Consider the following 72089-nt stretch of genomic DNA (forward strand, 5'->3'; position numbering starts at 1 on the left):
AAGAAAGAAAGAAAGAAAGAAAGAAAGAAAGAAAGAAAAAAGAAAGAAAGAAAGAGCGAGCAAGGGACTGACAAGATGGCTCGGCAGGTTAAGGGCGCTTACCTCCAAGCCTGATGACCTATGTTGGATCACAGGACACCCACAGTGTGAAACGAGAGGAACAGTTGTCCCCAAATCTTTTTTTGTTAACCTCTGCATATCAAATAAATGTAGGAAGGAAAAAAATTTAAAAAGCAAATGAAGGATTCAGCCAGGCTGGTGTGTAAGAACACAAGGGGTCAGAAGCCGATGAAGAGCCTGGACTACCATAGTGAGGGGCCACAGCAGAAGGACCACGGCCATCTGCTCAGGAACAGTTAACCAGACTGCTCTGGCTATGAACAAGCACTTTCCCCCGGAAGTGCTTGTTGACACTGACGTTCTCTGGGTCCTACACCCGCATGGGGCCCACAGGACTGGATTTTAGTAAAAGTCTCAGTTTTGGTTGTTGGGTTTTTTCCCCCCTTGCTGTTGCTACTTAAAACTTATTTCCTTTAGTTTTTATCTAGGGGCTAGAGCAAGCACTGTCTAGCACTGTCAAATGACAGTTGAACCCATCCGCCCAAACCACCATGTGCCTACTTGTCATCCAGTTCTCTTCCTGCAGACGGCCATGACAAAGCATATTGAACTGCGAATGTACGGAGGGAGAAAGGTTGTGCCCTGCAACCGAGGGGATACCTTTCAGAAGCCAGCCAGCTGTCCTCAGGTGAGGCTGCGCAAAGGTAAATTTAGGCCTGAATTCACTTTCTTATCCCAGTCCTCCCTCCAGTACCAAAGGTCCCCCTCGCTGTGTGACCTTGGGTCATTCATGGTTCCTATGTGAGTTACAACTGCAGAGAGAAGGCGCGTGCGCGCACACACACACACACACACACACACACGCAAGCACAGGGTGCAGGGGGACGGGGACGAAGGGGATGATGACACAGAGGGGCAGATAGAGAGGTGATGAGGGCACAGGGCCGAGTAGGCAAACTCTAAGGTCCCTTTCAGCTCTGAGTTTATCTGATTATCAAACAGTTTAATCTTTGCAAAAGGCTTTGCAAAGGCCACAGCCCGGAGACAATTTTTGCAAACTGTGCCTCCAACGCAAGCCTTGGGGGTTACACAAAGGGCACTGAACACCCCTACATCAAGATAAGAGGAGAAACACCTCCAGAAGCCTTTCTCCCTGGCGCTCACACGCTCCTAGGCGTGTGCCCCTTGGGACTTGGCTGTGTAACCCTTATGGCCCTGTCCTGTTTGGTGGGGGCAGCCGGGAACAGTTTGATGTTGTGACCCTGCTGATAACTTCCTGGCTCTGAGAGAGTGCCGGGTTGTTCCTTTGCCAGAGACCTGTCAGTTGGATTTTAGGGCTCTGCTCCGAAGCTTTGTGATTCTGCGGACTGATAGCAAAAAGAATCTGTGTCTTTGAATTCCCCGTAAGTCGCTTGCACATCCTAGCACTGTGTTCTTCAACCTTGAACATCGTGTTTCCCCAGAGGAAGGTATTTCTGTTTTATAATCTGTATTGAAAAGTTTATTGCATTCTTCCTCACCAAATTATAGGATGATCTGACTTTTAAAAAGTATTTATTTGGCCAGCCGTGTCTCTGATCCCAGCACTCAGGAGGCAGAGGCAGGTGGACGGATGTGAGTTCGAGGCCAGTCTGGTCTACAAAGTGAGCCCAGGACAGCCAAGGCTCTTGAAAAACCAAAAGAAAAAAAATTATTATTATTTTTTTTTTATGTGTATGTGTATTTTTGGCTACTTGTGTTCCCCGGAGGCTAAGAAGGCAAGGAGGTGCTAATCCCTTGAAAATGGAGTTACAGATGCCTGTGGGCTGTCACGTGGGTGCTGGGAACTAAGCCCAAGTCCTCTGAGAGGGCAGCCAGTGCTCTTAACCACTGAGCTATCTTCCTGGCTCCAGGCTAGCCTAATATTTTAGTATTAATTTAAAAAGTAATAGTTTGGAGACAGATTATGGCTACATATGCTTTAATCTCAGCACTGGAGAGGGAGAGGCAGAGGCGGAGGGAGAGGCAGATGGGTCTCTGAGGTTGAAGCTAGCCTGGTGCAGAGAGAGAGAGTTTGTTAGTATACAGGCCAACCAGGCCTACGTAATGAGACCCGTTGCAATAAGTAAATAAATAAATTTCTAAAAGAAAGAGATGTCTGTTTGCATTGTAAACAAAAGGCCTGTTTTTATGCACCTTATCTCTGTGACTTTGTTTTTTTGTGAGACTGTGGTACTAATGACCTCATGAAGGACCTTCCTTCCCCCCCCCACACACACACTCACACACTCACACAATCACACACTCACACACAGCTCAGAGCCATCTGATTTAGCCTCAGCGAGCTCATTAAGTCTTAACCTCAGTGTGTGCATGAACTCGAGTCTCAAGACACATGGCGCTTCCACGGGGGACCACATTTAGACTGGCTTGTTGGCTGATTCGTGATGACAATAATTTACAGAGGAGAGAGAAGAAAAAAAAAAAGTAAAATGTTTCAAGAATTAACATAGCACTCCCAGTGTGTAGGGGCGCCGGGCATGTGGGAGCAGCCAGTGCTAACAGGATCTGCTAGTGAAGTGATCCAGTCGGGCCTGGAGGTTTTTTTTTTTGTAAAGGCTGAGGGAGAGGCGGGAGGTGGGAGTCAGATGCAGGGCTCGGGATGAGCTGCCTGTCTGCTGTGCAGACTGCTCCAGCACTGTTCCTCCTTGAAGGGCTGTTTTCTTCCTCCAGAGGAGCGTCCCCCTCCCCACGCCTCCTCCACTACACATAGCCAGGGCTTGTGAGCTGTTTGCCTTAAAGTAGGGTACAAAGAAAGGGGGACTCGTCTTCTCATACTGTCAGACCCAAGGTCTCCCTCACAATACACTGTGTGCGGAGCGCCCTTCCCCCCCCCCCCCCCACCAATCCGCCTTAGCGGTAGAGACTCACAGTGGTGGAGGTCGGAGGGTCAGGTGCCAGGTATCAGTGAGAAAGGCCTGAGAAGGAGATGCCTGAAGCAATCTCAGCCCAGCGTGTCAGTGTGCAGTTTCTGATTGAGTGCCGCAAAGCCGTTGAGACAAATATTTATCAAGGCCTTTTAGAAGCCATGTGTTTAAGTGTGCTTCGCAGCATGAGGAGAACAAAGAAATGTGGTCCAGGCCCAGGACATCTGAGGCAGCTTCACACACACACACACACACACACACACACACACACACACACACACACCTGTACCATCTCAAATACTGTGTTCCTCTTTTTGCAGATCAGAAGACAGTTTCTCCCAAAGCTAGTCTACACGGACCAAAGTAGCTAGTTTCCCCACACAGGACTGGTCCAATCCTGCTGGTTTCAGAATTGTTTCCCAGTATCATCCGGTGGCTGAGATGGCCCCTGCACTGCTCTACCCCCCTAAATCTACCTTCCTCTGGTCCATCATCAGTTGAAAAGGGTTGGGGACCCAGATTGTCGGACAGCTCAAGGTGACTACAGATGGCGGAAGTGCTTCCCCGGGGTTGTGCGCTTGCACAACAGGCACAGAATCTAGATGAGATAGGAGAGACTGGGCCCAATGGGTTGGAAACGTCTGAGAGACAGAATCTTTGCAGCTGGACAACATTCTAGTGCAAGTCTTTAAAAAAAAAAAAGCAACGGGCTGTTTTAAATCACAGATAGCAGTGAGTGTGCCTCAAGCTCACGGGACCACCTAACCAGGGGATGACGCCTCCCACAGTGAGCTGGGCTCTCTGACGTTAATCATTAATCAAGAACATATCCCACAGACTTGCCTTCGGGCTAATCTGATGGAGCCACTTTCTCCCTTGAGGTTCCTTCTCGGATGACCCTAGCTTGTGTCAAGTTGACGAAAAGCTGCTTAGTATACGCAATATATATGAAGAGATGGGGAGACATTTTTAAAGATCTTCCTGGCCTATTCACCTATTATTTATAACAATAAATCACCCCGAAAGTGTGCTTAAAATGACGACTTAGTGTTCCTTCACAACTCCCATTGGTTGGCTGTGCTCAGCTGAGCCATGGTGACTGAGTCGCTCAGGTGGCCACAATCATGTGCCAGCCTGCATAGAGGTGTACGAGTTGGAAGAGCTTGTGTGTGTGGGCACAGCTAGTCTCTTGGTACTGGCAAGCAGCTCTGTGTGTTCTCTTATCACTCAGGAGAGTTTCCGGATACAGTGTGGGGGTGATGCAAGAGAGCAGGGAAGGTGCTTAGAGCTGTGGCCCTCAACCTTCCTAATGCTTCGAGCCTTTAATACACTTCTTTAAGTCGTGGTGATCCCCCTCCATCATACTTTGGAACTACAATTTGGCTGCGTGATGTAAACATCTGTGTTTTCTGATGGCCTTAGGTGACCCCCGTGGAAGGGTTGTCCGGTGCGGTGAGGACTGCTGCCTTAAAGCCTAGGTTGAACAGCCTATCCAGGGTTGTTTCTGCCACACTCTGGGCATCAGAACACAACCACCTTAGGTTCAAAGGAGGTGGACCAGACTCTGCCAGGAATAAAGAAAGATGAAAGGTGTTTATGATCGCATTCAGCACACCGTACCTCCCAAATCGCCATCAGTCATGTCCTCTGCCTGTTCCCTTAAGATTCTGTCATTCTCTGTAAGGACTGGGTGATAAAATATCTCTGTGAAGAGGACTTCAGGGTCTCGGCTTTTATCAAATATCAGTCCCTCTCCACTTTGAAGTCTGTTTTCTTTGTTTGTTTGTTTAGTTTTAAAATATTTTTTAAAAGATTTATTTATTTTATTTATTGTCACATTATAGATGGCTGTAAGCCACCATGTGATGGCTGGGAATTGAACTCAGGACTTCTAAAAGAGCAGGCAGTGCTCTTAACCACTGAGGCCATCTCTCTAGCCCCGAAGGATCTGTTTGATCAACAGCCATACAGGCAATGTGAGAGAAAATGGCTTCATCTTGTTTCTGTTAGCGAAACTAGTGAGTATAATAGACCACTGACCACTCAGGACTCCAGCCCTACACCAATAATCTCAGGGCATTACCCTGCACACAGTGGTTGCTTGGGGGAAAGGTATGCAGTTTAATACAGACTAAGGAGACACGGAAAGGAGTTTCCCAGAAGCTTCTGGGAAAGAAGATGCCTTGTCATGAGATAGCACCACTGAACGGCGTCTCCTCTTCTGTGTGTGCAGCAGGACAGGCTAGGCTGCTGCATTGCACTTCTAAGCTAAGGACAGGATGACATCATCAAAGAGAGGTGGGCAAAGCCAAGAGAATACAAGGAGATGTAGCAGAAGCTTCATCATCCCGTGTTGAACCCCAGCCTTGGCCTCTGGACCCGCTTTAGTTCTGTGAGCCACTAAATGCTTCTCTGCTGGTTAAACTTAAGGGTTTCTATTGATATGACAAAACACTAAAAGCAACTTGGGCAAGAAAGGGTCTGTTTTGGATTACGACTTTCAGCTCACACTCCATCGGTGAGAGAAGTCGGGGCAGGAACTCAGAGCAGGAAGCTGGAGAGCTGCATCTGCCACAGAGGCCATGGAAGAATGCTGCTTATTAACTTACTGCCCATGGTTTGCTCAGAATGCTTTCTTGTTACACTCAGGACCACCAGCCCAGGGGTGGTGCCACCCAGCGAGGGCTAAAGTGCCTGTCATTTCATTCCCTTATTGAGTGAAGGTCTTGAACAGCTGTTGACTGGGATGTTTCTAGCTCTGCCATGGCTCAGAAGCTTCCACCTATTTTTATTTAGGCAAGAAAATGTTAGGGTTTATCCTCTTTCACGATTGCCATCTACTTTGCAGCTTGTGAGTGAAGTTATTCAATGTGTTGTCTAACAGCCCACTGTTGGACCCCATGGCCGAATTTGTCAGCCCTCTGAGGTCTTGAGGATAGAACCAAGGCTGGCCCAGTTTTCAGCAAGATACTTCCATATAAAAATGGATACTTCCGCATAAACATGACTCACCATGGTCCATCCGGGCACATCCTGGTGTGAACCCTGCCTACCAACAGCCACGTAACACGAACTGATTGGTCCCCCAGTATCAGACCACTTTACTTCCTGGGAGACGTCATATCTCCTGACACTTTATGCCCCGCCCACTCCCTATACTCTCTATAAGAAACACCCGCCATAATAAAATTGAGACCTTGCTCCAGCGAGACTCCTGACTCAGTGTATTTCTCCTCTGGGCATTGCTACCTCTGGGCTACCGCTGACACTCACCCTCCTGCTCAGCCCCCAGCCCTACCTGCTGGCCTAAGAGACCCAACAGGCCGCATCAATCATTGATCAAGAAAATACCCCACAGGCTTGCCCACGGGCCAATCTGATAGGAAGCCTTTTCTCGGTTGAGGCTCTTCCTTTCCAAAGGGCTCTAGCCTGTGTCCAATTGATCTAAAGCTAGCTATGCCAGAGGGTTGTGTCTGAGGCAGGGCCTGAAGCTGTTAGACAACACATTGAATAACTTCATTCACAAGTTGCAGAGTAGATGGCAATCGTGAAAGAGAATAGACCCTAACGTTTTCTTGCCTTAAAAAAAATGGGCGGAAGCTTCTGGACCATGGCAGAGCTAGAAACATCCCGGTCACCAGCTGTTCAAGGCCTTCACTCAATAAGGGAAGGAAATGACAGGTACTTTAGCGTCACAACTCCCACGTGGCCACCATGGAACACTGTCTAAGCCTAGGCCCTCCTGATAGCCTAGGTGTTTCTGTGCCTGAAAGGCAGGAGGGGTCGTGTTCAGATTCCTACTTTGAATGTGAAATTCTAAACAATCACATGGGGGAAAAATTTTGTCTGGAGTTTTAACTCACCTCTGCCCAACCACCTGGAAATTCCACCAGCAGGTTATTTGCCCTGGAAGAAAGAAATCAGGTGAATTCACATTGACACCCCCCACCCCCCCACACACAGGGATTTTCATGGCAGTTTTATTCACAAAGGCTTATACTGCATGCATCCCAGATGTCCAACAATAGGTGCAGGAATCACAGCAAATCCTGGTATTTCCATGCAGTGAAATAATTTTCAGGGGGCTGGGGAGATGGCTCAGTGGTTAAGAGCACTGGCTGCTCTTCGATAGGTTCTGAGTTCAATTCCCAGCAACCACATGGTGGCTCACAACCATCTATAATGTGATCTGATGCCCTCTTCTGGCATGCAGGCTTATATGCAGGCAGAGCACTGTATATGTAATAAATAAATCTTAAAAAAAAAAAAATACTCAGAACGAACGAAGGAAAGAGTAACAAGCTACTGGAGCCCTGCAATAACAGGAGCCTCTGAAATACACGAAGCAACAGAGACCACCCAGAAAGGAAGCCACATTGCATCGGTCCAGCTTTTATGACATTGTAGAGAAACACCTCCGGTCTGGGGATCAGAAATGAGGTTAGCAGTTGCTTCGTGCTATATGCAGACAGAGGGACTCAAGGAAGAGCATGACGGAAATTTCCAGAGTGGTAAACATAGTCTGTTTCTGACCGGGTGATAGGTCACATGGGCGTACTCACTTGTCAAACTTGAATGAGCATTTAAGGTCTGCATAGCTCACTTCCTGTAACCCTGTAGGAGGGTGGGAGAGTTCAGCAAAACTTTAGCCGTAGGAAGGAATGCATGGCTTCAGCAATCTGAGCAGCAAGAGAGCGTGCAGGCGCAGAACGGCTAAGCTGCTATAGTGGGTTTGCAGGGTGTATCCTGGGCCAGGGCTTGGGAGAACTGTCTATTCTAAAGGCCGGGGCCAGCCAGCATCTTGTGCTGCGTGCCAGCGGTGAGCTGTCACCACAGTCCTGGCCACGGCTACTTTAATAGGTTAGGAGAGCCGGTTCCTCTCGGCCATACAAGCCACATTACAGTCACTGGCAGCGCTCTCTGGCCTTCTTCCCCTCACCGCTGAAGAGCCTTCCCCCTCCCCATCCTCAGATATACCCTTCTGGAATGTTTCCAGCCCAGGCTGCCCTTTACGTTACCCAGACTTCATCAGTGAGAAACTCTGGTTCATTGGAATTCTGGGACTGCTTCCCTGGGCCACAGCAATGATGCTTTCTTGTAACTTTTTTTTTTCTCTCTCAAGCTGTTCTTTGGCTTTTCTTCGTATTCCCAACCAAACTGTCAAGTCAGGATCTCTCCAGATGCCAGCATTTGGTATTAAGTTCCTAGACTGGATGATCATCCAAAACAATGTTTTTGCTCTTTTTTTTTTTTTTTTTTTTTTGTTTTTTTCCTCTACTCAAATTATACCTTAGTTTCTCATCAATTTCTCCACTAATATGTACTTTCTTGAACGTCAAGTTTATCCTATTGAAGCCGGGCCTAACACCAGCATCAAGCTATAAGCCTCTTGGAGAGCACACGGTTTATTATCTACTTTTCTCCTCTTGCACTTTTCCATTTTTCTAAAAATCTGTTTAGTCACAAGTAAACCTTTTTAATAAGCATACGGTGGCTAAAGGAACTCAGCTCTCCCCCTTAACTGTGATGTTTATATTTTTCAATGTAAAATGAAATCTCCAAGACGCCAGACACATGGCACCCAGACCCAAGTCTGGTTTTCTGGATCTGGGACCAGGGGCAGTTCCAGGAAGTTTTGGTCACATGTAGCTTGGGAAATGTGTGTCTGCCCCTAGGGACAACTGCAGCCCCAAGCTTGCTTCCTTCTGTTTCTCCACCGAGCCCAGCAGTCTGTGTTCCTCTGCGGCTGAATACCCAAGAACACAGCTCTCCTCGAATGTGAGGGCAAGTGTCTGGCGTCTGGTGCCTGCCGCCAGTGCTCAAACTAACTCTCTGGGCACTCAGTTCCCTCCTCTCAGAATTCTATCCTTGGGAGGAGCCCCTGTGGGGGAAGGGTGGAAACAATGTATCAAGGAGTTGGGCTCCAGGCTCCTACTTCTTCAAGCAGAGCTGAGTGCCACTTTGATCTGTTTTCTCTGGGCTTCTGTGTAAACCAATCAAAACCGGGGAATATTATCATCACCTCCAGTAGGATTCTGCCCAGCACCAACTGACCCCCTCCAGGCCAATAGAAGAAGGTATGTGGCCCCTCTCGGAGTCAAATCACAGTGAATAATCTGCCTGATGCACATCACCATCTCAGAGACAGACTGCTGGTGACGACGAATGGTGTCTGATTTTAGCATAGCCCTCGACTTTGAGTGACCTTTTTAATTTCCTTCCCTCCCCCCTCCCTCTCCCCTCCCTCCTTCCCTCCCACCCTCCCTTCCTGCTTTAACTCCTTTTCTCCAGAGCAATTCTGGTGCCTTGCCTGCATGCTCCAGACCTTCCTGCGGCAGTAAATTCCTTTCACACTTCGAGTTGTTTCAAAGTGAATCCAGGAGGTGCGTGAGCCTTCTCTCTTGTCTAGACACAATTTCAGTGGGCAGAGGAGTTGGTGGGCCTGTCTGAGATTCTCGCTTGAGTCCACCTAGGCCCATCTGCTGCTGTTGTAAATCTATACGGAGCCAAAAGTGACTGCCAGGGAAGGGGGGATGCTGCAAGTCTCCCTGGCTGCCAGTTGCTTAGAACCGCCTCTGCCAGGCGTGTGAAGCGCTGATTCAGCAGAACCCGACTGCCCCCTTGGAGACACAGGGCAGGGTGCAAATTTAAAAGCACAGCGCAAGCCCACCACAAAGCAAATGCCGAACAAAAGGTTAATTCCACGGATAAACAGCTCTTGGTGGCGCTTGACTGAGCGTCTGGTTCCCATTTTGCGGTGCCATTCTGCCAGATGCTCTGTTAGCACATCCTGCTAAGGCTGAGATGAAGTACAAAGCCAGAAAGCTGTAGCGCAGGATGGCAACAGGCAGGGACACAGAAATCGCTGGAAGTGTCTCAGATGTTCTCACACAGCCCCACCACAACTGGGAAGAGGGGGGGGGGCGTTTAGACAGACTAGTCTCGCCTGACAAGACTGCTCAGTCTGAGGGATTAAAAAAAACAAACAAACAACACAACCCCAAACATAGATGTGAATGGCAGGAGAGGGGCCGTCCATGTCTTCACCGTCCCTTTGGTGCACTGATGAAATTTAAGAGATGCAAGCCACACACAGTGGCTCATATCTCTAAACCCAGGACTCAGGAGGCAGCCGCAGAAGGATCAGGAGTTCGAGGCCATAGGAGAGTATGTGAGACCCTGTCTCAAAACAAACATGACACAGGAAGTCAAGGAGTCACAGGAGCATCAGTCTGCTTTTCCCAGACTAGGACGTCTGGATGCTTTTCTTGTATTTCCACATTTGTATAATTTGCCATCTCAAGTGTCTATTGGTAAGTTACCCTGTGAGCATACCAGAAGGACAGTCCATACCTGCCTGTGCCCTGTATGGAGAGCAACGCAGACCCTTGGGTTTCCTTAGTGAGGCACCCAGACTCGATCATCTTTGAAAATTCTGTAAGATATTAAACAGAAGTTTGCAACTGCACCCACAGGGAGTTCTCTATTTGTGTTTTCTGTCTCTGTGTCCCAGAGGTGGCTCTTGTCTGGTCCCATCTGGAAAGTAGAGATGCTGTCCCGGATCCTGTCCAGTCCACAGAGGGACCAAGGGCCTAGCCTCTGAGGTATTCTCCATCATGTTGAACACTGTGTCCAATTGCTTTGTGCAAAGCAGCAGGTAGCTCTGAAAGGCTGGTAGGCCCCCATTGTGACCGCCTTGGCTGCAGGTGAAAGGTCAGCTCTCAGGCAAAGACTCTGACCCTTAACTTTTTTGTGATGAGTGTCACAAGGCAAATTAATCAGATTTATGGCATCAAGCTCTGCCAATATCTTTATCCTCTCCGCTCTTTTTCTCTAGCAAAATTCTCTGTTTGGTGTTGGGGGGGGGCGGATATCTTTCTGATGAAGGGTGAGAAGTGTTTTTTGTCTCTCAGGGTTTTTGCTACAAAATAAAAACCGTTGTCTGGCATATAGAGAGGCCAGGCAGCCCTTCCTTCCAACCAGGGCTTTTACAAGTCACACCGAACACTCCTGGCACTCAATCAAATGCTCCTTACTGTGGGGACAATGGGGAGGCCAGGGCTGGCTGGTGCTGGTAGTCTTTTTGCTTTTGGGCACAGCCTTTTTTTTTTTTTTTTTAACCATTACAAATCAGTAAGGTCCATAATTAGGAAGCTTCGGGCTCATCTGAGTAGCCTAAGCAGTTGTGGGGGAAGAACGGGACTCAAAGGGGGCAGGTGGGTAGCTTGGGGGCATAAACAGAGAACCCTAAAGCCTCAAAGCTCCCAGCAGGAAGGCAGAAGACTGCTGACGTCACTGGTGTTTTTCATCCAGCCTCGCAGGAGAGCACCAACTTCCTGCTGATAGAAATTTGTCCGCAAATTTTTTTCTCATTCAGAAGTGACGGGATCCAGGAGACACTAGCTAGATATGATGACTTGATTAAGGCTTGTGTAGGCGACCCAGATGCCTGGGAACTAGCAGAGAGGGAGCATGCGCTCACCCTCTACACCGCTCCCCCCAACACACTCTCCCCCCCCCCCCACCCCGCACCAGCTTTTCACCGGGAGAGCTGAGAAGCAGCAGTTGGTAAATTTCTCCGCTCTGGACTTTGAGGCTGTCAGCATCCTGAAATCAGCGGCCCCTGTGCTGCAGCTGTGGTTTTGGTATAGCTCTACACAGAAAAAGGAAAACAGCATATCACTATTTTTCCCGTAGTGATTTGCAGTGTAAACGTAGATCACTCAGACTTGACCATTATTTCCTAAGCACCTACTGTGTGCTGAACCACAAGAACCCTCCCTAAGATGAAATGAGGCTGGATTCCAGAGTGGAGGTGGGGCATCAGCCACGTTCATCACATCTGAGCCAAGAGTACTGCTAAAAAGGGAGCCGGGTAAGCGCAAAGCCAGATCCACTACAGTTGTATTTCATATATAAGCGTTAATATCCCTTCCACTTTTTGACTAGTAGGGGAACTTTGTGACAGGATTGTTATAAGAATGAAAAGAAATAATGCCCATAAAACATGCAACACAGTGCCTTGTGGTTAGTAAGAATTTAATATATGCAAACGGATTATACGATTGTAACAATTCCTTATTAAGCATTTGACAACCACAGCAGTGCTATAAGTGACGTGGGTGGGAACATTAGCTCCATTTTGTAAGCGAAAATTTGAGTCCATGGAAGGGAAACTCTTTATCCGGGGTCACACTGCAGGCTAGTGGCAAATGGAAGTACCCCAGGCTCCCCTAGGCAGCATGCAGAGAACCCCTAAAAGCTAAAGAGCATAATGTTTGCCCAAGCAAGAAATACACATTGTATGGAGCCTCTGAGGTTTGGGGGTGGTTTGTGTCAGCTTTCCTTAACGTGACCAAACAACAAATTGGGATGAATTTAGTAAGAGAATCTCAGAGGCCAAAAGTGCCCCTGAAATAACAGGGCTCATGGACTTTAGGGGAGACGTTCCATAGAAAATGAAAAAACAGTGATCAGGACATCTTGTCTGTTGGGGTTCACTTAGGTTGGTTTTTCCCAGGTTACTTTGAAGTTTTCATGGAGGCGGTGAGGGGGACGAGGAGGGGGGCACGCCTCTTCTTCGTTTGCATTTGTGACGGAGGACAGTTCTACTCTGTAAATCTTACTGTTTAGAAACAGAAGGTCAAGAATGCGTGAGGACAAGGAGTATCTGGGATGGAAGAAAAGATAAACTTAAGAGTAGACAAGTCCAACATTGTAATAAATGGTGGCCTTAGTCTCTTATTCTATTGCCAAGATTGTCACTGGTCTCCATGGAGTCTCCTGTCCCAGCCTCCACATACCATACCAGTTACCTAGGCGTGTGGGCATTCCTGCATTGACCTCTCTCTCTCCCCCTCTCTGTGCGTCTGTCTCTACCTCTCTCTCTGTCTGTCTCTGTCTCTGTCTCTGTCTCTCTCTCTCTCACTCCCTCTCTGTGCGTCTGTCTCTGCCTCTCTGTCTTGTCTCTCTGTCTGTCTCTGTCTCTGTCTTGTCTCTCTGTCTCTCTCTGTCTGTCTCTGTCTCTGTCTCTGTCTGTCTCTGTCTCTGTCTGTCTCTGTCTCTGTCTCTGTCTGTCTCTGTCTCTGTCTCTGTCTCTCTGTCTCTCTGTCTCTCTGTCTCTCTCTCTCTCTCTCTCTCTCTCTCTCTCTCTCTGTCTCTCTCTGTGTGTGTGTGTGTGTGTGTGTATGTCTTAGAGGACATTGGGTGTTTTCCTCAGTTGCTCTTCACCTTTGTGTTTTTTTGTTTTTGTTTTTGTTTTGAGACAGGCTCTCTCACTGAACCTGGGGTTCATCTATTGGACTAGTCTGGTTGTCCAGTAAGCTCCAGGGGGACCCCTGTCTCTGCCTTCTTGCCACTGAGAATATGTAACCTGGCACGCAAGCCTTGCTACAGCTGGCTCAGCTCAGGTGCTCGTGCCTGCAGAGCGAGCACTTCGTGGCTGAGCCTGTGCAGTCTCCCCAGCTCCTTTTTCATGAATGTTTCTATGAACCAAACAATCCTACCAGGTCCTTCTGCCTGTGACATGCCCCACCCACTTCCCGGGTCAAGCCTCAGGTCACACCCTAAGAGCTCACCTTCCCCAAAGCTGTCATTCTTGGGGCGTCATTGTCCAGCATTTCTGGCCTTGCCCTGCTATGGCTCACTGGGGACCAAGCCTGAGTGCATGGCTTGCAGCTGCCTGGGTCACAGACCACCCTAGGCCTGGCCTTTGTCCACTTTGCTCTGAGACAGGTTCCGGAACAGGCTTTCCACATGGGAAGAGATGAAATAAAGCGATAACTCTTCAATTAGAAGACAGACAAACAAGTTAATGCTCAGGGCTAGGGCAAACGATACGACAAAACCTTCTCTCGGGGTGCGTTGGCAGTACCTCTCACAAACGTTCCCATGTAATCCCCTCCCACTGCCGTCATTTGCATGGCAGGAGTGTGGTGGTATGTTTTCCTGTTGTCTTTATACTCGTGCTCAATTCCCTCTTCTCCCCTCACCCCACTAATTATTGAATGCCCTAAAAAAAAAAAAAGAAAGAAAGAAAGAAAGAAAAGAAAAGAAAGAAAGAAAGAAAGAAGGAAACCCCTACCCCAGCAGATGTGTGTGAGCTGTTTGATCTTGAGACTGAATAGGAACCAATGTTCTGAGGCTCAGATTATGGTGCAAAAGAAGGGGAAAAAAATCTTAAGGGGAACTCTGTGAAGGCGGAAGTTTAGCTTTGATCTCACTATTGAATTTTGCTGCTGGGGTGTGTTTATATCTATTTCTATTTATCTTTTTAGCTCTGAAACTCTGTGCTGCTGTGTCTGCCTTTTGTAATGCCACAGAAGGGAGTTTTGTCTGGTTCTGTGCATGCGACTTAAGTCATTTAAGGTAAGAATTTAATTTCTCTGGGAAACCAGGAGAGGTCTACAACGTAATTTATGGATATCTTTTCCTTTAAAGGATTTTAAAATAATTGGGGCCACTTTATCTCAAACCAAATGGAAAAGAGGCCTATTAAAAAACGGGGAGGCCACGTTCCAGACAAGCCTGACTTTACCATTTAATTCCTCCTCATTTGCACATCTTCCTCACTAAAGAAACCCAAACCTCAGAAAGCATTTTTGACCTGTGCAGTTTAGAAAGGAGTAATTAAAGTGCAATTACTTATAGCTAAATTCCATTTCGGAGTTTGCCCAAAAGGTGCTTCTTCAGCTCAGAAAAAATTGAGGAAGTTAGTAAGTTAAATTAAGAAACCTTGGGAGGCACCTTCTGTATTGTTTGTTGTCATACAGTGATAACCAGTGTGACGGGTTAGGGACTTACTTCCTACAGCTTGTGGGGTGGTGGCTTTCTAATGAATTGCGGTGTGACACAGGCACGCCCATCCCCTCCCCCCTCTCACTACAGGTGTATTTTTGTTTTGCTTTGTTTTGGTTTTTTGGAGGATTGCTGCAATTTTTCAGTTAATTTGTGCATTTACCTTCTGCCCATGCTCTATCTTCATTTTCAGTTAATTCACCCAGTCAGAGGTCATAGTATATACAGCCCAGTGGTTGAGCACTTGCCTACCATGACCCCACGAGGCTCTGAGTTCAACACAGCAAAGAAAAAAAAAATCAAAGAAAAAAAACCATATATACACACGCTATATATATAATATACATTCAAACAGTCAATATTTATTAAACCTACTGTGTGCCAGAGACTTGGCTGCTACATTTATAATCCTCTGAGGGAACACTGAAAAGCAGATTTATTTTGCACCCCAAAGCATAAACCAGCAAAAGTTGCTAGCTTAGGTACTCACAATCAGCTAGCTCTACAGCCCTTTTCAGAGTTTATATTATTGAGCATTTTTTGAAGTATTTATTCAGCACTAGCTGAGTAAAAGCACAACGCTAAGCACTGGTGAGAGCGGAGGCGAAATAAATCAAGGACCCACTGTGCATTCCAACTGGCTTGGGAGTCGTAATAGACATTCTAGTCGCTGTTAATGAGCAGGGGTGTGTGGGGGTGGAGGGGGCGCACGAGAGGGGAGGGGGGCTTGCCAGCTGGAGCTAGACTCTCGGTCTTTGAGTTGTGGGGTCCAACTTCCTGATGGCTCAGAAGAGACTACCTCCTTCTTCTGCTGAAAGAAGGCCCTGTTGAGGGAATAGGACTTCTAAAAAAGTATGGATGGAGCCTGCCTGGTGGTGAGGTGCACACCTTTAATCCCAGCACTGGGGAGGCAGTGGCAGGCAGATCTCTAAGTTTGAGGCCAGCCTGGTCCATAGAGTTAAGTTCCAGGAAAGTCAGGGCTACACAGAGAAACTCTGCCTTGAAAACCACACACACACACACACACACACACACACACACACACACACACACTAAAAAAAAAAAAAAGAAAGAAAGAAAGTATGGATGGCCCCCTACCACACCCCAACAGGACTTTTGAAAGCTTTGGAGTGAGGGCTCCTGGAATGGCAGTAGCATCTCCTGTGCTGTCCACCAACTTCCTGACACAATGTGCTGGCCCCAAATGAATGTGTCATGGGTTCCTATTTACATATTTACTATGATCCTGGGACTGGTGGGGGTGGGAGGTAGGGTGGCATTACACATGCTCAGTAAGTACTCTTCCACTGAGCTTCACCCTCAGCACCTTAGGTCAACTCTCAGAATGGAGCCTCCCACTGCTTGGTTGGGGTCAGTGTGGGATCAACACCAAGGCATTAGCCCCACTTCAACTGGTGGCCACACACACTTGACAAGTTACAGCTTTTCATGTGTTTGCTGTCTTTCTTGATCACTTGTTTGTGTCTGTTTGTTTTCAAGGTATATAATGTTTAATAGTTTCTCTTTAGAGTTAGCGAGCTAAAAATAAAGTATAATAGAAATAATGGTATATGTTACAGATATCTAATAGTTCATATCTCTGTGAATACTCAATCACTAACGGATGTGAAATCCTACTGTATACACAAAGGCTGTACTGCATAAAAAAATGAAGATACCATAGAGAAATGCAAGTTTCGTCATATGCAACTATTTATATGATAGATATGCAGAAAGTGCTAAAACTTTATTAGCAGGTATGGAGGTTTGAATAGGAATGGCTCCCAGAGGCTCATGTATTTGAATGCTCTGCCCCCAGCTGGTGGAAGTGTTTGGGATGGATTAGGAGGTGTGGCCTTGTTAGAGGAGGCGTGGCCTTGTTAGAGGAGGCGTGGCCTTGTTAGAGGAGGCGTGCCACTGGAGGTGGGCTTTGAGGTTTCAGAAGCCCACAGCATTCTCAGTTGGATCTCTTGGCCGTGTGCTTGTGGATCCAGTGTAGGTGCTCAGCTACTGCTCCCGTGCCATGCATGCATGCCTGCCTGCTGCCATGGTGACCATGGATTCACCCACCCTCTGGAACTCTAAGCCCGCAATAAGCTTTCTTTTATAAATTACTTTGGTCATGGTTTTTCATCATACCGATAGAAAAGTAACTAAAACAACAGATTTTAATTATAAATACTAATAGGGCTCAATGTGTATTTCCACACATGTGTTTGAGTGCCCAGATCATACTCGGCTTCCTTCTTCTACACCCACATGCTCGTTCTGGTAATCACTACCATGCTTTTTGGTCAATTTTGAGCAACTTTATTTATATCAGCACTTTACCAAAATGTCCATAATGCAACCAGCTAACATATCGAATACCAATAAAGACTATTTAGCACAGGCTATGAAGTTAAATATGCCTGACTTAAACAGGCCTATGCTTTTGTTGTCTATCTGTGTGACAGTGGGCAAGTCACCTCTGTTATATACAGCATTTAGCTCACTCTTGGCCTGTCACACTAGGTCCGTGTGAAACACTAGTGAGTTTTGTGCTTGTAGTGCCTTTAGCTGGAGTTCAATTATGGTACCCATCTCCTACTATAGAAGTTGATACCAAAAAAAAAAAAAAAAAAAAAAAAAGTCTGTCAACACCTCCATGTGTGCCTTGAGAGGGATGATCCGTAGACCACCATGACAATGTTGTCCCTTTAGCTTCTTGCTACCACACTCAGGCACTTACTTGCTCATGCCCAGATGCAGCACTCAAGCCTTGTTTCCCCGCCTGGTCCCCCGCCATGGCTCTGTCCCGTCTCTGGGAGCCATGCATGCTTTGTGTAGGCTCAGCCCTTAGGGTCATGCTGCAGAGGACGAGCCTGCACATTCAGCCCTCTGCTGCCTTCTCTCACAGACACCTTAGAAAGTCTGTGCCTTCCTCCCTCTTGGGGACACGGGGCACATCAGCCCCCATCAGCCTCCAGGAAGTGAGCGTCTTGAAGTCATTTTGTCAGGTGATTCTTTTCGGCCTTCCTGACAACATCCAGTCACACGCTAGTCTCTACTCTGCTTTTCCTTGCTTTTGAACTCCCTCCGTCACTCTAAGAAAGCTTTCACAGTTCCTTTCATCTCGCTGAAGTCTCACACACATCTGCATCTCTCCTGATGTGCAGGGCTCTGCAGTCTGCCAGCGCAGGGAGGGTGGCAACATTTCTCCTGATGCCTCCGTGCACATGCGGCCAACACCTGATTTTGTTCACGGGAGTGTCCAGCTCACTGTGCAGGGAGGGCCTCTAGCTCCACCCTCAGGATATCATGCTTTTGGGGGGGTCTATGGGGTCTGGGGTCCGGGTTTGTCATATGACTGTGATTTGACCAATCAGATTCTCTCTTGGGAATTTTCAGTTGGGACAGAGAGCTACAGCTCCAGAAGCCATCGGAAGTCAACTCCGCAGAATTTTCCATCCAGGTATCCATTAATTCCTGCTGCCTGGGCCCTACCTTGGATGCTGGCCATTCTGAGATAGATTTTTCTGATTCTGTAGCCTCTTCCGTGTCTGTGACTAGATTCCTCCCATGCTCTTTGCTGCCTTTGGCCTGTAATCAAGTCATGCTAACTGAGAAGGATCCGTCAGTTGTGTTTTAGAGTGTAAAATTTCTCTTCTCTTGTGTAGGAATAGACATGTTTAATTATGCAGGAAATGGTGGCCACGTGTGAAACAAGTGACAAAAACACAGGCTGACTAACGGTCTTAAATCAGGGCTTCGTAAATGTTAGGGCACACAGGAAGTGTTTAGGTCCTATCCTGAGAGACTCCTTCAGAGGGAGGAGGAAGGGAGGGAGGGTCATAGAATCAGTGCTTCCAACAGTGCTCCTGGGCAACCAATCCATCTTGAATAGCAAATCCTTACACTTTATCTCCTCCTCAGGCAAGAAGGAATCTTGGAACACAAAACAGGAGTCAAGTTGAGATTGGCTTTCCAAAGTGGACCTCACTAACTGGATTTTTTTTTTCTCTTGGGCCTAAGTAGTCAAGAAGATGGCTGGAGGGGAAAGGTGTGTTCACAGGGCAGAGGACTTAAGTCAGCACCCGCCACCGTGGAGCTCCACAGGGATGCTGAGCAGACCGTCTAAGTCCGAGTCAGCGGAAAGCTAGCGGCAACAGTGGAAGACTGTGAAAGATTCTGAGGAGATACAAATCCATCCCCTGGGGACTGTCAGTGCTGACCACAGCAGAGCAGGGACCAGAGCCAGCTTCACTCCTCTCTGCGCACCAAGCTGTCACGCCTTCTGATTTCTCATTTCCAAACCATTTTGCCCTTCCCCCACCAAGCCGAGCTCTGCCCTGATCCGTCCTGCATTCGCCCAACATCCACGTGCTCTGCTTATGAGATGTCAGCCATACAGTGCTGGTACCGATATGGCGCTTAGCTCTCTGCTCACTCTTACATTTGCCAGAGCTTTACTCATTTACCTCTTGCTACAATCTTTTTTTTTTTCTCTTTTTTTTTTCCGAGACAGGGTTTCTCTATGTAGCCTTGGCTGTCCTGGTCTCACTTTATAGACCAGGCTGGCCTCGAACTTACAGCGATCCACCTGCCTCTGCCTCCCGAGTGCTGGGATTACAGGCGTGTGCCACCACCGCCCGGCCCTTGCCACAATCTTGCGAGGTAAGTATTATACCCCAGTTTATAGACAGGGAAAGAAATTCAGAGAAGTAGTTTACCTTAGACAAGTTACTTAGGAAAATCAGAGGTACAGTATGAACCCTTTTCTGACTCACAGAGTGTTTGTCTCAAACTATCCTGTTGTACCAGATCAAGTCAGTACGTGTTCTTTAAATGTCTTAGTATTTGGTTTCCTTATCTAATAGAAAGTCCACCCAATCAGGGCCCGAGTAGTCTAGGAGAATATGCTAATGCTTTTATGATCAGGCTCACCTTGTATAGAGTGCTAAGGGTCACGTATCTTTTCAGAGTAATCATTTAAAGATCACTGTTTATGACTGATGCGCCATTCTCTGCTGACTGGTGTTTCTGCACACAGGCAGGGGTTGGCACATTGCTGGAAGCAGGAAGTACTATTTTTCCTAATAGCCCATCAGTTCTCTTTTTCCATCCATGTCTATGAGACAGATTAAAAATTGGCTTCCCAAGAGTAATAAAGAGCTCGTTATCCATCTTCTATTTAGGGTTTGTTTTGTGCAGAAATTACAAGACTCAGTTTTAGAAGGAGCCATAAATAAAGACCTTAATGTGGGAGGTCTTGGACGTGGGACACCAGGCAGGGTGGGTCTGAAATTGTGCTGGAGAAGCCATGGACTTTGGTAGTGCTGACCCACAGGCTGGCCTTTGAGACCTGCCTTCATGCTGAATGTTAAGTCTTATGGCAAGTACAGCTGCTCCCTGAGAGATGTACACTGTAGTAATGGTCTTGGCATGAGAGATGCTAACAGAAGTTCTTGGATCAGTACAGGTACCTAGACAATGGCCTAGAACATACAGAAATAAGCTCATTTATTCTTAACATTTATTTGTGTGTACCACAAGTATGTATTGAGGGTGGAGCTTCACCTTCAGGACACAGTTATAAACAAATAGATGGGGGCTGGAGAGATGGCTGAGCAGGTAAGAACATCGACTGCTCTTGCAGAGGACCTGGGTATGACGCTCAGCACTTAACCCGTGGCACACAAGTGTCTGCAACTCCAGTTTCACTTGGTCTGATGCCCTCTTCTGGCCTCCCTGGGCACTGCATGCCCCCGGCACACATACACACTGGCAGGCAAAACACTCATACAACCTAAAACGCATCTGTTTTATTTTTTATTTTTTAAAGACAGATAGAGCCTGTGCTCTGACAGAATTTGGGACAGGGGCAGATATGAAACACCCCTAACACAAGAAGTACTGTAATTATAGTTGTAATCAAAGCTGGGACAAATGAAGTACATGATGCTGGTGGAAGCCCCGTGTTCCGTTGTTAGGCAGAATGCAATCACTGCAAGCCAAAGCAGCAATCCAAGGTGAGGTCCCTTGTGCCTGTTGTTCACTTGGACCGAGCTAAAGCAAGTATTTTCTGGAGGTTCAAACCCTTAAGCAACAATCCTTATCGCTGCAGGGACTCCTCCCCACCCCCACCCCCATCCCTGCCTATATTGAGAAAATGGAGCATGCTGATAAGAAATGTTTTGAGATCCCAGGAGTTGGCATCCGGTCCCTGCCATTCCTGGTTTTGGCACTGTGACTCTGGGCAAGGTTCTTAGGTTTTACAGGATTTAAACTCTCTGTGAGGTAGGTCCTCATTTGCTGGTGGGAGAAATGTTTCCCCAACTGCCTGCTCTAAGACTCAGGAGTGGGTGCAGAATAGGTTTTTATATTCTGTGAGAAGCAGGAGACATTTAGGAGTAGATGTATACTCCCCCAACGTGTCCTTTCTTACTGTGCCCAGCATCTCTTGCCCTGTGCCTATGAAGCATGGAAAGTGTTGGGTCTGGGAGGTCCCCATAGGCGGCTTCAGAGGCATGCCAGTGGCGTAAAGAGGGAGGAAATGGCTCACTGGGCATTCCACAGAAGCAGCACAGGTGACAGCAGGTGGTTAGAGGGAGGAACGCAAGAGAAGACCACTAGTGTGCTTGGCAGGGCTTGAGATCCTCCGTGTCAGGCTGTCTGTCTGTCTGTCTGTCTCTTTGTTTTTTCAACACAGGGTTTCTCTGTGTAGCCTTGGCTGTCCTGGACTCCCTTTGTAGACCAGGCTGGCCTTGAACTCACAGCGATCTGTCTGCTTCTGCCTCCCGAGTGCTAGGATTAAAACCATGCGGCACCACGCCTGTCCTATTTTCCTTTTATGTTTTCAGTTTAGCCTAAGTTTATGTAGAGCATGTAGATCACAAATTCTGTAGTGCTGTTTATCTGTAGACAGAGGGGGAAGGTCTCTGTCTACATATAAAATAAGATCCAATCAGATGAGTGACTCTCTTTTATAACTAACATATTAATTGTACAGATTAGTGACTTTCACCATAGCGCTGTCATGCATGTGTCTGTCCCGCTTGGCTCACTCTACCCTCTCTAGTTCCTCTCTGGGATACTCTGAAGAAAATTAAAGTTGGAACTCAAATTTACAGTATGCAAAAAGGAGAGCTTTGGACATCCTAGAGACTGATACAGGAAAGGTAAAGTCATAAAGCTGTAGGAGGAGCCACGGGAGACAAGGTGCTGAGACCTGTGGTGAAGGGGCACACACGGCAGGTGCTGACTGCTGGAACCGAAGGGCTGAAGAAGCTGCAGTGGAGTCTGGAACCCTGCTTGGCCTCAGCTGCTAGGGCATGGTGACAGAAGTGGGGCTTGGAGACTGATTTTCTGCCTCTAACCACAGGGCTCTAAGCAGAAGCTTCCAAGAAAGCCAGCTGGCAAAGACGCAAAATGGAAAAATCATAGGTTTGGGCTCACCTGAGCTGGCAAGAGGACAAAAGATAATTTTTCAACAGAGCCTTGTTTTATACTGTTGGCAAGAGTGCACCCGTGATTTCAGGGGTGGGAAAAACTTGTTGCCATAAGTGACTCTTAAGTATGCAAGGCAAGGGCCATGTAATGCGGAGCCAGTTTCAAACTGACCTGTCAGGTCATCTTGGGCAAATCTCTCAAACACACCAGTCTCAGACCTTTGGCTGCTGCTAACCATGGGCCTAAGAGCAGATGCTACAAGACTTACAGAGGCCACACAAAACCCAGTCTTAGTGACTTACCCAGTCTCAGTGACTTACCCAGTCTCAGTCACTTACCCAGTCTCAGTCACTTACCCAGTCTCAGTCACTTACCCAGTCTCAGTCACTTACCCAGTCTCAGTCACTTACCCATACCCAGTCTCAGTCACTTATCCAGTCTCAGTCACTTATCCAGTCTCAGTCACTTACCCAGTCTCAGTGACTTACCCAGTCTCAGTCACTTACCCAGTCCCAGTCACTTACCCAGTCTCAGTGACTTACCCAGTCTTAGTGACTTACCCAGTCTTAGTGACTTACCCAGTCTCAGTGACTTACCCAGTCTCAGTCACTTACCCAGTCTTAGTGACTTACCCACTTACCCAGTCTTAGTGACTTACCCACTTACCCAGTCTTAGTGACTTACCCACTTACCCAGTCTCAGTCACTTACCCATACCCAGTCTCAGTCACTTATCCAGTCTCAGTCACTTATCCAGTCTCAGTCACTTACCCAGTCTCAGTCACTTACCCAGTCTCAGTCACTTACCCAGTCCCAGTCACTTACCCAGTCTCAGTGACTTACCCAGTCTTAGTGACTTACCCAGTCTTAGTGACTTACCCAGTCTTAGTGACTTACCCAGTCTCAGTGACTTACCCAGTCTCAGTGACTTACCCACTTACCCAGTCTTAGTGACTTACCCAGTCTTAGTGACTTACCCACTTACCCAGTCTTAGTGACTTACCCAGTCTCAGTGACTTACCCAGTCTCAGTGACTTACCCAGTCTCAGTGACTTACCCAGTCTCAGTGACTTACCCAGTCTCAGTCACTTACCCAGTCTCAGTGACTTACCCAGTCTCAGTCACTTACCCAGTCTCAGTGACTTACCCAGTCTCAGTGACTTACCCAGTCTCAGTCACTTACCCAGTCTCAGTGACTTACCCAGTCTCAGTGACTTACCCAGTCTCAGTGACTTACCCAGTCTCAGTCACTTACCCAGTCTCAGTCACTTACCCAGTCTCAGTGACTTACCCAGTCTCAGTGACTTACCCAGTCTCAGTGACTTACCCAGTCTCAGTGACTTACCCAGTCTCAGTGACTTACCCAGTCTCAGTGACTTAGGATTTGGCTAGTATTTCTCAAAACTGACCAAAACAAAACAAGAACTGTAAAAAACAAGACTTAGAAGCCAATAATCTGGACTACTCAAAATTGTTTAAAACATTTACAATACAAAATGATAGCCACTTACAGGAAACATAGGGTTTTTTGCAGAAGGGCGTAAAGCTAGACTACAGCAAGGACTCTGGCAATAATCCAAACAGTTCAGCTGGGAGAATGGACAGCAGGCTGGGGCAAACGTTAAGCCGCAGCAATGCAGCACAGGCCAACATGTGAGGGAAGCACTCAGGTCAGTAATTACATGCCTGGGAATGAACAACACCAGCACGGTGAAGCACTCTCCTCCCAGGCATAACATGGGTTTTAAGTAGTAAGACTGACCAAAGCAAGTGCCGTAGGAATATGGGATACCGCTGATGGGACGGCAGAGCGGCATGACAATTCATAAAGTAGTCTGCTATTATTTTTGAATTTGTCTTAGGGTATATATATATGTATGTATGTGTATGTATTTTTGAGACACCTTTATATATATGTATACACACATATACATATATATATATTTATGTTTATCTGAGTCACCCTGGCTGCCCTGGAACTCTCTGTAGAGCCGATGTCTTATGTTTTCTATTGCTGTGTTGAAACAACATGACAGAAAACAACTTGGGTAGGAACAGGTTTATTTCAGCTTGTACTTCCTGGTAACAATTCACCACTGAAGGAAATCAGGGCAGGAACTCAGACAAGGCAGGAGCTGATGGAGAGGCCATGGAAGGGTGCCCCTTACTGGCTTGCTCCTCTTGAGTTGCTCAGCCTGCTTTCATATACCATTCAGCACCACCAGCCGGGGCGGGGGAGGGGGTGGAGGTGGGGACTACCCACAGTGAACTGGGTCTTCTCACATTAATCATCAATAAAGAAACTGCCTTGACAGACTTGCCTAGAGACCATTCTGGTGAGACATTTCCTCACTTGAGGCTCCCCTTTCCCGAATGGCGTAAAACTAGCCAGTTGACCCCTTGTCAACTTGACCCACATACACTTCACTTTTTAACCTCTCATTTGTCCCCAAGATGCTTAATATCACAGTATAAAACATTTCAACTCTTAAAGGTCCCATGGTTTTTAAAAATTCACATTTAAAAATTTTTTTGTCTTTTTAAGTATCCCAAGTCGCTTAAAAATTCTGAAGTTTCAATAAAATATTCAATCTCTTAAATGTGGGCTCCCTTAAAAAAAAAAAGGAATGAAGGACGCCAGGTGGTGGTGGCGCACACCTTTAATCCCAGCACTCGGGAGGCAGAGGCAGGTGGATCACTGTGAGTTCAAGGCCAGCCTGCTCTACATAAGTGAGTCTAGGAGAGCCAAAGCTACACAGCGAAACCCTGTCTCGAAAAACAAACAACAACAAAACAAACAAACAAAAGGAATGAAGAGAAAGAAAGAAAGAAAGAAAGAAAGCTAAATACCTTGGTACTCCAAATGGATATCAGGGCAGCCTCACAAGCAAAGCAAAGTGAAACAAAAATTCCACAGCGTAGGTCAGTGCTTGGCATTTGGGACCCACTCACAGTCCACCAAAGTTCCACTTTGTAGGTCTGCCATCTGCAGCAGACACTGCTTGTCCTGTAGGCTCAAGCAGGCTGCGTTTCCCAGCTGCTGTGATCCCTGGAGGCTGTCCCATGGTCGACGAAACGCTAGGGTCTCCTGCTGCAACCGGGCGACATTTTCACCAGTAAGTAGCCCCTTCGAGGCTCTCTTCAGAGACTCTGACCCCGTCCTGTGGTGCCAGGCCTAAACTTCCTTCGTGACCTCTTCAATCCCAGGCTACCTGCTGCAACTGAGGCTGCACCTTCACCTGTGGCCTCTCCCGGCCTCTCTCTATGAACTCCAGCCCGTCCTGCCACACAGTGCCCAGCCTCAGCTACCCTCCATGACGGGGTCATGTTTTCAAAATCAGTACCAGCTGGGTGTCTCTTGTGTTCTACCAAGTTCAGCTACCAGCAGGCGAGGCGGCCTTACCCCCATTTGGCTCACAGGTTCTGGGTACGGACTCTGAAGAAATGCTCCGAGATTTGCAGTTCTCACGGATTCTGGTCTCTTCTGAATCACCAAAAACCTCAGTGCCAGCTGACCAGCACCAGTTGTTCCAAGAAAGTAAAGATTTTCTCTCATTGGTGCCGGTCTCTTGTTAATCACAACCAACTCTCCAACTTCAACTGACCGGATAATACAGGCTCTTAATTCAATGTATTATTGAATGTTCCCATCGAGTCTTTAAAGGACTCTCAGTCTTCCCTTTGCTGGCTACTTATGCATATATACTGTAGTGATTTGAATAAGAATGACCTCCGTAGGTTCATATATTTGAATATTTGGTTCCCAGTTTTGGAACTGTTTGGGAAGGGTTAGGGGGCGTGGCCTTGTTGAAAGAGATGTGTTGCTGGGGGCTGGGCTTTGAGGTTTCAAATGCCCACGGCATTCCCGATGAACTCTCCCAAGCTTTTTCACCTGTGCCCTGAAAGCTTTGGGCTAGGTCAAAGCAACAACACAAATGCTCAGAGAGTCCAGGCAGAAACTACAGGTGGATGACACAAGCCAGGCTCACTGCGCAGAGTGGGCAGGGGCTGTAGCCCCCTAGAAGATGTGAGCCCCTGTCCTGAAGAGCAGCTGTCGGTCACGTCCAGCCATTAGCTTTTGTTGCTTTGATAGATCCTATGAAATACATGTATGGGGCAGATAGAACTTTTAGATTCTCCCTCTAAGGGTAAAGAACCCCAAACAGAATATTTCAATAACTTACCCAAGGACTCGGTGCTTGGCCGGATTCAAACTCTAGCTGTCCTCATTAGCTGATTCAAGGCCAGTTTTTCACCCTTCGGTTTTGTGTAAGAAGGAAAGGGAGGTAGAGGTGGATATTCAGATATTTGCTTATTTTTTGTGTTTTGAGACAGGATTTTCCTGTATAGCCTTGGCTGTCCTGGACTCACTTTGTAGACCAGGCTGGCCTCGAACTCACAGGAATCCGCCTGCCTCTGCCTCCCGAGTGCTGGGATTAAAAGTGTGCTGGGTTTAAAAGCGTGCTCCACCGAACCTGGCTTCAGATGTTTGTTATGCACTAGCCTCTTTATACCCAGCTCACTGCACCTTGCCCACACATTGCAGACTCCTGCTCTAGTGAAGGACTCCAGGAAAAGAAAAAGAAGTCACTGGCTAGCTAGCAGGAGGCAGAGCTGGGACCTGAGCCTCAACATATGCCCGACCCCCAAACCTGTGGGGCTCTTGTTTTGTCTCTTAACTAACTCGTGAAATTTTAGAGCGCATTTGGGTGTGAGAGAATGTTTAAGGACAGCTTCCCACGGAGCGCTTCAGCCTTAGTTTTGTACAGCCGTAACCAGTTTGGTTATCTGGTTTGTTCGTTCAGAGCCAGGAAGTGTGTGTGTATGTGTGTGTGTGTGTGTGTGTGTGTGTGTGTGTGTATATGTGTGTGTATATATGTGTGTGCATGTGTGTGTATGTGTGTGTATGTGTGTGTGTATGTGTATGTGTGTATGTATGTGTGTGCACGTGTGTGTATGTGTGTGTATGTGTACTGTGTGTATGTGTGTGTGAGTGTGTGTATGTGTGTGTGTGTGTGTGTGTATGTATGTGTGTGAGTGTGTGGCAAGAGGGCAGGTACATAGATTGCCTGAGAAATTAAGCTGATGATAGAGAAAATAAATGTTCAAGGAAAAAAAAAAAGGACCTTAAGTGGCAGTTTTAGCTAGTCGCTTTTCATTTCTTTGAGCAATTTTGTGTTAAAGGCTTACTTATGCTTTCTTTAAAGGCATCCAAGGGGAGAGGTTAGAGCCCTTCAGCAGGTGAGTAGACTTTGCAAATTTTAAACCAGGATAACCCTCAGTTGAATTTAGAACTCAAAGGAAGTCTAACCGTCTTAATCAATGCCATTTTTTTATTTTAAAACACCCTGGAATTTACCCTAAGCAATGAGATATAAACAAATTATTATTTTAACATTACTAAACTATATCAGAAGGCACCCGGAACTCAGGCAGTGACAGTGGGAGTGTGGTGCAGGTCCTCTGCCCGGGCATGTCCCGCCTGTCGAGCTCCTCGGCAGACTCGAGGGCAAGTTCTTGGGGCTCTTCTGAGAATCTTGAGGCCTGTGTTCCCTTTGCCCCCACCCACCACTGCCCCAAGCCTTCTGGAGTTGAGGTTTCTCACGCTTCCCGGGGCATCCGAGAGAGCAGGCTTGTTCAAACAGATTGTCAGCTCCACCCCAGGAATGTCTGATTCAAGAGGCTGGGTGTGGCCCCAGATTTGCATATCCAACTTGTTCCCAGCTTGAAATGGCCTGGTGTGCAGGGTACCCCATTGCCCAAGGGGGAAAATCCCTCTTTTCTCTATAAGGTCCTCCGTGGCCTCTTGGCCTGAACAGACAGTTTCTGTCTTTTCTTAAAAATCTGTGAGCTCACTGAAGAGAGGGATTGGTTTTTGTTTGTTAGTTAGTTTGTTTGTTTGTTTAGACTTTGAAGAAAGGAAATACAGAAAGAGCAAATGGGGGTCTGTTGGGACTGATCTAGCCCCGAATAGTCTTCCAGCAACAAAGCAGGCAGAAAGTCTGTCCACAGGGGTCTGCTTTGGCTCTTGCCTCTAGGAATTCAGGTCCCTGTGGATCAATATCCGAGCAGAACGGTGGTGCTCAGTACAACCGGGGCTCATCAGTTGGCACTGTACACTGCAGTAGCCTTGAGCCATTCCGTGTGTTGTAATTCTGTCCCTGTTGGGATGTATCAATAGTGGGGAAACCTTAGCTGACCATGGTGCTTAGAGGCGAGGCTCTTGCAGATTAATAGTGTTGGATGTATTAGACCAAGTCCCTTAGAACTGAATCCTGGTGGCTCATTCAAAGGGCAGCAGGATGGACATCCTCCCACTCTAAAAGGCAATGCTCCTGCCTGGATGAAGATACTGGGGGCAGAAATCAGCACCCCTAGGCTTTCTGTCTGGATTGACCTTGGCAAATGCTTGCCTTGCTGTGTTGCGAGGCCTCAGCCCTCAGAACTGCCCAGATACTGCAGACTGAAGCAGAGGCAACAGAGCTGACAGGCAGTGTGCCCCTGGAGCCTAAGTACACAAAGGACCATGTCACCAAATGTAATAAGTTGTCACTCTAACCCGAATTATTTTGTAGTTATGATTATATGTACTGTATACAACAACAGGTTTTACTGTGACACTCTCATGCGCCTACCTGCTTTGTGATTTCTCTTTTCTCTTAAAGATGAAGTTGTCGGGACTGGAGAGATGGCTTAGAGGTTAAGAGCACTGACTGCTTTTCCAGAGGACCCAGGTTCAATTCCCAGCACCCACATGGCAGCTCACAACTGTCTATAACTGAAAGATCTGATACTCAGAGACATACATGCAGACAAAATACTAATGCACATATAAAAAAAAAAAGATGAAGTTGTCCAAAATGATGTCTTTCCTCAGCTGCAGACCAGATATCAAACTGCTTCCTGAATGTGACCTTCTGGGTAAGTCCCCTGTCGCTGGTTTGTTCCACAGAGTGAACTCTGAACTCTCTTTAGCCTCTTCCACTAAACACAACCCCTGACAGGACCTCCCCCAGCTCCCCTCACCCTGCACTCCTCTGAAAGCTCCCCACAGCAGCCATGCTGACCTCTGTGTTGCCAACTATCCTGCTGAGGCAGCATCATTAGGAAGGGAGAAGGGGCCCACAGGAAGGGGGCTGGTCTAGCATGGGGTCGGGGCTGCTGTGGGATGACAAGGGCAGGCTGTCTAATGCATGCCACGGGCCCACTGGGGCGAAGAAAAGAAGATCTGGTGTCTGGGGTCATGCCGAAGCTGGGAGAAGAGGCAGCCCCGATGGGCAGGTGTCTTGATTCCCACTCCCCGCCCCACCTCCCACCCCCAGGTTTGCACATGATGGCGACCCAGTTACAGACTCATTGTGGTGGAGAGGGCCACTTAGCTGTTGTCTCATCTCGACCCTTGCCACACTGACCACTTCCGTCTTCACAGACTGCACAGACTGCACGACACTGAACCCTGAAACCGGAACTCTATGAGAAATGTGTCCCCGATGCCTCCGAGAAAGCCCCTGGTCCTGAGAGACTCTGTAAGTGTCGAACTGATCCTGTATGGTGACCATCCAGGTTAGGAAGGGACTTCCCTGATCCTTGAACTGGTGTGTGGTATTCCTCTTGGCCCCATACAAACTGATGACTCGGAGTCACCCTATTCTCTTCAATTCTCCCACACACACACACACACATACACACTCTTCACTATTTTCACCTGGATTTCTCTCACTTCACACTTCACACTTGCATTCCTCCACCTCCCTCTGTGAATGATTTGTCTCCCCTACCCCTTTAACTTTGAAATCTCCCTCCGGGTTTTCGTTGAAGGATAACTTCCTCCAGGTGTCTTTCCAGACATTTGTCAGATGACTGGCCTGACCCTGTTCTATGGCACTCTTAACTCACCCAGGGACACGGCCAGTACAGTATGTACCACTGGGCTGAGGTAAGCCTCCTCCTGTGACAGGAGACGGATGGTCCCCACTGTCTCCTGTAGAGTTTAGCCTGTTCACAGCTTGTGTGTGTCGGCTTTTTAAAATTTGGCTTTTAAACAGGAAGCCTCAGAAAAAGACAAGCATCTACTCATCCGAAGATGGTAAAATGTTGACGAGCACAAATAACTAAGTAGATGCAAGTTGAAGATAACCCTTAGGTTGGCTCTTCATCTTTTGGATTTTACCTAAGGTTTGTGACACACTGAGGAGGTGGTGACAACAGCACACTGTCTTGCTGCAGAGATCCTCCAAGACCAACTTGAAAAACTCTACCAAAAGTTTAAATGTACAGTGATTTTGATAAGTCCACCCCTGGGAATATTTCTTATAAACAGCTTGAGCTATGTGCACAGACTAGGTAGGGCACATAAACGCATTATCAGGGCACTGTTACCAGCAAAGAAAGAAGATGGCACCATCAAAGGAGACTGTTTCATGTGAGAGTGCTGTGAAGGAATTTCTCAATGAGGTAATGTTACATATGCTTGTATGAAGCATTCCTCAAAAGAGATAATAATAATAATAATAATAATAATAATAATAATAATAATAATAATAATAATGATCTAAATGCTTTTCTATATTTCTGTATTTTTCAGGACAGGGCCTTCCTAGACAGCCCATGTTGGCTGCAAAGTCATGATGGAACCAGAATGGGCTGAAACACGGTTTATGAATTTGCTGTTTCAAATCCCCTGAACTCGCAACCAGGCATGGCAGCGCACACCTTAATCCCAGTGCTCGGGAGGCAGGGGCAGGTGGATCTCTGTGAGTTCGAGGCCAGCCTGGTCCACATAGCGAGTCCAGGACAGCCAAGGATACACAAAGAAGCCCTGTCTTGAAACAAACAAACAAACAACAACAGAAACAACAACATCAAATCCCTGAGCTCTAATTTGATGATCTGAGGAGGAAGAGAACATCTGACCTTACCCTCCCTTCCTGACTCCATGTGTGTGTGGAGACCATGTATGGCATGCTCATTTGCAGACTCAGGCCCCAGGACCAACCTGGCGAGGCTGGCTCCTTTTGTCACCGTCAGTGCCTCACTCTCAGCCTGAAGGTCCTCCCAGGGCCATCGATGCCACTAAAGCAGGGCTGGAAAAGTTGTGGTGGCCCCTTCTCCCCTACCCAACCTTTTCTCCTGGGAAGTAAACTTCTGCTTTTCCATTAACATTTTCAAAGTAAACTCTCAGTTGGATATGGAGGAAATGCCAAGGTGGAAATGGCAGGAGAAATCCACACGCCCTATTCCCGGTGGCTATAATATAACTGCCTTTTCATTGCTGTAAGCAATAAACATTTTTTTTTTAAACTTGAGGATCAAACTAAAATAGCAACGCCCAGCAATGTCCATGTGAGGTATGTCTATGACTCGAACATGGCTATATTATTTTTGGCTAGATAATGATTTTCCTTAAAATCGCTTCTTTGGGTGTCCCATAGCCTGAAAACTCAATTTGGCAAAATTCTTAAGGGATTGTAGATTGGGAACCTGTCCTTTACCCAAGGTCCTGTGTGAGCAGAAGATAACTATATGCCAGGAGGAGGTGGGGCCAGGTCCAAGGAACACTTGGAGAAAGGTCTAGAGTCTCAGAGTCAGTAAAAGTTGCCTTTGCTCATCTTAATGCATATTACAGCTTGGGGTTTTGAGGTTGTAACCCTTATTGTGTAATTGAGGAAACAGGTTCAGAAACCAAAGTGGCTTGAGCCAAGTTACACAGCTAATCAGCAGCAAAGATCAGCCTGGAACCTGATTCTAACACAAGGCTAGTATTCTTCCACGAGTTGTGACAATCTCAGTGGTCTCTGGCTTCTGGAGTCTTGGGTGGGTCCACTTTGATTATCATCTCCATAGTAACAGTCCCGATCTGCACTCTCACTCCCCACACACATCTCACTCACCTTCCGTACCTGCTCCCATTGTGAATGAAGTACCTGCAGCAAGCCCCTAACACCACATGCGGTAATCTCCCACACAGGCTCCAAATGCCCGCTGCTGGCCACACTCCCTGATCTCAAACGGCCCTTTCAAAACAGCATTTATTTATTTATTTTTGCTCAAAAATTAAAGATGAAAACCATATTTAAGGTCCTCCGCTCGTCTATTATCCACACACTAAAGTTCAAAGGTCACCTTTTCCCCATAACTATATTTTTGGTACTTGCATTATAGCCTTGTATACGGTCTGCCTTACAGTTCTTTAGCTAAAGAGTACAGAGGGCTGAAACTATCTTTCTATCTGCTAGGATTTCTAACACGGGATCTATAGAGCTCATGGTGGGTTCCTAATGATGAAATATAGAACGAATGGACTCATTCTTACTCTAGGCAGTGTAATCCACATGGCTTGTCCAGACCACCTTGCTCCCTTGGAGGCCAATCTGATGCCTTCTCACTCTCTAGATTAAATACTAACAAATAAAGGGTGAGACTGACCGCTGTGCTGTGTGGAATACCAAGAACTTGTCAGCCTAAACCATACTCATGCGGGTGCTACCAAACCGACCGTGGCAGCAAGGAGCCCAGTGTGTTTCCACAGGCTTGATCCGTAAAGCATCCTTTTCTGTTATTGTCACCTCCTGCGCCTGGAGCTGCCCAAGACAGAGTGAAGGGATGTGAGTACTGTCTGGAGCTTTGCAAGCACGGCGACACTTTTTTTTTAGTTCAACATGCAGAGACACCAAGACGCCCCAACGACGGTGGAGCTTATGGACTAATCAGGGTGGGGGATGGGCAGAGAGGACAAAACCCCAACAGGCTACTGATGACAACACCGCAGGACAGTGGCATTCGTGAGGTGGCTGGGAGATGAAGGATTTCATAAGAAGGAAGATGGAAAGTGTCTGCATGGTACACACAGCACAGAGTAGGTGTTCAATAAATGTCAAGGGATCTGGTTTTCACACCAAACATCCAGCAGGGTGCACAGTGCAGAGGAGAGAGGCCGCCTCTGATCACCACGGTTCTTCCTCCCCCACTCTCCCCATCCATCTGCTCCATCCCGGTCGGATCAGGAGAAACACATCAAGTTCTTTTCCTCCTCCAAAGAGAAAAGCTGTCCCTTCTGCCAGGAACCCTCTGTTCCCAGATCTTGGCAGGGCTGGCTCCTCCTTGTCCTTCAGGCCCTGCGCTAAACACTACCTCCTCACAGAGACCTTCCCTAGTCACTTCTCCCTCCAGGGCTCTCTCTCACATCACGCTGTTATTTCTCCTGACAACTGGCAGCAGCTGTAATGGCTGGGTTCGCAGTCTTTGCCTGTTTCCTGCCCCCGCTAGACTTCAAGCTCAGAAAGAGAAAGCAGCTGTGCTTCTCACGGCCCGGCCGTGGCTGTAAGTTAGATGAGCTGATGGCTGGTCAGCACTCAGGTCAGTTCCCCGGACAGCTGGGATTGTGTCCCAGAGGAAGGTATGTGTGATCAGGGCTTCACAGGGAGAACTAGAGTTCACCACTGGAAGCCAGAGGGAAGAGGTCATAGGTCAGGACTTAGCAGCTCTAGCCAGGGGAAGACAAAGCTCTGAGTCCCGAAGCAGCATTAGACATTTGAATAGAAATGCTTTGGGATGACATGGCAAGGGGTGGGCATCCCTAGTGTGTGTGTGTGTGTGTGTGTGTGTGTGTGTGTGTGTGTGTGTGTGTATCCCATGGCCAAACCTAGTTTCCAAATACAGTTCATAATGAAGATTGCAAGCATTGCCATGTATTGAGCCCCAGCCATGTGTTAAACACCAGCCACTCCACTAGCCGGTTTGTGCACAACATCCTCTTTAAGGCATAGTCATCGTGCAAGACGCCATTTCTCACCCCATCTTCAGTGTCTGGAGCTAGGAGGCAAAGAGTGAGTAAGATGTCTAGCGTCACAGAGCTCGGAAGTGATGGAGAGAAGTTCAAAGCCAGCTGCCTCCTCCTCCTCCTCCTCCTCCTCCTCCTCCTCCTCCTCCTCCTCCTCCAAAGCTAGTGCTCCTAGCTACGCTCTTTCTGGGCAAGCACTATCTCACAGGTGAATCAATTAATTGGGTTTGGCTCAGTCCCTTGTGGATTGAGTCATTCTCAATCAGACTGCCTGGACACGTTTCTGTCTCCCAGAAGCTGATCCAAACCTAATTCCTAAACTGCCAAGGCCAAGACTCTGGAAAACTCTGGCAACCCGATGGTGCGTTTTGCTGTGCCCTTTCCCCACATAGAAGAGTTGCTTTTCTCTAGGAACAGGGCCCAGAGGAACCAGAGGTCAATTACTGGCTATATCCTGCTTTGCTCAGCCCAGGAGGTGGGTGGTTACAAACTTAGACTGAGAGGCAGACACAGGGCTCTGAACGGCAGCTCCTGTAGATAGTAACCATGTGCTCCTGGCTTGGGCTTGTTTCCTGATTGCATTTGAACTCTCACCTGTAAAAGGGAATATGGGTAAGAGCAATCTCACGGTTTTGCTGGGGGTGGGTGGGTGGGTAGGTGGGGTTCATGAAGGAACATGCTAAGCACTAAGCACTATGCTCGTCACGGAGCGAGCCCTCAGCAGTCGCCAGCCTTTATCATTCTTGTTAATAGCGTCAAGGGAAGGATACAGCTGACCGGAGTGGGCGGGAATCGAGGCACAACTTCTCAGCCACTGCCTTTGGGTGTAGAACCCCCTTTGGACTCCTCATCTTTAGACTCTGGAAAACTTAGTAAGTTTTGAGGATGACAGCCACCCTTAACTCAAAAGTTGGCTTCTGGTGGGAAATTAGCAAACACCAGAGGCAGAGGATGATCCTGGCCACAGATGGATGGCATCTGGGCCGCCTGACTCCCATCAGTATGTTCTCTGGGTGTGGGTTCCGGAGTGTGCTGAACCAGCTTGTCTACACAGTAAGCCTGCTATTAGGCTTGGAGCATTGGGAAGGCAACCAGCACGAGACTTGGGGAAGGAGACTTCAGAAAGAGGTCTAGTCTGTGCCCACTCTGAGTCCATCTGGGGGATGGGTAGGTGATGGCAGGTCCTTTTCTCCCCCATGGGAAAGCGGTTCATGCCTGCTGGGTATATACAGACTCCCAGATGTGGCGAATCACTGTCTTTTCACAGGTAGGAAAAAGAAAATCTCAGATCATTTGGCACTGTAGTTTCTTGGGGGGGGGAGGGGGGCTCTGAGAGCAGGGGGATGGGATAAGATGCTGAGACCTCCAAGGCCTCCACTAAGTGAGTGTCTGGGTCTGCAGGCTGCCACTTAGTTTCTGTCACATAGCCCATGACCAGTGAGTTACCAACACTGGCAACCGACTGTCCTGGAAGGCACCCACTTCCCAATCACTTTCGTTGTCTGGGAGAATACCTTCCTCAGGGCCAAGTAGATTAAACATTCCTGCCTGGGGTAGACCAACTGCCTAACAAAAGCTTATCCCTGTCATTGTGATTGCCCTAATGCCTGGAGCCCTGGCTGCTGTTTCTCTGATTTCTTTTCTGGGCCCTAGTAGCTCCCCTGGGGTGTTACCTTATCTGGGCTTGCAGGTTTTCACTAACCCTTCCTGGTCAGTCATGCCCAGGGGGCATTCCCTGAACTACAAACAGTTAAAATATACCAAGCCTGGAAGGGTACATCTCTCTGGGCTTTGTTCTCCCCTCCCCCATTTGAAAAATGTAGATACTGGATTAGCTTCTAACAGTTCTAGCTGTACAAATGAATTGGTCCATTCAATCCTCCATCCACTACCATACATAGTTCTCCATCTCTGTTAGGAAGTGCACAGGAAAAGTAAGTCCCTCACAGCACGATAAGAAGACATCCCTGCAAAACAGGACAGTATGAGTGAGTAAAAACGGGACTGGGGTACATAAGCACCAGCTTCTCTAATACTGCAGGCAGGGTGTGCAGAGCGCAGTCTTGGCAGAGTGGCGTGACACAGAAGTCGTCCCCTTCCTCCTGTAGAACTTTCTCCTGATTCCCACCCTTACTCAGCGCTCTGAAATGCCTGCCACCCTGCAGCGGGTGCCAGTCGTCCTCCGGAACCCAGTACAAAGGTCCCCTTGTGGGCCTAAAGCCCTTGCCTGCTGAGCCTCCGGGTGACTCACGCCCTTGCCATTTCCTTTGTGCGCCCCGCTCCAGCGCGTGGCTGCGGGCGGGGCCTCGGTTTTGGCTCGGGCTGCGTGCGCGGTTTGCTCTGGGAAGCCGCCTTTCGCCGGGTCGCTTTCATGTGGGCTGGGGGCTCCCGGCACGCGAGGTCAGCCCACGCGCACAGCCTCCCGGAGGCCCACGGCAGCTGGAGCGGGTGGCGGCGGCAACGTGATCTCAGCCTGGCCTCTGCCGGGTTCAAAGCGCCCGCCCTTGGGGAGGCATGTGTTCCCCAGCAGGCGTTGCTCCTGGGCTAGCCTCCTCTGAGGGCGCGTCTTTGTGAAAAGTGAAAATTAACCACAGCGGGGGAGAGCTCTCGTGGCTTGCAAAGCAGCCTCCTGGGGGATCTCTGGTCCCAGCCCCAGAGTCCCATCAGCAGCTGCCAAAAGGCCTTGTGCAGGGGACATCTCGGCAGACCTCGCACAGGGGAGGACCACTTGCTCTCAGCAATTTGCCAAGGTGATGATGCCTGGGTACCAGCGAGAGCACAGGACTCACAGCACTAATGAGCAATGGCTTGTCTAGGAGTCTTGCCTGAGAGATAGTCTTCCCCAGCAAGTGTTAACAGTGGACTCCTAAGTCCTTCTCTTTCCTGTGCGGGCTCTGGTTTTTATCTCTGCCCATGCGCAGTTCCTTTGCCACAGAGACACTCTTGCACATCTCCGCGGTTTTCACAGGTTCCCAACGGGGAAAGCCCAGCCCATCCTCCTGAAGGGCGCCTGGTTATCCTGTGCTGCCTTCAGCCAGGAGCTGCTCGTAAGAGCCTTGCTGAAAGCTACTTTTGTGCACGTCACTGAGAAAGAATATTTAGAGTCTTGTGGTAGCCATACCTGCTCGTTTAGACAAAGGCGAGGGTGGAGGGGGGGTAGGCTGAAACAGCGAAGGAATGAGTGGGAGAGTGACTGATTAAATGGAAGGTCTGGGAAAGGAAATGTCACTGTCTACTTACTATCCCCGGGTAGTATCAGACAAACCCTATCGGAAGTCCTAGGAAACAGCTGTAACTCTTTGATTGTGCAATGTCTGGGCCTCCAGGTGCAGGTACAGGTGCGCCTGCGAGGCGCCTTCTCTCAGTGAGGAAGGACCCACCATGACAAAAAGAGAACACAATTGGTATCAAGATCTGAGGCCAAAGCCAGCATGTGCCTCTGTCTAGATTCTAGAAGAATATAGAAATTAAACGAAGCAGGAACAGAATGATGTTGTCTTTCCCTTGGGCCAGGTCAGCGGGCTGTCCCTGAGAACACACAGTGTGTGCAGAGAGCAACACCCCTCCCCACTCTCCGGCCCAATTGCCACCACCGTTTAAGGTGTGCAGAGCCTTCCTGTGGTGATCACTGGGTGTGAGTACTCTGGCCGTAGGCCTTTTCTGCCCTTCTTTTAGGGTGGTCACGAAGCCGGGCATGGTGATGGTTTGTACTTGAGAGGCAGGCATCTATGAGTTCAAGGCCAGCCTGGTCTACAGAGCAAGTTCCATGACAGCAAGGGCAACACAGAGAAACCCTGCCTCAAAAAAAAACCAAAAGAAAACCAACCAACCGACCAACCAACCAAAAATATAAAGAACATAGGTTTCCCATTATTCAACAAACCCTGAGGTGCTGGTGACCGTTAGGCCTTACAGGGCTGAATGATACCATGGTTCTTGTCATCAGGAGCATCCAGGCTTATCAGAAAGACCAGTGAAGAGCCATCCAGGTGTGACCTTCATGACAGAAGCGTCATGGAGGCTGTGGCCCAGATGAAGGTGACGTTTATTCTATACGAGGTCGGAGAAGTCCACAGAGGAAGCTTGGAGACCTTGAAGGATGGATAGGAGCCCTCTGGAGACAGAGGGACTGTGAGGAGAGCGCTGCGAGACAGGTGCTGTGACAAGGGAGATATGGGCAGACGCCACCACATGGCTACTGCCTTTGGCCATACGATATTAATCTTTTTGATTTTGAGTTGCCCGAGACAATCAGAGCAAACACGACTTACAAACCTGAAGGTTCCTTTTTAAGGCACCCTGTCTGGGGCGCATGCTGCTGTGCATAACCCTCGCTGAGGGGGTGTACATTTGGGCATCCTTGCTGGCTAAAATAGATAGCTGGGGTGTGTGTGTGTGTGTGTGTGTGTGTGTGTGTGTGTGTGTGTGTGTGTGTGTGTTACAGGGTGATAGAATGAATCTTTTGTGTCTCCCCACCCCACAATTCATAGACTGAAGTCCTAAGCGCCGATGTAATGGTATTAAGTAATGGGGACTTTGGAAGGCTACTGAACAGGATTAAGGGCCTGACTAGAGAGCCTTCAGGCAGGGAGGGCTCTTGTCTTCTTCCTTCCAGTAAGGATACCACAAACCTGCAGTCTCTAGAAGCACAGAGCCTGGCCAACCCTTTCACCTATCAGATGTCCTGCATATCAGTCATTGATGTTATGATTCACAATAGTAGCAAAATCACAGTTATGGAGTAGTAACGAAAATGATTTTATGGTGTGTGTACGGGGAGGGGGTTCGCCACAACGTGAGGACACTGCGTTCAAGGGCTGCAGCATTGGGAAGGCTGAGAACCGATGATCTAGAACCAGCAGAGAGCCCTTCCTAGAACCCCACCCAGACCACACACCCTGACTTCAGACCTCTGCCTTCGAAAAAACACAAAAAGTGGCTCCTCATACCACCCAGCCAATAGCAGTTTGTTCTCACAGCCCAAAACCGACAGGACGGAAGGGCTGTAAGTTACTTGAAAGAAGGCAAACCCACAGCATTATAGACAGAAGGGAGGCACAAACAGACGTGCACATTTCTGCAGCCTCAGGCTCAACCGGCCTTAACTGACAAGCAAGGCCTCTTCTGGAGTCACACTGCAGGATAGGATGTGTGTGCATCTAGCCCCTTGGACCCACAACCTCCATCCCTTTCTTTTCCCTCTTCCCTAGTCCTCACCCTGTGGACCCTGGAATTTCCTCTGCTGACAACTGAGGAACAGAGCAGAAATACCCATTCAGTCAAGCCTGCTTGCCTTCAGCCTACGACGACGCTGCAGAGCTGTTATCCTAATACAGTCTCTCCGTTGACTCCCTCACTGCCTTGCTTTGTCACGGTCGGTTTTTAGCTGCTGTAACAAATTGGCATGGTCTGAGTGGCATGAGAAATTACTGTTCATGTGTCTCTTGGGAGCAAAGCAAAAATGCAGGTAGACGTTTCTGAAGGGGACTGAGCCAACCTGCACACCACCTTCAGCATCTCGGGCCCCAGGGGCCATTAGCAGCAGCCTCCGAATGCATCTGCTGAGACTGCTGGGAAACAGCCAACACTGTCACCGGCCCTAGATCCTTGCTGTTGTCTCCATGAGCTTTAGAACTTTTTGTAGACACTGATGCTTGAGATTCATTCGGATAGGGACCCAGCAAATGGCCTGTTATAGAGAGCCGTTATGCCTGGTCCCCAAGTTCTCACCTCCTGCTGGAAGAAGACCGCTAGGAAGGAGAACACTGACTAGGTTCAGACTGTAATCCAAAGTGTTCACTCCTGGTTCCATCACTGCCCAGGAAATGTTATATGAGAGCAATATGGCTTCTTGGGCCCTACTCTTCCAACAAGATGGCTGCAAATTGACCTTGGAGAAGAAGAAGGGCTGGAAAACACAAGAATCAGACATCTGCTTGTAGGCAAGGTCATAAACTAGGATGTAACAAGGTGTTTGGGTTGGATGAAATACAGGGCTAAGAGATATAGGGTCACATGAATCTATAAGACCAAATGGCTCTGCCTGTCAGGATTAGTTTGCGATTACCGAAGTTGCAAGAACCTCAGCTACTAATTGCTTTTTCTTTCTTTCATTTAAAAAACAAATCTATTTTGATTTAATGTGCATTTGTGTTTTTCCTGCATGTGTGTCTGTGTGAGGGTTTCAAGCCTTGAAGTTACAAAAAGTAACTGCCATGTGAGTGCTGGGAATTGAACCCGGGTCCTCTGGAAGAACAGTCAGTGCTCTTAACCACTGAGCCATTTCTCCAGCCCCAACAGCTTTTTCTTAGGTAAAGTACCCTGGTTCGGGTTCTTCTTAAAGTGGTTACCATGGGCCGGGGAGATGGCATAATGGTTGCTTTTTCATAGGTGCCAGGTTTGATTTTCAGCACCTACATGGTGGCTTACCACTGCCTGTGACTTCAGGCCCAGGTAGACAGGACACTGTCTGGCCTCCAAAGGCACCAGATAAGCATGTAGTCCACAGACATAGTGTACAGCAAAACAATTACTTCATTTTTAAAAACTGAAGAGAAGTGGCCACGCTGACAGATTTCAATGGTAGGAACTCAGAAACTGCTGCTCTCTCTTCAGCACCGTAGTGACCCCTCCAGAAGTGTTATCTGAAACAGCAGCGTCCGAAGGCTGGGAACAGAACAGGGCATTTGCTCTGTGCCAACCACTGCCTGTGCCTCCACATCCTGTGACACCTATTCTATGAAGCAGGAATTGCAATCCCCTTTCAGGTGAAGGAACCTGCTCTACGAGGGAGGAGGAGATTTTTTTTTTCCAGATCTGACATCTGAAAAGGTGGAACAGGACTGTGGCCTGCATGGATCACTGCCATGTGCTCCCACGGCTCTGCCTTGTTTTCCCAGGCTAGCCAGGCATGCCTTCAAAGAAATGTCATTCACACACATAGAACTTCCTCAAAATGTCATTCGCCTTAATTGATGGTTGACATGGGAGGAGGATTCGTGGAGGGAAAAGATTAGCCCTGCAAATCTGTGGGTTCAGCACCCATGAGTCCAAACACCTGCAGACAAAAGATTCGAAACAGATATATTCGCACAGAGAACATGTGAATATTTTTTCTTATTATTCCTTAAGCAATACTGCGTAACAATCATGTCTACTGCACTCACACTGTATTAGGTACTGGAGAAATGATTTAAAGTATAGGAGAGGTGTGCGTATCTTGTATGCAGATACCAGAGCATCTTACATAAGAAATTTGAACATACCTAGAGTCTAGTATCTGTGGGGTTCCTGGAGCCAATGCCCCATGGCTACCAATGATATAATTATATAAATTTGGTGAATCTCTAAACCATATGGACCAGAAGTCCACAGAGACATTTAGCAAAACGGTTACTTGTAATAAACTTTGCGTAACCCTCCCCCCCCCCACCATACAAAGTGCCTTATCCATCTTACGGAGCCCTCCTGAGACCACACAGAGCTTCAGATTGTAGAGACAGCAGATGCTGTTCCTCTCCTGAATAATGTCACCACTTTGTACACAAGTGGGACAGAGGAAGGAGTGTGTGCAGATGGAACCAGGGAGGAGGGGCAGTGTTAAAGTCTCTTTGAGACCATGCCAGGCTCCATCCAGGGTAGCCTTGGATGCCAGGGACATGAGAGAAAGGTGGTCAGGGTCTGAGAAGTCCCGGGATGGACTGATGGCAGCTGGAGAGGCAGACGTCCACAGCTAGACAGAGGAGCTGCTAAAAGACCGGAATCATCTGTGTCGACTCAGAAAGGTTAGAGGCAAAGGTTCCCAAACTTGAGGTGCCAATCAAATCCCCAGCTCTCAGGTTTGGAGTAGTACCATCCACCTTTAATCCTCGCACCCAGGAGACAGAGACAGGCAAATCTTTGTGAGTCCAAGGAGAGGCAGGTTTGGTTTAGGGATTAAACATAGAAGAGTTCCAGATCAGCCAGGGCTACACAGTGAGACCCTATCAAAACAGTAACAGCAGCAGCAGCAGCAACAAACCTGTTTCCCAGGAGATCTGCCTGTATGTTTGAGAGGGGACTGAAGGGGGTATTTTGACAGCTGCCTCTGGTGATTTTGTATAGGCGGGACTCGAGACACAACTGGCAACAGGGTTTTCCTCTCTGGATCTCTCTGCTTTATATAGTAAGAGGGTTTCAAGGACAGTTCCTACCACTGAAAGGCTCCTGATGACAGACCCTTGCAGTTCCATCTGGCTTGCCCAGCTGTGTGGGAACAAAGCAGTGGCGTGTGTGTTCATGTGGGTGTCCAAATGGGACGGAATTCCTCTCTCTGGAGGCCGTGGCTCAGGTCCAGGACAAAACCACTTCCAGTCGCAGGTCCCAGGATCACACAGGACGATTTATTCAAGGGCTCGAAAGAAAACGAATTGTGTGTATTTTGCCGACAATTATTTGTGTGCTTTTGCCTTGACAAATAGTCCCCGTGCTTGGCCCTGGGAGACAAGCCAGGTTCTTAAACCTGCCTTCTAAGGGTCTCTAGACTGTGTTTGCCTAGCAGGGAGGCCACATGAAAGTCTTCCAGGCAGCACCACGCTGCTCCCATGACAGCTCTTCACAGGGCAGGGGGGAGAGTCAGGGAGTCCTGTCTGGGGGGAAAAAAAAATGAGACAGACTGGGCCTGAAACATTGATTTCTGGTTCAAGTTTCCCAACAGAATTTGAAGGAAGGACTTTTGCATTTCTCCTTGTTCTGATTGACCTTGGCAGTCTGTGGAGTCCCAGATGAGGGTGGGGCAAATCGGCTTCTGGCCAGGCCTCCCTGAGAGGGTCCAGGACCACTTGTTTCACACTGGCCAGGAAAGGACTCCACCCACCTGCCTCCAGTTCTGCGTCAGCCATTTTGCTCTGTGAAGAACTGGCCAGACTTTCAGCACCGGAGCCTGTGACTGTAGCATATAAACTGTCACCTCTGGATATGAATATAAGTAAGTGCCTTAGGTGCTTTAGGCACTAAGTACCTGGTGCTGTTTTGTATCAGATTCTGGGAATTTAAAAAAAAAAAAAAAAAGCAAGCAAGACACACTGCTTCTTACCAGAATTTCAGGTCTGTAGGGGTGATGGTTGGGCAAATGTTAGCCAGGGAGGACTTACATAAAGGGGACAAGAAAGCAACAGAGAGGTTAGGGATGGAGTCTGGTTGGAGACATCACGTAAGAGCTTCCCAGGAGAACTGGTGTTCGAACTGGGTCTTGAAGGGTGAGTGGGACTGTAGAGAGAATTGAAGGAGAGCATGGTGATTACCGTGTGCCTGCTGCTGGGAGCTCCAACCAATAGCCTGCGGCTGCTAGTAGGTAGACAGATAACGGAATGAGGGTGCCAGGTGTGATGGTGCATACCTTTAATCAGGAGGCAGGAGCAGGAGGAGCTCTATGAGTTCAAGGCCAGCCTGGTCTACATAGTGAGTTCCAGCCTGGCCAAAGCTACATAGTGAGATCCTGTCTTAAAGGAAAAAAAAAAATCCAAAATGATAAATAAATAAATAAATAAGTAAATAAATAAATAAGAATGAAGAGATGAGACTTAAAAAGCAGAAGTCATGCTTTCTAAATTTATTTTATACTTTTATTTTTTATTTTCTTTTGTGTGTGTGGAGGTTGCAAGGGTGGAGGGTGGAAACAAAGGGACAGACAGGGAGACTAGTGGGATTGGGGGGGCATGATGTGAAATTCACAACAGATCAAGACCAAGTTTTCATTAAAACAAACAAACAAACAAACAAAGACAAAAGGAAACAGAAGCCAGGTGGTGAAGGGTCTTCCAAGTCATGGTGAAGGGCTCTAGCGTGAGAAGGTGGGCAATGGGAGCCATCAAAGGACTGATAGCTGGCAAGACAGGAATTGTGTCCTAAGGGAACCATCATCAGCTGAGGGATGGGCTGGTTAATGTTAAGATGAAGGAACTGAGGGGGGGGGATGGGAGGGGGCACACGCCTTTAATGCCAGCACTCTGGAGGCAGAGGCAGGTGGATCCCTGTGAGTTCAAGGCCAGCCTGGTCTACAATGCAAGACCAGGACAGCCAAGACTACACAGAGAAACCCTGTCTCAAAAAACCAAACCAAAAAAAAAAAAAAAAAAAGATAATAATAAATAATAAAAAATTTTAAAAAGTAACTGTAAGACTCTACTCGGGAGAGTCTATACCAGGAAGCAACAAATGAAGAGACAGAGACCGGGTCGATGCAAAACCAAGAGGCTTTATTGTTCCGGCGTGCTGGGGTCCACTTGCACACGGGAATGAGGTGACCCCGAACAGAAGAACTTTAGGGTTTTTATGTTCTTAGGCTGGGCAGATTTTGGTCACAGTTTCTGGAGGGGAGGCCTAGGTGAGGCTGTGGAAACTTCACAGTTCCTTAGGCAGGTTGGGTGGAGCCTGAGTCTCCAGGGAAGTTGTTTTATCTCAGCTCATCGCTCGGGTGGAGTTTCTGGAAACTGCTAGCAGGTCTAGTTTATGTCAGTGTGTGGTCATTCCTGGAACGCAGGAAGAAGTGACGTCACCTGAGACAAGTTCTCATACAGAACATAGTATTAAATGCAGAACATAAATTACATATCGGATATGGCATTAATTTTTCCCCTACAGAACCAATAGGAAGGACAGAAGGGAGAGGCCTAGGGGGCAGGGTAGATTGTTCTGGTGCAGAAAGTGGGGCCTTCCTTTTCAGGATTCCTGATGTATGCTGATTGCTAATTTTGGTGACAGGTGGTACCTGCTCCCATGCGCTTCAGGGTCTGAGACCCTTCATCCCAAACCTGGACTTGTGTTTTGCTACGCAGCAGCTATGGAGCTATGGGGGGGGGGGCGGGGTTCTTAGACTCTAAACTTCAGTACCCTCTCCTCTAGAAATGGAGGAACAAATGGAACAGCCTCTTGCCTGTCCCCTGTCTTCATGGCTTTTTTTAGCTTTTTTTTTTCTATTGGTTATCCCTGGGGTACCTGATGCATTACCTCACCCCTGGTGGTGGGGCTCACACGGCAGGTTTTAACTCTCTGGCAACGCACGTGACAAATCCCGACAAATACATTGAAGGAAAAAAAAATCCTTTGAAAATCAGGAACTAGCAGTGTTTCTTGGGCAGAAAACAGAAAGTTCAAAGGGTAAGCAAGCCAATGTCAGTTGTCATCAGAGAATTTGAGGTTTCTCAGAAGGACTTTGCAAAGTAACCGTGGCACTGTCCCAATGGAACTACAGGTGCTGTGATGTCTGTGGTGTTTTGTGTTGTCAAACCGCACACCAAAACAATAGTCCATAAATTACAGCAAAACAACCCTCTATTTTCCAGGAGGGGGGGCGGTATCGAGACAGGGTGTAGCCTTGGCTGTCGTGGACTCACTTTATAGACCAGGCTAGCCTGGAACTCACAACAATCCGCCTGCCTCTGCCTCCCTGAGTGCTGGGATTGCAGATCCCACCATCCCCCCCCCTTTGTTTATTTTATGTGCGCATTGGTGTTTTGCCTGCATGCATGACTATGTGATAGTGTCAGACCTTGGAGTTACAGACAGTCGTGAGGTGCCATATTGGTAACAGGATTTGAACCCCTGTCTCCTGGAAGAACAGTTAGTGCCCTTAACTGCTGAGCCATCCTTCCAGCCCCCAAATAAGGCATTTTATTTATTTACTTATTGTTTTTAAAGACAGGGTTTCTCTATATAGCTCTAGCTGTCCTGGAACTCAATCTACAGACCAGGTTGTCCCCGAACTCATAGAGATCTGCCTTCCCCTGCCTCCTGATTAAAAGTGTGCACAGCACACCTGGCCTCCTCATTCCTTGTCTATTTACCTCCTAGTAACTGCAGGAGGCTATTGGCTAAATGCGTGAGCCACCACCGCCTGGCTGTAAAAACAACCCTTTATGGAGCACTTGTTTAACCACCACACAGGCCAAACGACAGGATAGTGTCAGCACTCACCTAAATATGCACTCCTCGTCCCTCGGGTTGTCCTGACCTCTGTGCAGTGGACTCCTGAGCATCAGTTCCTGGATTGGGCTTCCCTCTATCCATGTGGGCGGCAGCAGCAGCAGCAGCAGCACCCCGTGTGTGAAGATGCACTATTAGAACACAGCTGAGTTCACCTCACTCAGCTCAGTGGCTGTTTTGTGCTACTTCCAGTCTGAGACCTATTTGGTGCTGATGGAGACGTCCTTGTCTGCTGCACACTCTGCCTCTGCATCCATGTCATCCACGTGCTGCACTCTGCATCTGGGTTTTGCACTCCCCATCCATGCGGTGCGTTCGTCATCCGTGTGGTGCACACTGCATCCACGTGGCCCATTCTTCATCCATGTGCTGCACTCTGCATCTGGGTTGTGCACGCCCCATCCATGCGGTGCGTTCGTCATCCGTGTGGTGCACACTGCATCCACGTGGCCCATTCTTCATCCATGTGCTGCACTCTGCATCTGGGTTGTGCACGCCCCATCCATGCGGTGCGTTCATCATCCGTGTGGTGCACACTGCATCCACGTGGCCCATTCTTCATCCATGTGCTGCACTCTGCATCTGGGTTGTGCACGCCCCATCCATGTTGCTCCTTCTCCATCCGTGTGGTGTATGCTGTATCCATGTGATGCATTCCTCATCCATGTCACGCATTTGTGCACTCTGCATCAGTACCAGGCATCCTTCATCCATGTGGGGTACTCTGCATCATGTCATATACTCTTCATCTGTGTTGGCGACTCTCCTATTAGGATTCCCCTACAGATGGAGCTGTCGGGCCATTAAAAAGTGGGCGCATGTTCATCTTCAGAAGAAGACCTACTGAAGCAGAATTCCTAAGTGGTACCAGCCCACGCTGCTAAGAAGCACTCCCAGCTCCACGCATGCGCACACAAACATGTTCTCCATGATCCCTTTTTATGTTTCATCACCCAAGCATGCTGAGGGGCGTTCCAAACATACAACGAGAGGCCGATGTGCCACCGGATCAATTTCAGGTTTTTTTTTTTTACTTGTAGATGAATATAATAAATGTCATCTAGGGAGAAGACCCTTGACGATGCCTTAGCATGCAAAAGTCGGCTGGAAACTCCAGGCTGGCAGTGCATGTGTTGCTGGGGCCAGGAGGCCGGTTAGTAGGAGATGAGCTAGGCCTACAGGAGAGTGAAGGGGAGAAAATCAAGGGTACCACCCAGTCACGATTGGAGAAGCCTAGAAAAATGGCTCTGGATGCTAATGGAAGTTTGTTGTTGGTTTTTCCAAATGCACACAAATATTTTGCTTTGTTTTTTGAGACAGGGTTTCTCTGTGTAGCCTTGGCTGTCCTAGATTCACATTATAGACCAGGCTGGCCTCGAACTCACAGCCATCTACCTGCCTCTGCCTCCCGAGTGCTGGGATTAAAGGCGTGCGCCACCACGCCCGGCTTTTTAGTGTATGAACTAAAGCAGAACACAGTGGCACATGCCTGTAACTGAAGCACTAGAAAGGTGGCAGCAGGAGGATCAGGAGTTTGAGGCTAGCCTTAGCTACATAGTGAGTCTGAGGCCAGCCTGGGTTACATGCAGCACAAAGGCATACTCGCACACTTACCTCAACATGACAAAACAACAACAACAAAAGGCTATGAAATAAAAAAATTAAGCTGAATGAGAAGAATAAAGCATTTTTTTTATGTTGAGTGTAAGAATGTCTGCTATGTTACTCTTTAGCCATCTCTACATATTTGGAATATCTCATGACTTAAGCACGTTTTGAAGTTCAATATTAACTCACATTGGTCACTGAGAAATGGAAAGATCCGGAAGCCTCATTGGCTGCGTTAGTCAAGAAGCGGTGGAAATAATGACCAGAGTGATTTTTCCTTAAGGGAGGCCCTGGGCACAGCTTAGCCAAGACCTCCTGTTCTTCCAGGAGGTGGTTCAGCTGTGGAGTCAGATGTGCCTGAGTGGGTTCCAATTCTGTTTCCCACAGGCTGGGTGTGCAACACTGAGCAAACTGCTATTTGCTGTCAGCTTCTGCCTCTGTAAGACTGGAAGGTATACTCTGTTAGGCAGAGCTGTTATGGAAACTAAGTGTAGTCATGCATAGACCAAGTATTTTTCCCAGTCTGGGTCTGCAGAGGGAAGCAGATGCATTCTGACTGATGCTGAATTGAGGCCTCGTTTTGGGATTGCCCATCACAGTTGCGGTTGAGAATAGAGACGATGCGTGCCATGGTGTCAGTGCATCCTTCTTCATAAACATTCTTAGGCCAGTTCTTTTTTTTTATTTATTAATTTATTAATTTATTCATATTACATCTAGATTGTTAGCCCTTCCCTTGTTTCCTCCTATTCCTCCCTCCCTCCCTCCCACTTCCCCCTTCTCCCCTCCCCTATGTCTGCGATTGAGGGGGACCTCCTCCCCCTATATATGCTCGTAGAGTTTCGAGTCTCTTCTTGGTAGCCTGCTATCCTTCCTCTGACTGCCGCTAGGCCTCCCCATCCAGGGGACATATGGTCAGAAAAGGGGCACCAGAGTTCGTGTGAGAGTCAGATCTCACTCTCCACTCAACGGTGGAGAATATCATGTTCGTCAGCTAGGTCTTGGTAGGGGTTCGAAGTTTACTGCCTATATTCTCCTTGGCTGGTGCCTTAGTTTGAGGAGGACCCCAGGACCCAGATCTGCCTGTCGTAAGTTCTTGTAGGTTTCCAGGACCCTGTGGATCCTACTATTTCCCCATTCTTCCATGCTAGTCTCCTTAGGCCAGGTCTTACATGAGAGTTTGGGGAGATAAAAAGATCGCATAGGGATGAGCCCCAGTGGTGACCTGAATGACTGCAGGGGCATAGAAAGCCAAGGCCGTAAGCTTGCTCTGCTCCAACAGGTGATGCCCGTCACCATATTCCGGTGCAGCACAAAGGCATGAGCACAAAACCACTCACACACTGAGCGGATGCTGGCACCATGCCCTCCAGCCTCTAGAATGAGAAGGCAAACATCAAGGCTCTGTAGATTACCTGGTCCCAGCGCTGCTGTTTTGTTATAGCAACAGACAATCTAGAAAGGCACGGTCAAAGGTCAGAAAAGAAGTTACCGGCCAGGAACCGTGGAGAGATGTGGGTGTCAGGTAAGGCTTTGTGTTTGGTGGTCACTTGCCAGCTCTATGCTTTGGCAGGAAAAGCCATGGGAATGCTGCTTGCAGAGAGCAGAGAGCAGACTGGAACCCACAAAAACAAAACCCAGCTCATGACAGTGGGTTGCAGGGCTGGGAATTCAGGTTCTATTTGGCCCAACAGTGAATCTTCTCTTTTTTAAAAAAAAGAAAATTATTTTTGTTTCATGTGCATTGACATTCTGCTTGCATGTATATTTGTGTGAGGGTGTCTGATCCCCCAGAACTGGAGTTACAAACAGTGGTGAGCTGCCATGTGCGTGCTGGGAATTGAACCCAGGTCCTCTGGAAGAGCAGCCAGTGCTCTTAACCACTGAGCCATGTCCCCAGCCCAAGTGGAGCTTTTCTTAGAGGGCGTAGTTTGGTATCCAAGTCAGTCCTAAAGAGCTATGTTATGACTTACTCATAGGGACCTGCAAAGAGTTCTGCACAACTCCCTTATCTTTACTGGGTGCACTGGATCCCCCTTAGATGGAACAACAATTTGCCTGGTGGGTTTTGCAATCTTCTCCTTCTCTGCCAGCATTCAGCAGTCTTCCCATTTACTCATAGATACATTGAAGGAGCGCCCCCAAAGCCTACGGCTGCTTCCGGAGGGTTTCCCAGGCATCCCACTATACATATGGTGGTCAGAGAGACCAGGTGCTACCTATGACTTCTCCACATTGGATGACACATCTCCCAGACTCTAGGCCTTTCGAAGTTGTAGCAAAATAGGCAGGCCCTGGATTTCTAAGGGATTCATTTCCCTTGATCTGCCTGCATTTTCTCAACAAGCTGTCTAGAACAGTAGCTGCTTATGCTCATCGAGGACCAGCTTCCATTCTATCCACAGCGCGGGGAAACCATGTGCTATAGCCCACAGCATGTGGGACATGGAGGCTGCTGGGGTCCCTAAGACTAGCTTATGATAGGCTGAGGAGTTGTTGTTAGCATACTGGCCCCAATCTGCCTAGCAACCTATGATGTCATAGCCTGCCTGCCACCACTAGGTAGGCCCCTGCCCAGAATTATATAGAAGGGCAAACCTTCTTTGTCTGTCTGTCTGTCTGTCTGTCTGTCTGTCTGTCTCTCTCTCTCTCTCTCTCTCTCTCTCTCTCTCTCTCTCCTCTTTCACTCTCTTACTGCCCTCTCTTCCTCTTCCTATGTTTCTGTCTCTCTCTTTTTTTCTCTCTGGGACACGACTCTTTTCCTTCTCCCTGCCCTCACCCTCATGCTTCTGCAATTAATCTTATACCATATATGTTATGTAGCATCTTTCACATGTCATATGTAAAAGTTGTAGGCTGAGATATGGCAGTGGTGGATTGCTGGGTGTGCTAGCTGAAAACAAACTGATTCTCGTGGACTTCATTATAGGATACTGGCGGTGAGGGCAGGGGTGGGGGGAGAGGGAGGTGAGCACAAATTTACCACATCAGTAACTGCCAGGAGTTGTATTGGTTTCCATAGCAGCAAACCCACACCTGGAAAAATTGCATTAGAGTCATCACCCAATTAAGTCTGTGATAATCCATTGTCATTCTCTATGACTCATGGATGGACGCTGGCAAAGGCCAAATGAGCCGCAGGCTGAAGGAAGGATGTGGCCACGCTCACCAGTCCTGTATCTTTCAAGTCCATGGTACAGGCCCCGGTCTGTGATGCCTTCAAAGGTTTCTTTGCTCTTTTGCAGGTGTTGGGGGGCTGGGGTGAGGGGAATTCTGGTGACTCCCGCTTGATTTGTCTTAGCATCATGGCTTATACTCTGCACAGAAAGAAACGAGTGTGGGATTCTGCTAAAAACTGCAGTGTCTGTTTCTAAAACCAATAGTTCTGGAGGTAGGAAATAGCTGCCTGGCGAGGGCTATCCCACTGTGAGATGGACCCCACAAATTCCACTGGACACCTGGTATCTATGAGTGCCTGTCCTGAGAGTAAGCCCCACCCTCCTGACACTAGGGTCAGTTCAGAGCCAGTACCCAGTAAATCCTGGAAGGGTTACTACTCATTCATTTCCTTATTTCTCCCACAGAGTCATACTGGCTATGTCCTCAGGTGTCTTTGGGAAAGACTGGGTGAGGGAGAGGTTTATTGTATACTTATTGGCTGAGCGGTGGGTTCTTTCCTGGTGGGATCCAGTCCCCTTATGGTCATGTGGTCGTGAGGCTGAGAAAGGACCCAAGGCTAGAAATCAGTTTGGGGCTGTGGTTCCCTGCTGTGACCAAGCCTCTTCTGCTACTGCTACCTGGAGCTTTTCAGTGTATGCAAATCAAGCAAGACTTTGGGGCTGTCACTTTCACCCTCAGGGAGGACAAAGTCAAAGAGCCTTCCTGGTGACACGTTCTGGTGACAGCTCTGCCTCTGCCCATTTGGTGTCTGTCACCTCTCTATCTCACTCATGAATTTTCAGAGCCCACTACAGTTGCAACAGTTCCCACGCGCTACATGAGTTTTCCCCGGAGAGACATGAACAAATGTGTTTACTTCAGATAGGACACCGAGGGCAGAGTAAAGAAAGGATTCTATACCAGTCTAGCTTGGTGAACCAGTGTTTGTTTTGGTTTGTTTGTGGTTTGGTTTTGGTTTGTTCTGAGGCTGTTTACAGGACCTTGGTCCTTTAGTCAGGATTCTCTAGAGCAGCAGCACTCAACCTGTGGGTCGAGAACCCTCTGGGGTTCATGGGGGTCACCTAAGGACACAGACATTAACATTACAAGTCATAACTTTAGTAAAGCTATGCATTTTATTACATAAGATAATGTTACAGTTGGGGGTTGTTTGGCTTCAGGCATTCCTGGGTCCCTCCCCGCTACAGGGCATGGCTGGCATACCCTGTCCTCTACCCTGAATTCTCTAGGCCAGAGGCAGGGCCTCCTCTCTCCAAAAGGCCCTTTACTGTATAATGCAGACATTTTGCCATCCCCCCCCCATCCTCGCTTTCTGCATTGTTCCTTTTCTCCTCCTCCTTTCTCTCCTCCCTCTGTGTGTGCTTTTCTCCCTCTCTTCCTACCTCAGCATGGCAGCTGAGAGCTGCTTCCAATAAATCTGCAGTTATATACTGTAACCTTGCCTTGCCACTGTTTCCATCAGGGGGTCCTCACAACATGAGGAATTGTTTTAAGAGTCAAAGCATTCTGAAGGTTGAGAAGCACTGATCCAGAGAAACAGATCCAAGATACACATCATATACATATACACATACATCACATATACAGATATATCATATAGTCATAGATACACATCATATATACATATATATCATATAGTCATAGATACACATCACATATACATATATCATATAGTCATAGATACACATCATATATACATATATATCATATAGTCATAGATACACATCATATATACATATATATCATATAGTCATAGATACACATCATATATACATATATATCATATAGTCATAGATACACATCATATATACATATGTATCATATACACATAGATATACAATATATACAAAGAGAAAGAGACTTGGGATAGTTTAAAATATTTGAAATTTTTTAAGACTATGGGTCTTTTAATTATTATATTGTATTGGATAGTCATATGTTGACAGAAGTTAAAATTATTAGAGAGGAGGGAAACTAAATTTTTAAAAAAATGCCTCCATAAGATGGAAGCCTGTAGGACATTTTCTTAACTAGTGATTGATGGAGGAGGACTTAGTCCATTATGTGTGGTGACTTCCCTGGGTAGGTGGTTTATAAGAAAGCAGGCTGAGCAAGCCATGGGGAGCAAGCCAGTAAGCAGCACCCCTCCATGGCCTCTGCACCAGCTCCTGCCTGCACATTCCTGGCTTGTTTGAGTTCTTGTCCTGACTTCCTTCAGTGATAAACATCTATATGGAAGTATAAACCAAATTAAATCCTTTACTCCCCAATATGTGTTTTGTTCATACTGTTTCATCTCAGCAATAAAAACCGTAAGACAGATATTAATATTACTAGTGTTAGTGTAGCATTTTATGAACACATGTAAGGGGAAAAGTTACTGTTAATAGTGATGTGTTGAGCTGCGTGGTTGTGGCACATGCTTTTAATCCCAGCACTTGGGAGGTAGAGGCAGGTGGATCTCTGTGAGTTCGAGGCCAGCCTGATTTACAAAGTAAGTCCAGGACACCCAGGACTACACAGAGAAATCAGGTCTTTAAACACCAAAAAGACCAAACCAACTCCCCCAAAAGTGTGATATGTTTGTGTGTCAAATAGACAAGGGAACAGATGTGATTTGAATAAGAACGGCTTCTGTATTAGTTAGGGCTTCTGTTGCTGTGAAGAGACACTGAGGTCATGGCAACACTTATAAATGAAAGTATTTAATTGGGGCTGGCTTACAGTTCAGAGGTTTGGTCCATTATCATCATGAAGGAAAACACAGCAGCACATAAGCAGACATGGTGCTGGAGAAGGAGCTGAAAGTTCTACATCCGGATCGGCAGGGAATAGGAAGAGAGAGTGACACTGGGCCTGGCTTGAGCATCTAAAATCTCTAGGCCCACCCCCATGTGACATACTTCCTCCAACGAGGCCACACCTCCTAATAGTGCCACTTCCTGAGAGTCTAAGGGGGGCCCTTTTCATTCAAACCACCACAGGCCCCACAGGCATGCGTATTTAAATGTTTAGTCATCAGAGAGTGTCAACATTTGAGTAGGATTTGGAAGTGGGGCCTGCTGGAGGAAGTGTGTCACTAAGAGTAGACTTTGAGCTTTAAAGAAGCCCATGGCAGGCCCAGTCTCACTCTTGACTTATGGGTCAGGATGTGGCTCCCAGCTATTTCTCTAGCACCATATCTGCCTGCCACCATGCTCCCTGCCATGAAGGTCATGCACTAATCCCCTGAGGTCGTACAAAAGCCCCCAATTCAATGCTTTCCTTTGTAAGAGTTGCTGTGGTCATGTGGTCATGGTGTCTTCACAGCAGTAGATCACTGACTAAGACAGTTGTTCTGGCTGGCTTTTGGCAACTTGACACAAACCTAGCACTATCTTGGATGAAGAAATCTTAATGAAATTACCCCAATAAGATTGGCCTATAGCTTTATCCCATCACTCAGGAGGCAGAAGCAGGTGGATCACTGTGAGTTTGAGGCCAGCCTGGTCTACAAAGTGAGTCCAGGACAGCCAAGGCTACACAGAGAAACCCTTTCTTGAAAAACAAAACAAAACAAAACAAACAAACAACAACAACAATAACAAAAAGACTGGCCTGTAGGAGAGATGGCTCAGCAGTTAGGAACACTGGCTGCTCTTCCAGAGGATCTTGGTTCAATTCCCAGCACCCACATGGCAGTTAGCAAACTGTTTATAACTCCTATTCCTGGGGATCCAACATTCTCACACAGATATACATGCAGTAGTAAACACCAATGTACATAAAAGAAAAATAAATTAAAATAAAATATTGGCCCATAGACAAATCTATTGGGGCTATTGTTGTTGTTATTATTATTAATGATTGATGTAAGAAGGCACAGCCCTTAGTCAGAGGTGCAACTCCTGGACAGGTGGTTCTGTGTTATATAAGAAAATAGGCTGGGCAAGCCCATTAGAAGCAAGTCTGTGTGCAGTATTCCGCCACGACTTCTATGCAGCTCCTGCCTCTATGTTCCTGCTTGGCCCCCTCAGTGTTCTGTGATCATGGACGTAAACATCAGACGAACCCTTTCCTTCCTCACCTTGCTTTTGGTCAAGGTGTTTTATCACACTAATACAAACCAGACAAAGGAAATGGGGAAGGTGTATCTCCCAAGAGCAAATAGGTCAGCGAATGGTGCCTGTGCCTGAGCTGTGGTGACACTTGGGGCTTGGCAATCATTTTTTAAATGGGGTGCTTATAGTACATCCGAAATCCCACAACAGTCTTTCCTCTAGCCAGCCGCAGCAGGGGCTGTGCAAAGGAGAACAGATCTGCGGAGCATTTGAGCTTGTCTAGGCCGACCTCAAACCTGGAGGTCAGGATCACAAGCCCTTGTTTGGGAAACTTAAACTTGAACAGGAGGATTAGGGGCCTAAAGGTTGCTGTAAAGGGAGGGATAAAGAGGAGCTGTGTAAAGGCTGGAATATAAATTAGATTACATTAATCATAATTCTCCTCATAAGATCCGGATCAGGAAAGTTAGAGGGGAGGGCAGGCTTTGTTTCAGAACATTCTGGTAATTTGACAGTGATCATGACCCACCATTTTATCATAAAGTGTTTTCTAGTTCACGAAGTACTTTCACTTGAGTCCTTTCCTTTTGTATAGACTGACCTTCTAGTTTGTTCATTCATCCACTAAACATTTCTTTTTTTGTTTGTTTGTTTTTTTGAGACAGGGTTTCTCTGTGTAGCCTTGGCTGTCCCGAACTCACTTTGTAAACCAGGCTGGCCTTGAACTCGCAGCGATCCACCTGCCTCTGCCTCCCGAGTGCTGGGATGAAAGGCGTGTGTCATCACACCTGGCTCACTAAACACTTCTTGAACATATGTTTATGCCAGATAGTATGCTATGCTGTCCCCCAACACATTCCATGTCTAAAACAAAGTTGTCACTGCGATTTTACAGATAAATTCTGGCTAAAGCAGTGGGATACAAAACTCCAAACAGACACAAGACGACTTTATCTTTGCTCTCAACAGCAGGAAATAGTAAAAATTTTGGCAGAGAGATACGAAACGAACAACTTAATCTATGTAGTTTGTATAGGCTCCATTAAAACTACCCAACAGCCATAGGCAATGAAAAAAAATGAATGTACATGATTCAGTAAAACTTTACTCGTAAAAATAGCCATGACTGTGTTCCAATAAAACTTTATTTACAAAAACAGGTCATGAGCCAGAGTTTGCCAGTCCCTACAGTGCAGAATCAACATTCAGAGAAGAGGATCCTAGTGTACACAGGTCTTAAATGGAGCAACAGGGTCAAGAGGTGTATACAGAGGGCTGCAGAAGCAGAGGGTGTAACTGTCTGGGAAGCTTGGCTATGCCTCCTTGGCAGCATTTCTGGGGCTTGTGTTTCCAGGTCACTGCCATCCAAGAACCAGGAAATAGCTTGCAGACTGACACTGGGTGGGACCTGGAGCCGGCTTTTTATCAGCACTCTTGTCTCCTTCCTGAGCTGAGCCTGTGGTGTGGGAGCAGTGGCTCACCCTCTGCCTCTTCTTTCCGTTAATAGCCAGTCCTCATCACCTCCTGAACCCCAGTGTTCTTTGGCCCTGGCAGTACAGAAGCTGAGCTTCTACATGGCCCTACATGGTAATTCCTTGCATGCCATAGTCAGTGTCTTCTGACCCAGAGCGTATCCTAGAGCCTTCAGGGTCTCGGTCCACACCTGAGGAGTCATGCTGAGGAGGGGTAGATGATAGGTCCAACCAAGTCCAAGCAAGACATCTATAAAAACAGCAGAAATGACCTCATAGTGGAAGGGGCTGCCGAAGGAAGTGATACAGGTAAGAGAAGGCTTGAGAAGTGACTAGACACCCATTTAAAGACACCATTTAAAGAGTAAGTTCTAGTGTGAAAAAAGTCCCGGGTTTAGGAGTCCGTTGCTTGTCCTGTTGGCTATCTCTGTCATCTTGGAGTCTTTCTTTGATCCTCTGACTTGGTTTGTTGATTTGAAAATGGAGAGCATACAGCTCACAGGGCTGCTGCGATGATTAAAGGGGAACATTACCCAAGGTCGCAGCAAGTGCCAACCTGGTGTGCAGCTGATTCAGAGCAGCTTCAGAGGGGCTGTGTTATCGGACTGGGTCTGGTGACCATGTTGGGTGGATAATTTTTGAGGTCCGGGGCTTACAATTCTTTGATGCATGGATCTAATGAGAACCCTTTCTTCATTTACATCAGATTTTTTAATAGCCTCCCCAAAACAAAAGAATGCCACTTCTTTTTGTGAGAGCCCTCACATTGGACACACATGATGGAATATTTATTAACACAGAGGAATTTTATTTGGAGGGCCAAATGAGTATAGGATTTTAAAATGCTTTAATAGTTTCCATGCATTTAGGCCACTTTGGATCCCAACACAAAAGTGTTTCATTAAAGTGAATACAGTCCTGCTTTTTAAATGCCTCTATTAATTACCAAAGCTTCCATTAAGGTTTAAGGAGAGGCTCTTTAATATTTTTGTTTGTTCCTCATTTAAAAATGTCTTACTCAGTGAGTTGCTATCAGGAATGGGGTACCCATTTCTTTAAGTCTTTCATAAAATAAAAGCAACTGATTTTGTGGGCAAAAGATGATCTACTTTCTCTTTCTTAGTACAGGTGGGCAGAATCCTAAGAGGAAATGATCAGATTTTTCACTAAGTCACTTTGTGCCAATGAGGGGGCTCCTGGTTGTTGTTATGGGGGGACAAGAAGTTATCTGAACCCAGACACAGAAAGGAAAGGACTCCCAGCAAGCGTGAGAAGCGCCCCACGATGGCCAGCCAGGCTCTTTGACTAACTCACAACTGCCCATGGTGTAGTCCTCTCAGGAGAATACCACCACATGCACGCACGCACGCGCGCGCGCGCGCACACACACACACACACACACACACACACACCTTCGTCTTGGCCTTTAAGGTTTGTTGTGCTCTCTTTTTTCTCCATTGCCACTTGCCTTGGCATTTCTGGTTTTCTTTCCCTTCGGAACGCTCAGATCTTTCCATGTGCAATGTCCTTGAGCAAAAGCCCTGCTTCACACCAGGCAGCCTCTGTGTCCTCCCTCCATGAACGCAGGTCACCTAGCAGAAGCATGGTGGCTCAGTGGGGGGGGGGGCACTCATCACCCTGGCCCTGGCCCCTCTGGAAAGCATTGTGGCAGAACTTTTCACAAGACAGTCTGTAAAAGGCCGACAGGAGCTTCTCAGGACAGTGACCTTTGGGGCCCTTTTCAATTCTGACTTTCACATGCTGACCCTCCCGTGTGTGGCCCACAAACAAGGCCAGAAGAGGAACAGATGGAATAGAAAATGCTTTGGAGGGTGTGTGAGAGCTGCTGGCAAGTCTTTTAGAAAATACAGACGAGGAAGAAGTACTAGTCCTCACATTGGGGGGTCTCCTAGTCAAGACCCTGGCTGGGGCTTCAGGAAAGGTCAGGAACTCACTGTTTATACACAAACGGATTCTGGTGTGGCTGACAGACCAGGGTGTAAGCCTGGAGACCTGCTTTGGCCTCTTCAATCTTCTCAACACCTGTGTGACCCCAGGCCAGCAAACCTCTCTCTTCTCATAGGCCAAATAGCGATAAGATTCTTTTTGTACCTTGTTAACGTTAGGACCACGGAGAGCATCAAATGGGATAAAGGAAATTACTCTTACCTTCAGAAGTACCCCCATACTCAATTCTATTGTCCAACTGTCAAATTTAATAGAATAGAGCAGGTACCCAAGTCTGGAGAAGTTCAGAAAGAGCAAGACCACACAGTGGTGCTCTCAGGCCGTTGACGGTGGGACCTCAAATGAACCAGGCGTACTTAGACTGATCCTAGGCCACTCCAGGGTAAAAAGCTCCAGGGGTGAAAGTTTGATGACCTGGAAGTAGCCCCAACTTTCCCGTGGCATTTCATCTTGCATTTAATTTTATTTTGTGATGACAGGAACTAGATACGCTCACTATGTGAAACGTGGCAAATACAAGAGGCGCAAAGAAGAAGTCAAAGTGTTCATGGCTGCGCTATGTGGACAGATCGGCTGCCAGAGTCATGCTGTGCGGTTGGCTGCCTAGCCTTTCTCTATGAGCATGTATATTTGAACTTAATCTCGATAGTGACCCCTTTTCTCACTGAAGTTTGTTGTGCATGCTAGAACTGAAACTTGAGAGGCAGTATTTACACTTGTGTCATTGGCCATCAAACAGTTAGATAGAGAATGAGTTTCTGGCAATGAACACAGCTGTAGTTTGGACCTGATGCTCCTCTAAAGACATGTGGGCTTGTGTTGCTACTGAGGAGTGAAAACTTCAGGAGTTTGATTGTAATGGAAAGGACTCAGGTCATTGAAAGGGTACCCTTTTCTGTTGTTTTGTTTTAAGATAAGAGAAAAATTGTGTGTGTGTGTGTGTGTGTGTGTGTGTGTGTGTGTGTTAGAGAGAGAGAGAGAGAGAGAGAGAGTTCATCTGCACCAGATGAATGCAGTTTTCCCAAGGAGGCCAGAGGACACTGGATTCCCTACAACTGGAGTTCCAGGTGGTTGTGAACTGCCTTCTGTGGGTGTTGGGAATTGAACCTAGGGCCTCTACAAGAGCTCCTTAAAAGCATACCCTTAAAGGGGAGATGGGCATGCTGCCCTTTTCCTGTCTGTTTTTTTGTCTTCTGCCTGCCATGAAATAAACAGGCCGTCTCTACTATGCATTCCTACTGGGGCACGCTGCCTCAGCGCAGACCCAATCAACCATCATGGATTGAAAGGACCAAACTAGGCTTGGGTGGTGATGGCAAACACCTTTAAATCCTAGCACTAAGGAGGCAGAGGCAGGCTGATCTTTGTGAGTTCAAGGCCACTGTGGTCTGTAGAGTGAGTTCTAGGACAGCCAAAGCTAAATAGTGAGACCCTGTCTAAAAAAAAAAAAAAAAAAAACAGAAAAAGAAAAAGAAAATTCCAAACTATAAGCTAAAACAAACCCTTCTTCCTTATACTTAGATTATCTCAGTATTTTGATATAGTGATGCAAAGCTGACCAATAAAAAAGTCCTAGTTGTTCACTGTTATGAATGACGCACTGAACGCAACATGTAAGCCATTGCTTGGCTGGTCCTCAGCAAGTCCTAGCTACTTTCATTAAGTTCAAGGAGTCAAACAGGAGAATGGCACCTGAAGTGAACTTGCTCCAGACAATACCAAAGGCTTGAAGAGTTGCCCCTACGGTAACCACGTGCTTCTTATAAGTTGTGTCATGGAGTCTGGTCACTTTCTAAATCCCTATCTTCTTCTTTTTATAAAGACTCATCACTGCTGACTTGCTCCCAAATCTTTGAAGGTTTACGCTGATAAAGGATGTGGTTGTGGAATATGAGGCTGATGCTCAAAACCCTAGTGAAACATTATTTTACTATAAAGTATTTTATTTAAAGACATATTTTTCTATCAGGTCTTTTGGCTCTGTATTAATGATTCCCAGGGTTTGGTTGTGTACTTTATTGTTCATGTTGATTTGTTTGAGAAAGGGTCTTGCTACGCAGCCCAGGTTGGCTTTCTGCCTCTGCTTCCTAAGTGCTGGGATATTGATATGGACCCAAGAGCATATGGCAGAGGCCGCTCACCTCACAGTGGACAGAAGGCAGAGGAAAGGATTATAGAAATGGACCAAGGAAAGATATACCTTTCAGGGACATATCCCCAAGGACATACTTCATCTAAGTAAGCTCCGCCTACAACTTTTCACCACTTCCCTCAGATGCCATCATATTATGACTCCAACAAGGGAGTGACTCATCCATTAGGTAGGAGCCCTGAGGACCTGGCCACCTGTGCGAATACACCACAGAGAATGCCAGAGGTGTGCTTCTCCAGTCTTCTAGGTATTTTCAAGCCCAATCCAGTTTGACAAGAGATTAACTAGAACAACTTGTACCATGCCTCTGTGAGGTCCCTGGCCACCTAAGCCACCTTGCTCGGTTACTTGTGTTTGACCATTCACAAGTGGCAGTAGTGATGCTGTGTGTCTTCTGAGGACGTCACAGGAAGCCTTGTAGCTATGCCCCATAATCTTTCTGAAAACATGCATGGAAGGCTAGCCACTGCCATATAAGAACTTGAGCTTTGATGACTCTTAAGCTGGCCCTGTGGAGAGATCTGTCTACCCATCCACTTGTTCTTTTAGTCATTATAGTATAGTACCAAACAGATAAGGAAGAAGCCATTGTGGATGCTCCGTCCAATGAAATCTTCCGATAATTACTGTTCGGACCTCCAGCTAACTGTAACCAAGTTGGAACTGGATGGTAGCTAAATCCAGTCAATGCCTACTCCAAGAGATGGCCTTTTGCTACTTTGTGGGCTCTTCTTTCTTCCATCTTTCTCTTCACCTTTTCTTCTTTCCATTTCAATTCCCTAACACTAGATATGAGAGGGAAAAAAGGATAGAGAGGAAAGGAAAGAGATCCCTGAATAAAGTCGGGGGTCAGAAAGAGGACGATGGTATCCTTAGACTACTTCCTGCTGATTAGGGACGTCAAGCTCCTTGGGACAAGGTTCGTCTTCGCTGTCAGGATATCTAATTTCTTCTTGTTGCCTCTTTGCGCACTTAACAAATCGTGACTGACAGCAATGAACCAACAGCACCCCCCCTCCCCCCCCCTCCCCTGCTGCTTCCCTGGGCCCTAGCATTTATATACCCTCTGAAAAGCCCCCAGAATCCCAACCATCACACGATTGCAGAAACTATCATTAGCTGGCAAAAACACGCGTCTGCTAGAGCACAAGGCAAACTATAGTCAGCCGCTGCAAAGCAGCCCCATATCCCCACACCTTGGATTAAAATGAAAACATATTCTTATAATATTTCTGTGGTTTTTTTTTTAAAAAGAAGCCAAAATTCCAGAAGTCTCACTACAATGCCCACATATTATCATGTAAAGCAACTGGATTTGGGATGGGCTGCCATACAAGAGGTAATCAAAACAACATGCACATTTTCTTTCACAGCTACAGGTTTATGCCTTTATTAATTCTGTCATATTACAGGTTAATTTAGTCACATTATAGGTTCACTACAGAATGCCACAGTAAGTATTTATTGAGCACCTTTTATGCTCGGTTTGGAGACTAAAGAACAAGCAGTACATGATTTATTCACTGTCAGAAAAGCTTGGTCCAAGTAAGGATACACATAGAGCAATGACCTGTAGGGTGAGGTCCATGAGGAGCAGCATCCTGACAGTGCCCTGCCTGGAATGCAGGACCACACTGAGTTACATTTTAGAAGATGTCTGCCTCTTTCCTATGGGCAATGGAAGGAGATGTTCCAACAGAGGGTGATCTATGTGCAAGAGACAGAAGTTCCCACACCCTTTCCTGCTCGCAGAAGATGAGGCTCTCAGCTGAAATATGGTCTATGCTACCATTTCCTCTTTCCTTCCCTAGGGTCTGATAAGAGTTTCAAAGTAAGCTGGGCATGGTGGTGCATGTCTTTAATCTTAGCACACTTGGGAGGCAGAGGCAGGGGGATCTCTGTGAGTTCGAGGCCAGCCTGGTCTACAAAGTGAGTTCAGAAGAGCCAGGGCTGTTACACAGAGAAACCCTGCCTTGAAAACAAACAAACAAACAACAACAACAAAAAAAAATAGCAACAAAACAAAGTAAAACAAAACAGGACCAACAAATAAAAGAGTTTCAAAATAAGTCATCAATTTTTGATAAGGAGTTTCAAAGCAAGAGTGGGCAGTAGGGCTGGTTTGGCTACCTCTTAGAGTGTTGGTTAGTTTTCTTATCACTGCATTTATGGCTGAGAGATCTTCCTGAAGGAGAGGATTTGTTTTGGCTCAGAGGGTCAGAGCTGCAGTCATGGTTGGCCAGACACTTGGTGTTTTAGGTTTGTGGCAAGGCAGAACCATCAACGACAGAAGAGAACGACGGAGGAAAGATTCTTACCTCATGGCCAGAAATGAGGAGGCAGAGTCAAGAAAGGGAGGGACCTGGCACATGATACGTCCTGCCTCCATCGACTTACCTCCTCCACCCAGGCCCCAAATGCTCTCAGTCAGCTGGGAGTTCATTGGAGTAATTTGTTGATGAGATAAGCACCTTCACGGTCTAGCCATTGCTCAACGGGACTGCAGACTGGAGACCCAAGCCTTCAACAGGCAAGCCCTTTGAGGATCGTCTTAGTTAGGGTTTCTACTGCTGTGGATACGACCATGGCCAAAAGCAACTCAGAGCAGAAAAGGATTTATGTCATCTTTGCTTGTAGCCCATTATCCAGGAAAGACAGGGCAGGACTGCAAGGCAGGAACTAGGGGCAGGTACTGATGCAGGGGCCATGGAGGAGGGCTGCTTACTGGCTAGCTCCGCCTGAGTTTTTTTTTTTAATAGGACCCAGGACTATCTGCTCAGGGGTGACACCACTCACAATGGGTTAGGCCCTCTCATATCGATCACTAATTAAGAAAACGCACCATAGACGTACCTACAGGCAAATATTTTGGTGGCATATTCTCACTAGAAAGTCCCTCTTCCAAGCTGACTCTAGATGTGTCAAGGTGACACACAAAACTAGGCAGGACATGGAGATACTTCGTATGTCAACCATGATTCTCAGTTTTGCCACTCACCTCATTGGAATCCTCTGAGGAGCATCTATAAATTAAAATACTAATGAATACTAGTTCATTCGAACTAGTAGTTTTTCCATGCTTGATCTTAGCAACCAGTGCTGGACACAAACATATTCTAGCAGTTGTGCCCATAAGTGTCCCTTCAACCTGAACACGCGCACAGATGTACCAAAAGCCACGTAAAGAATACTCAAAGGTCACCTGTGTTACGACTGCAAGCAATTTGTATATTTAGCAACAGAACAGTTTTGGCCTGTGTGTTTGTATCCAGTGTCAGTCCATTCAAGTTGCTAGGACAAAATACATCAACTGAGGAATTTATAAACAGTAGAATCTTTCTGTCCACGGTTCCTCAGGTGAGGAAATCAGAGATCAAAGCGCCATCAGACCTGCCATCTGGTGATGGTTTATTTCTCCTAGCTGGCACTTTCTTTCTGGGTCCTCACCTGGTGGGAGGGACAAATGCACAGCTCTGTCTGAGTCTTCTTAGTTTACTAATCCCATTGCTGACAGCCATCCCCTCACATCCTCCTCACTTCCCAGAGGCCCCATCTCTTCACGGTGCCTTTAATCCCAGCCTTCACTGGAGAGACAGTGGTAGGCAGATCTCTGTAAGTTCAAGACCAGTCTGGTCTACCTAGCAAGTTCCAGGACAGCCACGGGTACACATTAAGAATCTGTCTCAGGAGAGATGGCTCAGAGGTTAAGGGCACTGATTGTTCTTCCAGAGGTCCTGAGCTCAATTCCCAGCAACCACATGGTGGCTCACAGCCATCTATAATGTGATCTGATACCCTCTTCTGGCCTGCAGGTGTACATTCAGATAGAACACTTATATACATAAAATTAAAAAAAGAAAAAAGATCCTGTCTCCAAAAAAAAAAAGTTGGTTACATTTTACTTATTCGTTGGGGGGGGGGCACACTCGCTTGTGTGCACACATGCACACCCACAGACGTTTCAGGTTTCAGGGCAAAGCAGGGACGACACTAATGGCCTTGCTCATAACATGCTCCATTCTCAAGACAGCTTAAATAAAGTGCCCAAATGTTCAAATAACTGCTCCAGATTTTGGTCCTCTGGACCAGTACAAACTAACAGCATCCCTTTTTTTCCACTAATGGCCTCATCGGACATCCAGGCAACTGCTTAGTTTCCAGTGTGAGTGCCAGCTCTCCCACCAGCTAGGGGTCAGGCTTGGTAAGGGGCTCCCTTTATAGGACTCTAAATTAGAGGCCTCTGGATGGGCTGTAAAGAAAGATGAGCCATGGTTCCCAACTCTGGCTCCACAGATTAGACTTGTCGCCATCTTCCATCTTTGCTGTGGACTCTGCTGCGGACACAGAGGCAGCTGGGAGACTGAAGTGATGTTCCTGCCGCTGCTGAGAACCCCGAAGTCCCTCCACCTCCTCACTGGGCAGCAAGGATTGAATGAAGACCCCAGCCCACCTTCAGCACTGCTGGCTCTCCTGGATTCCTGCCCCCTCTCCAAAGCCACCTCCTTCCTGCTGTTACCACAGTGGAGTTAGCTTTAGGAACAAACTGCTCTGCAGGTTCCCCAGAGGCTGCCTGAGGCCAGGAACTTCCCTGGATGGGACCAGCTGCTATTACTAACACACAGAAGCAATCAGAACTGTGAGAAACCACCTGCACGAGAGGTTACAGGCTTTGCTGGTACCCAGAGGAGCGAGGAGCCCTGAGCCCTGATTAAAGAGCAAAAGGAGCAGGCCCAGGCTTTAGTGGAATGTTCAAAAGTGTCCCCAAGCTGAGAGGAGAAAAAACCATGTTGAGCTGCTCTCAATGAGTGGTGTCCTTCTTTTAACTTCCAGAAGCAAAATTAAGTGGTAACCTCTGAGAAACCTCGCCTCTTACAGACCCACCTGTGGGAGGTTTTGCTAAGTAATTTTGTTCAGCTCTCCCGATTTGAGACTATGGAAAGTGAGGGCGAGAGAGGAGTGACTCCCTCAGGTCCCGGAGCTAATTAGAAGCAGAAAGCGTGTGTGATGCAGAAAGTACAGTCTCTGGCGTCAGACAAGCCTAGGACAAACCGAGCTGTGCTCTCCAACCTTGACAAATTCATTTGCCGCTCATTTCCTAAGCTGTAAAAGGGACCACACCACGTAGCAAGGCTATCACGAGTGCTAAAAAAGTCCGATGAAATGCCCAACACAATCAGTGGGAGTCATCAGAGTAGAAAAGTCCACAGTGGGAATCTGTCCCTTTCAATGGCAAGTAGAGAGGCACAGTAAAGGGCTGTGCTGGGCAGTGTCCTCGAGGGTTCGATAGACAAGCACTTAGTTCTCTTCAGAGCTGTATTAATGGTTCAGGAGGGTCTTCCTCTGTGTCCTTCACAAATTTTCTGAATACTTCAGAAAAAGTAACCACGGAACGATGTGAAGCCTCCGTCACCTCAGGAGACTGGGACTAGTGACGAGGCCACTAATTTGCATCCAGTCACCCATTCCTTTAACAGATATTTAAGCATCTACCCTCGCTGGTGCTAGGGCCATGGCAGTGAATAAATAAAATGTGGGCCCTCACAGAGCTGACGTTCTAGTGAATTCTAACAAGTTAAGGGAAAGTGGGAGTGGGACTGATGTCAAGCTCCATAGCTCTCTTCCTCTACAGCCCTTTCTCCTTTCCCATCCCCCCAGCACGTCCACACACACCCCGCCCCCCTCAACTGGCATGGCCGCCTCTCTCTAAACCATGCCTCTTTAACCAGAGGAAGTAAACCCAAATGACACTTGTGTGTAGAAACAAGGAATCTTTTCAACGATGAAGAAATCATAAACCCCTCCTCTAAATTAAGCCTCCACTCTGATTAAAATGTGTGCATGTGTATCCATGTGTGTGTCTGTATAGTGTGTGCATGCATGTGTGTGTGTGTCTGTGTATGTGTGTCTGTGTACATGTGTGTAGTGTTTGCATGCATGTTTGTATGTTTGTGTGTGTGCATGTGTGTGTGTGTGTGTAGTGTGTGTGTCTGTGTAGTGTGTGCATGCATGTGTGTGTGTAGTGTGTGCATGAGTGTTGGTATAGTGTGTGTATGTGTGTGTAGTGTTTGCATGTGTGTGTGTATGTGTTTGTGTGTGTGTGTATGTGTGTAGCATGTGTGTGTGTGTGTGTGTAGTGTGTGCATGAGTGTTGGTATAGTGTGTGTATGTGTGTGTAGTGTTTGCATGTGTGTGTGTATGTGTTTGTGTGTGTGTGTATGTGTGTAGCATGTGTGTGTGTGTGTGTGTGTGTAGTGTGTGCATGCGTGTGTTGCAGCTGAAGGATTTTTTTCTAAGCATAGCCGGCCTGCCCTGGAAAGGACTTCTCACCTCCTCACCAGGGCACAGGTTACAGGTTTTGGGGAGTGCCCTTTTAGCAAACAGCCCCCCAGCCCCACCTTTTTTATCAGTTGATTTCAGCTGTGAAAAGAAAGAAAAGAACAGGAGGTTTGCTTAGTGCGAGCCCTTTTCTGAAGCCAATAGGGACTACAGGATTGGAAAGCAGAGGAGGCTGCACCGGGTTCAATGGTTAACCAGCAAGATTAATAAATGGCAGGAGGCGGAAACCGGCAGTGAATAAAGAGGCAAAAAGAAATGTCTCCTTGTGGTTCAAAAGCCAAGGGAAGTTTACCTAGGTCTGGGTGACCTGTGGTTAAAAGGTCCTGGGGGCCAGCTCTCATTGAATTCCAGGCTGAACCACTGCTTTCAAGAGCTTCACCTGCCTCCTCTCAGAAGCCCAGCAGCCTGACAGAGAGCCGTACAGATCTCACTCAGGCCGACTGTGCCCGCCACTGGGGCCCCACGCTCTTCCCTTTCCCAAAGGCTTCTCTCAGCTCTCTCTCCAGCACAGCTTAAACCATCAAATAGTGAACTTTGGCCAATATAAATCATTGTAACTGCCCTGGCTCACCTTAGGTATGTTGGTGAACATTCTCTTTTCCCTGTGCCTCGGTTTCCCTCTTGTAGTGGTTGGCCAGCTTCTTGCCTTAAAGGATCAGATATTAAATATTTCCAGCTGTAGGCTTCGTAGCTCCTGTCTGTCTCGGATACCCGACTCTGCCATTGAAGTGGAAAAGCAGCCAGAGGTGGTATGTAACGAGTAGACAAGAGTATGTGCCATTAAAACTTTATTTACAAAACAGGGAGAGGACACGGTTGCCAGAAGGCTGTGGTTCACTATCCCCTGGACTGACTCTCAAAAAACCCAAAGGATCCTGGATCACCTTACAGAGAGAAGGGGGGGGGAGGGTAGAGGTGGGAGGGAGGTAGGGGAGGAGGGGGGGGGCACTGATATGGCATGCTCCAAGCCACTAGCGTATGCTAATGGTAGGAGGGAAACGGTGATCCAAGGGCCCGACTTTGGTTTATTATGTCCCCAATTCTTCCAGAGGTGGAACACCAGCTGATTCTGTTCTATGGGTCTGATCCTGGGACTCACTCTCGCAGTGTGACTTGGGAGTGGGACAGGGTGCTTTCGGACTGCTTCCAGGGACTTTCTGATGCATGGAGGATGCAGACTTTGAGCTAAAGAACTCTACAGCTCAAAGGGGAGATGGTAGAGACAATCACACGGCCCCTCTCTGAACCGGAGGAAATTGTGTCTAAGAGGAGGGAGAGAGGGACCTTTATACATAGTTCATATTGGATGTCACAAGTCCTTGTCCGCACTTAGTGACACCCTTGTCACACAGTTGTCTCTGGGGGTAGAAGGACACCCTTAGCACATGGTCTTCCTGTGTCAAACCATTTCACCCAATAGTTCTTCCCAGACGGACTCTCTGGCCTGTCCTTCTGTGGTTGAGCGATATGGCTGAGCCAACACGGTTCTGTTTATCACCATCTATGCTTCCCCTCAAACCTCGTGCAAATTTATATGGGACTTTCTGTTCCTTGGCTGAAGACCCGGGGAGCTTTTATGATGTGAATCCATTTTCTTCTTTGTTCCCAGCTTCTGCCTCCCAGAAGGGAGAGGCTGAGGATAAGGTCCAATGGGGCGCGGTAACAGCTCTTTTAACTGAGGTCCCCAAGGGCCCTGAGGTCCAGCCAGGGTGACCCTCCCTTGTACACACCACCCTCCCGTTCCCTGTGTGGCCTTCTAGTTGGGCCACAGGATCTGGAGCAAAAGGACTTCTTGACCACAGCCATGCCACAGTCACCTCTAAGCGTGACGTGGCACCCAGATGACTGCACTCACTGTCCTGTTTGTGGTGGCAAGGGTTTGTAGCGAGAAGCTGTGGGAGAGAAAGGAAGCCTGGGGACTGCTTTGCCACGGGGAGATGTTCTTGCCAAGTGAGGAAGTGAAATGTTGACAGCCTTCGGCACGGATGTGGACTGGAGACTTAAATTGGTTCTGGGGAACAATCCACAGAGGCGCCAGTGAAAATATAAGGAATTAACGGTGAACCCACATTTTCTAAGCTCAACATGGCCGTCAGGCCAGTAGGGGAACTGCTGAAAATATGGCCATGGTGCCCTGCAGATAGACCCATCACTCACCTGTGAATACTCTGACATGGACTGAAACAGTTGGGCCCCGAGTTATGGCTGACAGCTTCCTCTCTTCTCCCAGAAACTCACCCGCGAACGCCTGCCAACCTCCCCAGGAGTGGTTCTGTCCCACTGTATTCCAGATCCCTGCCTGGCTTCCTCGTCGAAGCCTGGTCTTCCGTTTGTTCTTTTAGCTTCTGACGTCAAGGCTCTTGCAAGCCGCTTCCTTGTCTTTCTGCCACGTGTGTCCCAGGTAGGCTGTGGTACTACTCTCCAGGACAGGGACCCTGTATACACTATCACCATCCCCTCAGCTCTTCCTCTTTGAGGCAACTGATAAGCATGAACAGCAAGGTGGGTAGGCTTGTAAGACAGGAAGTAGAAGGGACAAGTAAATACTGTTCCCCCGTATGTCGAAGCACCAACTCCCATTGCCTACAGATGTGACTTTGAAAAAAAAAATCATACCTTAGCAGATGAATTGCACCTACGACCTTTAGATGAGATCACCCAGGGTAAGAAAGGGCACATGAGAAAACACAGAAGCACATTCAGGGGAAGTAAGAGGCTGAAGTGAATCACAGGCCCCGAAATGCTAAGAATTGCCAGAAGCCGGGAGAGGGGCAGGCTTCACAGCACAGTAACACAAACACAAAATGGGCTAAAAACATAAAACTCAGATTACAAAACTACAGAGGACAGCATAAGAGTAAAGTTGTCATGACTGTGGATTAGGCAGTGGTTTCTCAGGTACACACCAAAAGCGTGAGCAGCAGAAGAAAACCTGGGTATGTCACATTTCATTGACACCTCGTGATTGCAAAGGACACCAGCAAAAGGGTACAAAGACACGTGGAAGAATGGGAGACAGTTGCAAACCTCATACATGATCATACATGATTTATATCTGAAACAGATAAAAGAGGAGCTGGAGAGACAGCTCGACAGTTCAGAGCACTCGATGCTCTTCCAGGGGATCTAGGTTCAGTTTCCAGCACCTACCTGTTGTCTGACAACCATATGTAACTCCAGTTCCAAGGGATCTGAGCCCCCTTCTTCTGGCCTCCAAGAGCAATGTATGCACATGATGCATAGACATAGATGTAGTCAAAAATTATACATGTGTATATACATATACACACATAGATGTATGTACATATGCATGTATATCTCACATATGGCATATATATTGTGGGACCTGTAAGGTCATAGTCTGGGGTTTCCAGATAGCATCTGAGCTCCATACAAAAATGGTGGACTCCCTTTCTCAACAGGATTCCCTCTTTGACTGATCTAGGAAACCCCAGATCCCCTAAGGAGCGTTACATAGTGTAAGACTCTGATCGGGATAGTCTATTCCTGGAAGTGACCAAATGAGAGGCAGAGGGCAGTTCCATGCAAATGCAAGAGGAAGTTTATTGGTCCAACTTGACAGGGTCCACCTGTACCTGAACAGTAACAAAAGCACTGAGTTTTTATACTTTTTCAAAGGCAGATTTGTAACAATCTTATTGGCTATTTAACATGACTTTAATTCTATTGGGTGATTCTAGAACTATGCCTCAGCCTGGAGGTAACTGTCTTGGGGTCAGGTTAGTGCAGTAAGTTCCAGTTTGTGCAAGCTAAAACTGTCAGCTCTGAAGGGTGGAACTCCTCAGGGCCCATCCTCTTTCTGACCCTGCTTCAAAAAAGAGTTAGGTTGGATCTCTCATTTCCCACTCTCTTTGGATAGCTGTTTCGGTTATGAAACAGGTTGTATCTTAATCAGAGCTGTCTTAGCCTGATTGGGAGGAAACACTTAGCACAATGTATTAGAAATACCCAAGCCAAGATCATCCAAGATGGCGTCGATCACACACTGAATCTAATCTGTGGAACAGCAGTGACTGCACAGCCACCAAAGGACCATACTGAGAGCTCCAAAACAGTGCTGGTGTTTCCCACAAAGAAAGAAATCCTGTCATGTGGATTGTCCATGCCCTCCTGCAGCAGGACCATGGGATCATGCTCAGGTGAGCTCCCAGGGCCTGCCAGCTGCCACCACACTGCTTTTTGGGTTGTGGCCCGGTGCAGTATGGGCCAAGGAGATGGCATTCGAGGTGCTGTTCAAGTCAAGCCCAAGCAAGGACTGCACCTTCCATACTACAGGCCTCACAGACCTCCTATCCTGGGCTGGGGCCATGCTCAATGCCGAAAGCTGGATCATGCAGAGGTGGATACTAGGGGCAGCACTGAGGCGGGAGTGGGGTGGGGTTGGGGCCCATGGCAGATGGAGGATGCAATGGAAGCAGAGACACTGGAGGCATGAATCAACAGAGCCACAAGTTACCTGGGGACAAGAAGCTAAGCTGGGCCAACATCAATGGTTTCTGTGAGCTACTCAATGAAGACCTTGAGGGGCCTCCACTTGCCACCTGCTTGATGGCCCACAAGATCCAGTACCCACAGGAGTAGGAGGCCATCCAGGCCTTGATGGACAGCAACAATCTGGCAAATTGAACGGGAGCAAGAGAGCTGACCCTGAGGACACAAGAACAGGAAAGCTGGCCCTTAGGCCACAGGAGCAGGTGAGCCAGCCCTGGGGATATGGGGGTCTGGGAGCTGGCCCTGCCTTGAGGACACAGTAGCTAGAGAGCTGGCCCTGCCCTGAGGACATGGGAGTGGGTGAGCCAGCCCTGCCATGATGACATTGGAGCAGGAGAGCGGGCCCTGCCCTGATGACATGTGAGTGAGAGATCAGGCCATGCTCTGAGGACAAGGGTGTGGGCCCTGATCCAGGGCTCTGAGTGAACCCCAACATCTACCCCATGTATGACCTGCTGGAACACATAAAGGGGCCGGACCTGCAGATTTAAAGATTAAGAATCTCCTTGACACACAGCAACAACAGGATATCCGACAGCATTCCCAGTGAGGATCCAGTAACGATAGTGTAGGCCTCCAACTTGTAGGAATGAACATTTGAAAGTAAACATATGTGAACAAAAGGCTATATTGCGGTGATACACTATAGCTTCTGTGACAAGATTTTTTGTTCGTCTGTCTGTTTTATTTTACTGGGAGGAGGAGAGGGATTTTGTGCATGATGTATAAATCATAGACATTCAACAAAAGTAAAAATAAATAGATGAATAAATAAATAAATAAAAGCTATTAAGCAGTTTAGTATCCTTAACTACTCTTGAATGATCTACATAGATGTAACATTTGTCTTTTAGGGCTGCACAGAGACCTCCCTGTTGTAGGAACAGGA

At 47.5% G+C, this 72089-nt stretch overlaps 1 long non-coding RNA gene across 1 annotated transcript; it reads left to right on the forward strand.

The window, feature by feature from the left end:
• The first annotated feature begins 34457 nt into the window (after positions 1-34457).
• On the forward strand, positions 34458-40108 carry LOC311608363. Its single transcript, XR_014782929.1, has 3 exons — positions 34458-34583; positions 37918-38125; positions 39182-40108. It is a non-coding gene; the product is annotated as an uncharacterized lncRNA (long non-coding RNA).
• Positions 40109-72089: the final 31981 nt, after the last annotated feature.

This window comes from Acomys minous (genome assembly GCF_964271855.1).
Source record: "Acomys minous genome assembly, chromosome: 11".
Taxonomy (NCBI): Eukaryota; Metazoa; Chordata; class Mammalia; order Rodentia; family Muridae; genus Acomys; species Acomys minous.